This window comes from Silene latifolia, chromosome 1 (assembly GCF_048544455.1).
Source record: "Silene latifolia isolate original U9 population chromosome 1, ASM4854445v1, whole genome shotgun sequence".
NCBI classification, from domain to species: domain Eukaryota; kingdom Viridiplantae; phylum Streptophyta; class Magnoliopsida; order Caryophyllales; family Caryophyllaceae; genus Silene; species Silene latifolia.
The window spans coordinates 129,517,434-129,589,522 of NC_133526.1; the positions used below are offsets into that span (position 1 = coordinate 129,517,434).

Below are 72,089 nucleotides of genomic sequence, written 5' to 3' on the forward strand. Positions count from 1 at the left end.
GAAACGTTACATCATTTTGGTAACTAGATTTGTTGGAAATAAAAATTGACCAAAATACCGCAACCACTTCAATGAAAGTTTTAAGACTAAACGAATGAATTGCAGAGTAGTCTTCATAAAATTCAATTTTGCTTCTCTAAGCAAAGACTCATTGAAATGAGTGGGAGCATTCTCTTAACCGTTAAGATAAGGACGAGGTCCAAAGAAGTAAAATTAGAATGGAATTGATACAAGGTAATGTTAAAAGTAAAGTTATTGAGAATAACGATACTAAACCTATCAATCCCGACCGATAAAGTTTCCATTGTCATAATTGTTGGACGCTTGAAAGGAAACTACCCCAAATTATTGAAGAATCAGCAAGTTAGTTGTGGGACATCTAATGAGACTTTCTTCTATAAATGTTTATTTGAGTGACATAAATTTTGCTAGTACTACTTCGTCATTATTAGAAACCAATGGTGGTTTTCATCATTGTATTCGATACATAAGATGATTATGATATGACGACTAGCAACAAATGATGTCGAGAGATAGAGTCATTGTGTACTCAATCTAGTTTTGGGTTTATAGTTGTACCTTAATTATGACTATTAAGTGAATAAACTTTAAATAAGAATATAATCTTGTACAGATTCAAAAAGGGGTTTCATTTTTGTGACCCTATACACCACGATTTGATGTATGGCTAGCCCATTATCAAGGTGATTATATTCTAAACCAAACTAGAATGATATATCATGTAAATGATGCAAGACTCAAATTGGTAACCCAAGATTAAACCTTAAATTCTGGAATGATGAACTCAAAGAGTTATCGAGTACTCTTGGAACCATTAGATTGTTAATCTTATGGTATATGGGTATCTTGTATTCAAAGCAAGATATCTCGTGCCTTTTGGTTGAAAAGAAGATCGAGAATGTAAATCATTGATACAGAATAGGTTGATCATTTTCTTTTAACAACGATTTAAGTTGACACTAATGTGTTCACTTAATAAGGTAAATAGAGAAATCTTTGAAGAAGTTCAAAGAGTTCAAAGAATCACGATTTAGTCGTGATGGGATTATCAAAGTGAAGACTTTGATATAAGCCAAAGAAAATGTGATATAGTATCACAAATTAATCTCTCTTAGCACGCATTATGGGATAATGTATGGTTGGATAAAGAAATCAAATGCTATTCGATATGGTTTGGACTTTAATCAAGTTACTTTGAGTTACTTGATCCTTTTGGGGATTTTATCATTTTGTCTAAATTATTTTTCCACTAAATCTAAAACGAATCATATGAGATATGAAATGGTAGGGTACCATGCTTGTAAGTTTTCACAAGAAACAAATGCTCATTTTTCCTTACAATAATCACGAGTACAACGGGTTTGTGACTCGTGAAGCTATCTTTCTAGAATACAAGTTTATTTCTAGAAGACAGAGTAAGAGAAAATATTCAGGAGCCACAAAAGAATTGTGTCAAAAAATTGTGTCAAAAATTGTATTTCGCAAGAAACTGGTCTTTCTTGGCTACATGACGTTGGTTCTTCGAAACCTAGGAGGTTGAACTAATCACTTGTTGAAGATGATTAATTCGTGTTACTTTTAGAAAGTAAAGAGCTTGCAACTTACAAAGAAACTGATTGATTCAAGTTACTTCTGGAAAGTAATGAACATATGACTTACATGAGAGTGTTTAAGTCACAACTCAATACAAGGCTACAGAGCCATGAAAATCCGAAATAAATTCCAAGTGGAATTGTTGGATATCAAGGAGAGATATCAAAGCTTGATTAGTTGCAAAGTGTTTTGCACTATTCGAATCTTCTTAGGGATTGTGTTTCATTATGATGATATACATATAACGAGTAAATCTAAAACCCACTTCTTCAATAAGAAGGAATGTATTCAATACATGTCTTGAGTTTTGTAGATTCTTGCAATCCTAAGATAATGTGAAACTTAGGAGAGGGTCTTAAGTAGGACATCAATGAGTTGGAATCAATGTTTTGATCATGTTATAAAACTTTTCTCGATAAGTCGAGAAGTTGTGTTTATACATGGAGTTTAGTGGGAGTTACGGAAATTTTAATTAGTCTTATATGTGGATGACATATTGATCATTTGGAATGATTTAAGACTTGGGGAAATATAATACATCTTTAATATCCAGATTTATGGAGTTAAATCCACATGATATTAGCGTCAAATAAGAAGTCTTATGTTGATAAGATTCATGACTAGTTCAATCATGTTGAACATATTTGATTGATTCCATTTGCTTCCGGTGCCGGATCATTAAATGAGTAATGATGTATAACACTTCATAAACTTTGAGTATGATGAATTGTTTCAAAATCGAATTTAAGTAATAGTTATCAAATAGCCATATAGATTATTCTTAAGTGCTTGAAGAAAGCATTAAGGATGGAAAGTTAAGTGTTTTTGATGCAATTCATAAATTTGTGTACGGGCTTACACTAATGACTATTGAGATTGCATAAGGTTTCGGACAAAAACCGTATTCGAAACACCTAAAGATGGTTAAAGAACCATTGTGGCTATGTTATTTAAGAAATGGATTTGCTAGAATCGTTCTAGACAATAAAGAACAATGAGAGATGCTTACAACGGAAATTGAGTACACTTGCAATCATGAGATGTGCAAGAGGATGGATCCCGCACACTGTGAAAACAGTGGGAGCTATTCTAAGGCTAGAGAGCTTATGTCTAGATTGGATCTAGACACGTACTTAGAAAGTTTTGTAATGCAAATGTATACATTACAAATGAAAATGAGTATGTAGTAAGGTTAAGTAAGGTACAAGAAGTTGATAAAACCTACTAACCAAAGCCTTCTCATAGGCTTAACATGATGAGTCATGTCATTTCAATTGAATTGAGATGAACAACTACATACATGATCAAATTGGATTATAAGAATATGAAGTAGTAATCAGGTATTGACTATTCATATGTGATAATCACATTTGTCGTTCGAGTTTTTATCTAAAAACTCCTATTATACTTTGTTACATCCAAACGGGTTGTGGAGACATTATTGAACCCCGTTAAAGTGAACCCGGATTAACATGGTATTTGCCCATAATCACTTGTATGAGGTGAAGTCTCGAAGTGACTAAAGTGTGATGCGATTGATGGCAAGTTCAAGTGCCATAGAGTCATGTGAGATGACTAGTCGATCACATAGGCAGACTGTTAGGAACACTTTGTCGGGCAGTGACCGCTTATAGAGTTCTGGCAAATTTATAAAGCCTGGTCGTGGCGAGAGCTACTATAGTATTCTAATGAGTCGATTCTTTTGACTAAAGACTATTTGTAACACCCCCATACTCCAAGTGCCTTACCAGGACCACCCAGGTATAAGGATGTTACCATCTCGGTTACCCGAGGCAATGATAATCAAATAAACAATAATGAAACAACGTTTAAATAGAAATACTTTAGCGAAAGGTTACAATCCAAAAACCAAACCAAAATATGAATACATGTTCTCAAACCAACTGTCTACTGATCTAACTAAAATGTTTATGAAAACTACTAAGCTCCAGCAGAAGACTTCTATCATCTGACGGTGTCACATCCCAGCTATCCCAGTACTCAACTCATACCTGCTCAATATCTGCTCACTATCTCCGAATATATCACCGCAGGTTTTAAAACTATAAACCGGGGCATTATTATTCACACAATTTATATAACCAACAATACAGTAATCAAGACAGCTCAAGCAGTCACACGCAATCACCCACTCCAATCAATCTCCGTCACCGACTGTCCACTGGACCAGCCCTGCCAGTGGGGGACCGCAGCCGTACCCACCAAATCCCCGCTCATCATACCGAGCGATAACCCTGTCCCATTAATGTGCACATCCTCTTCCGTGGCATGTTCCACGAAGAGTGAAACTAGGGCGTGAAGCCACTCCCGCAAGTGACTCCACTCCGCCGAGAACGCATCTCGAGAACCAGAGACAAACAATCAGCAATCACAATACAACATTAACAACCGTCTGAATCAATCAACAATCACTAACTACAGTACAATCACCACACATTATGTAACTAATACTGAGTAGGGAAACCCTACCTGGAAAGCACAACAATCAGACGATCTCACAGCTGATATCAAAACGCTTCCTCTACGAATCCTCCTCCTAATATACAAACATATAATCACTACCAATCATACAAACAACAAAACCCCAAAATCCCCAAATTAGGGTTTAACCAACTTTAAAGAAACATTATAAAAACGGTATATAGGTCTTACCCTCGACGCAAGGATCACAACGGTATAAAGAAAGGTAGAATCCGACCTTCCAAGCTCCGGGATTTGCCAACAATGCGATTAAAGCGAATGACGTAGTTTGATTTCTCTTCTCACAGTGATTAGGTTTTAAAAAGTGTTTAAAGAACAATGACGGAAGTATTATATACTCTAATCGCATTATTAACAAAACCCGAGAAATCATCCCCCGTAAACCGGCTACTCGATCGAGTAGGTAAGGTACTCGATCGAGTGCCCCCTTACGCGATCGAGTACCCACGTTACTCGATCGAGTACCCAACAGGTCAGAAATTATTTTAATCTGCAACTCGCCCTTACTCGACAGAGTAAGACCTACTCGATAGAGTACCCAGAGACTCATAAATACGTAGTATTACAGTCTTCCCTCCTTAAAAAGATCTTCGTCCCCGAAGTTCAAACCACAACAAAACAAAGACACACACTACGCACTCCTGACTCAACAACCAAAACAAAACTCAACATAAAACATGTTACTAACTCAAACTCAACCCGACTCAACGACAACACCTATACCGACACAACATAAAAAGGGTATAAAACTCTTAAAAACTCTTTGCGATCATCTCCTACCCCCCTAAAAGAAACAAGGTTACGTCCCCGTAACCATACATACCTGATCAAAAAGGAAAGGGTAACGCTCTCTCATGGCATCTTCTGCCTCCCATGTAGCTTCCTCAGTCTCGTGGTTAGACCAAAGGATCTTAAGCAAAACTGTTTCACCACTCCTAGTCTTCCTAACCTTTCGGTGAAGAATCTACTTAGGTACCTCAAGATATGACAAAGACTCATCTAGCTCTAAGCTCTTTGCTTCTAACACATGTGACGGGTCACTCACATACTTCCGCACCTGCGATACATGAAATACATTATGCACTCTCTCTAACGCAGCCGGTAAAGCCAGACGATATGCAACCTCCCCAACTCGCTCTACGATCTCATAAGGCCCGATGAACTTCTGACTCAGCTTGCCTTTCTTCCCAAATCTCATAACCCCACGCATAGGAGACACTTTCAGAAGAACCTTGTCCCCAACCTGAAACTCTATATCCCTATTGATGTAGATCTCGCATAACTCTTTTGCCTATCCCGAGCGCTCTCATCTCATTCCCCGATCATCTTAATCTGTTCAACCATCTCTGGTCCTAGAACCATCTTTGCAAAGACTGTCGTCCCAACAAATCGGACTCCTGCATCTCCTCCCATATAAAGCCTCAAACGGTGCCATGCCAATACTAGTGTGATAGCTGTTGTTGTAAGAAAACTCTATCAAATCCAACCTCTGTTCCCAGCTACCACCAAAGTCCATCACACAAGCTCGTAACATATCCTCAAGAGTTTTGATTCTTCTCTCGATCCCGACCGTCTGTCATCGCAGGATGAAAAGCTGTACTCATCTTCAAAGTTGTTCCCAAAGATTCCTGCAACTCTTTCCAAAACATTGAGATAAATCTCGCATCTCCATCAGACACTATGTCCTTAGGGACTCCATGTAACTTTAGCACATTCTTTCGATAAGCCATAGCTAATTGTGCTTTAGTCCATGTATCTTTCATTGGCACAAAGTGAGCTGACTTGGTCAGTCGATCCACTATTACCCATATCATGTTGTTACCCTGTTGACTCTTTGGCAAACCCACGATAAAATCCATAGAAATGGATTCCCACTTCCACTCAGTACCTCTAAAGACTGAATCTTACCTTGTGGTCGTCGCTGTTCCCTTTTAACTCTCTGGCATGTCAAACAACGGGCCACAAACTCAGCTGTTTCTTTCTTCATCCAAGGCCACCAAAACGTGTTCTTCAAATCCTTGTATAGCTTGTCACCACCTGGATGTACTGAATACGGTGTACAATGTGCCTCTGTCATGATTGTCTTTCTCAGCTCCTCATCATTAGGGACACACCACCTACCATCGAACCTCAAACTACCATCTGTATGAATAGAGAATCGAGACACTGTCCCTTTCTCTACTCCAGCTCTCCACTCTACCATCTTAGGATCCAAAGCCTGTTTACCTCGAATATCATCATAAAGATCAGGCTGCACTGTCAAATCTCCCACAGCATCCCCTCTCTGCATCATACGTATCCCAAACTTCCCCACCTCATCTCTCAACCTCATCAAAGATAGAGCTGTACACAGGGAGTGTACACTCTTCCTACTCAAAGCATCTGCAACCACATTGGCTTTCCCTTCATGGTAGATAATATCAATGTCATAATCGCCAATCAGCTCCATCCACCTCCTCTCTCTCATGTTCAACTCCTTTTGAGTGAAGATGTACTTGAGACTCTTGTGATCCGAAAATACCTTAAAGGTCGCCCCATAAAGGTAATGTCTCCATATCTGGAGAGCAAACACCACTGCACCCAACTCTAGATCATGTGTAGGGTAGTTCTCCTCATACGGCTTCAATTGCCTAGAAGCATAGGCAATCACCTTACCGTTCTGCATCAACACAAATCCCAACCCATTCTTTGAGGCATCTGTATAAACCTCAAAGTTCTCGATCCCTTCAGGCAATGCTAAGATAGGAGCTGTGGTCAAACGCTCCTTTAATGTTTGGAACGCCTTCTCACAACTCTCATCCCAACGAAACCTGTTCTCTTTCCTCATCAAAGTTGTCATAGGTCTAGCTATCTTGGAGAAATCTTTCACGAACCGTCTGTAGTATCCAACTAAACCCAAGAAACTCCTAATCTCAGCAACATTCTTTGGTGCTTCCCACTTTGTCACTGCCTCAATCTTCGCCGGATCCACAGCTACTCCCTCCTTAGAGATCACATGCCCCAGAAAAGCAACTTTCTCTAACCAGAACTCGCACATGGACAGCTTAGCATATAACTCATGCTCCTCAAAGTCTGCAACACAATCCTCAGATGCTCCTCATGCTCCTCCTTAGTCTTAGAGTAGACTAAGATGTCATCGATAAACACCACCACAAACTTGTCTAAAAACTATCTAAAGATTCTGTTCATCAAATCCATAAACACAGCCGGTGCATTAGATAACCCAAACGGCATCACTACATACTCATAAAGGCCATACCTCGACGTGAAAGCTGTCTTCGGTATGTCCACCTCTCTAATCTTCACCTGATGGTATCCCGCCTCAAATCAATCTTAGAAAAGACTCATGCACCACTCAACTGATCAAACAGGTCATCTAACCTTGGCAAAAGATACTTGTTCTTCACCGTCACTCGGTTCAGCTCCCTGTAATCTATGCACAACCTCAAACTCCCATCTTTCTTTTTCACAAAAAGAACTGGTGCTCCCCACGGAGATACACTAGGTCTAATGTATCCCTTCTCTATCATATCATCTAACTGTTTCCCGAGCTCCTCCATCTCTTTAGGACCCATCAGGTACGGTGCCTTAGAGATTGGCCCCGTCCCCGGTTTCAACTCAACTGTGAAATCTATCTCCCTCTTCGGTGGCAACCCCGGAATCTCCTCTGGAAAAACATCTGAAAACTCTCCCACCACTGGTATCTGATCAACTGTCGAACTCTCTATCCGGTCATCTCTCACATGGCACAAGATCAAAGGGCATTCCTTCCTCAGATAAGACTTCAAGGTGACAGCTGCAATCAACTTAACTTTGGGTTTGACCAGAAACCCACGATAAGATACACTAACACCCTTAGGCCCTCTCAAAGACACTTTCTTTTGATGACAGTCTATCTTAGCTTTATACTTTCCTAACCAATCCATCCTGACTATCATCTCAAAACCGTCAAAAGGAAACTCTAGCAAGTCTACAGGTAGATCAACTTGCCCAACTATCATAGATACATCTCTAAACAACCTCCCACATGATACAGACTCACCCGAAGGTATAAAAACTTTCTCACTTACAGACTCATACACTCTCAAACCCAACCGTTTAACATGACTCAAAGATACAAACGACTGAGACGCCCCCGAATCAAACAAAACAAAGGTATAAATACCGTTAACAAGAAAAGTACCAGTGATAACATGTGCATCCTCCTCAGCTGCTTTCTTGTCCATCATGAACAACTTTCCACTGGTCTTCTGTCCACCTCCCTGGACAGTACTGGCTGATGTGGTCGGCTTAGCACCCGACCCCTGATTGTTGTTGTTCGTTCGTAGCTGGTTTCTGATAAGAATTACCGCCATTGCGGTTACCTCCACCCTGATAGCTCTGACTTCCCCGGTTATACCATGACCCAGACGGTCTATTACTCGCATAACTCTGTGCAGGTCCCTGAGAATAGCTCCCCCGAGCCGAACCTTGAAAAGCTCCCGGTGCACTCGTGCACTCATGTCTCTTGTGGCCTACACCGCCACAGCCATAGCAGGTCATCCCCCAACTACCAGTACCACTCACACGACCACGCCCAAAGGAAGCCCCAAAGATCGAATCCGACCCGAAGAAAACCCTCTAGCTTGGGTGTGGTTGCCTTTCTTATGACTAGATTGGCCACCACCCTCACTCTCAGCCTTTCTTTTCTCACTCACTCTCTCCTGAGCCATCTCCACCAACCTCTCAGCTCTCCCAGCCCTCTCATAAGCTTCCTTAACATCGGTAAGGACTCCCACGGGTAACTTATCCATAATCTTTGGTGTCAACCCTCTCTCAAACCTCAGCGCCAGGTTCTCCTCACTCAAACCCATATCCTCAGCATACCTAGACTTCTCATTAAACTGCTTGTAGTACTCAGCAACTGACATATCAGATGTCATCTTAAACCCATCAAACTCCTCCCTCAACTTACTCCTCATATGCTCCGGTACAAACTCTTTCCTCACAGCCCTCCGAAACTCTTCCCAAGGTATAGCAGGTAAGCCCTAGTTCGCATACATCTCCCTAGCACTCACCTTCACCGTATCCCACCACTTGCCAGCTGCCTCCCTCAGGTAGAACGCAGCTTGTTCTACTCTCATCTCATCGGACAAGAACCGGTCTAGTATGTTCTCCATCTCACGATGCCAGTTGTCAAGAAGGTTTGGTTCCCCGGTCCCCGTGTACTCTTTTGGGTTAAACCTCGCTATAAAGAGACTGATCTTAGAGTGATCAACCTCATTATCCTTATCCTTATCCACTTTCTTTAAGGCCTCAGTAAGAGCATCTTGGTGCTCCAACATCTTAACGATATCATCCATATTCATGGTCTCGGCTCTCGCATAGTAAGCGTTTCTCTTGGGCGGCATCTTGAAACTATATAATAAAGGGTAGACATAAACATACGCACTAAAATCTCAAAACACGAAAGCGGACTGCCCAGAACACACTCGATCGAGTGCCTAAACCTACTCGATCGAGTAAGAGGCTACTCGATCGAGTGCTCACCATACTCGATCGAGTGCCTCGACATCAGACCCTAAACAGACCTTCTGATCTTTAACATACTCAACCGAGCTACTCGATCGAGTGACCCCCTACTCGATCGAGTGCCCGAGGTACTCGATCGAGTGCCCAAAAACACGATTCTCGTTGCAAAATCGTCAAATACCCACTCGATCGAGCCAGTCCCAGTCGATCGAGTCATGCTAACTCGAAAATGCTACCCGCATGCTATATCATATCCCAACATATAAAACAACTTTATAAACACAACATTATATCATAGTTAAGCATACTATGCTACTCAACTCTTCATATGATTAACGAAACAACTATATCATGTTATCAAACGCCACAAAGTAAACATCCAACCTGCTTCTTATTCCAACATAGTTCTATATGTCTCATCAATCTTTCATTCATATTCTCAACCTTCTACTCCAAACATCCAACAATTACAACATACTTCATCACATCCACACACAAGCGAACAAACAACACATACGACTTGACATACACCCCCCCATGTGACCGGTTCAAAATTGTAGGGCGAGTTCGCGACTTTAGGACGTCTCCCAAGCCTTTGCATTAGCTCCTAAAACCTTTACCCCGGGTTCATTTTAATTGACTCCCTATATTCATTAGGTTCATTGGTTACAGGTTTCAGGATCGTCGCTCTGATACCATTTTGTAACACCCCCATACTCCAAGTGCCTTACCAGGACCACCCAGGTATACGGATGTTACGATCTCGGTTACCCGAGGCAATGATAATCAAATAAACAATAATGAAACAACGTTTAAATAGAAATACTTTAGCGAAAGGTTACAATCCAAAAACCAAACCAAAATACAATTACATGTTCTCAAACCAACTGTCTACTGATCTAAATGAAATGTTTATGAAAACTACTAAGCTATAGCGGAAGACTTCTATCATCTGACGGTGTCACATCCCAGCTATCCCAGTACTCAACTCATACCTGCTCAATATCTGCTCACCATCCCCGAATGGATCACCGCAGGTTTTAAAACAATAAACCGGGTCGATTATTCACACAATTTATATAACCAACAATACAGTAATCAAGACAGCTCAAGCAGTCACACGCAATCACCCACTCCAATCAATCTCCGTCACCGACTGTCCACTGGACCAGCCCTGCCAGTGGGGGACCGCTGCCGTACCCACCAAATCCCCGCTCATCATACCGAGCGATAACCCTGTCCCATTAATGTGCACATCCCCTTCCGTGGCGGGTTCCACGAAGGGCAAAACTAGGGCGTGAAGCCACTCCCGCAAGTGACTCCACTCAGCCGAGAACGCATCTCGAGAACCAGAGACAAACAATCAGCAATCACAATACAACATCAACAACCGTCTGAATCAATCAACAATCACTAACTACAGCACAATCACCACACATTATGTAACTAATACTGAGTAGGGAAACCCTACCTGGAAAGCACAACAATCAGACGATCTCACAGTTGATATCAAAACGCATCCTCTACGAATCCTCCTCCTAATATACAAACATATAATCACTACCAATCATACAAACAACAAAACCCCCAAATCCCCAAATTAGGGTTTAACCAACTTTAAAGAAACCTTATAAAAACGGTATATAGGTCTTACCCTCGACGCAAGGATCACAACGGTATAAAGAAAGGTAGAATCCGACCTTCCAAGCTCCGGGATTTGCCAACAATGCGATTAAAGCGAATGACGTAGTTTGATTTCTCTTCTCACAGTGATTAGGTTTTAAAAAGTGTTTAAAGAACAATGACGGAAGTATTATATACTCTAATCGTATTATTAACAAAACCCGAGAAATCATCCCCCGTAAACCGGCTACTCGATCGAGTAGCTAAGGTACTCGATCGAGTGCCCCCTTACTCGATCGAGTACCCACGTTACTCGATCGAGTACCCAACAGGTCAGAAACTATTTTAATCTGCAACTCGCCCTTACTCGACAGAGTAAGGCCTACTCGACAGAGTACCCAGAGACTCTTAAATACGTAGTATTACAGTGATTTATGTTACTACTACCTTCGTAAATGGGGTCAAATGGGCATATTTTGGGTTATGATGGCTGTGGCTAGTCGAAGGGAATAGTGCGATAGGAATTGTCCACCCCCTTGTCAGGGTTAAAACAATATCTCAGGGCCACTCGAGGAGTAATGAACTGGAAATGCGTGGCCACGCTCGGAAGGTATCTATGGTAGATAATTCCGGTCAATCAGTTTTTAATTGGTATTACCCGAAATGTATGGGAATATCGATTCGGTTGTAATTATTGTGATCTCGTATCACCGTTTTATAATTTAATAGATTTATTTTTATTTTTATTACAAATGTATAATAGGAAATTATGTAATTTTTATTTATTACTTTGTAATTTCCCGGAGTTTCCATGAAGACGGTGTTACCTCGAGATGCGTGCCAAGACCGAAGTTCAAGGGACCAAAGGAGTTGGTTTCCGAATTTGTAACAGTTTATTAGATTTACTATTTTAGGAAGGCCATACTAGGATTTTATTTTTATGTTTTGCATTTTATTTATATGTTGCATGCATCGCTAAATCGCCATAACTAAACATGCATTTTAAATCGAGTTTATCGACCGTGTCAATTACAATTATCGTAGTTCACCGCTTTAGTTCACTTAAAACGTGATAGATAATAAATTGACATGACCTCTCGCTAAATAAACAATTGAGACTTAGCCTTACCAAAAATTAGAAACCATGAAAACCTATTTCGTGAGGGAGTGCGCTCGACCAAACCGGGGTACAAACCTTGTTACGTAGGGGAAGTGGGTGATAAATGTCTATCCACCGAATTCATGTTGATGAGGGTTGTATCGCCAAAGCGTGCCCAAGTTAATGTGAATTTGGATCATGGACACATTTATTCGAAATTTGGGTTGAACTCAACAAAAGTATTCTCGACCATAGCCGGATGTGTTTTGGGCTAAAGATAAATATTAATGTAATTTTATCGACCAAGAGTTCTAAAAGTAGAATCGATTAAAGAGTTAATCCACCGAGTTATATTGATGAGGGTTGTATCGCCAAAGCGTGCCCAAGTTAATATGAATATGGATCTTGAAATCATTTATAATAGTTGGGTAGAGGTCACTATATAAATGCTCATATCTTGTTAAATTATTTACAAGTATTATTATAACGATAAATGTTTTGTTTTCATTATTCCGTTATCATATTGTTCTATTTCTTTACCTCAATTTATACGATATCATTTCGATTTTAGTTCAAATCTCCATTAAAACATCCACTACAACAATTGATCACTTGCGCCACGTTTAAATCCGTGGCGCAAGTGTCAAATTCCCGTGGCTAAAGCTGTTTGCCACGGAAAATCATCCGTGGCCCAAGTGGCCGTGGCTATCAAATAGCCACGGGAAAAATTAATATGTGGCTAATGTTTTTTTTTTTGCCACAGATTTTTACGTGGCTAAATTTCGTGGCAAACTATTATTCCCGTGGCTAACACCTTTTTAGCCACAACATATACATTCGTGGAAAACAAATATTCCCGTGGCTAACACTTGTTAGCCACATGAAACCGTCGTGGCAAAAAAAAAGTCTCTTGGCTAAATGTTATGAGATGTACCTTTTCCGTGGCAGAATATTTATTTTCGTGGCTAAATGTTGTTTAGAGATGTAGCTTTTCCGTGGCCGAAGGATATTTATTTTCGTGCCTAAATGTTAAAAGATATAACTTTTCCATGGCAAAATATTTATATCACGTGGCTAAACAATTTTGAAGTACAAATAATGGCGTGGCAAATACATTATGAAACTACCTGTCACAAATAACAAATAAGAGGATTACGTGCAAAACAATACGTATATATTACCAAAGTATTTAATAAAACATAGAAAATATGTCTTAGTCAAACCAAAAGTTACATCTCAAATTATAACAAAAAAAAATAACCTTTCTTCATAAATAACTAAAGAATATAGCTTGAAATAATGTAATAGGTGCCTGCTTCATGTGGATGCAACGCGTTAGTTTGTGAGAGTAAAATGTTAACCTGCAAAAAAACCCGTAAATTTTTAAAAAAATTACTTATTGATGTGGCTCACTTTTAAATACAATATGTCTCACTTTTTGTTACAATTAAGTTATATTTGAGAATCTATTTGCAAATAATTATAATCTTGGTAAGTCAAATTATATTGTCCTTACTTGACTCCGCAAGTCAAATTATGTCGACTTTGATCAATGTTCACTCATAGTATACTATACATGCGCCTTTCAAAAATGAAAAGGAGTTGTATACTGATATGATTATAACTGTTTTACTAAATCAAAGCATGACAATTAGCATAGAATATGGACAAGCAAATAACCCAACTCACTTTGGCACGAGAAACATAGCCGAGAATGAATTTAGAATTGCCTTTCCCGCTTAATTGATGAAGCTGCTCAACTGTACTGAAAAGTAACCGGATGCTAGATTGTTGGAAGCTTACAAGTTGTCAAGGCCCTCAATCAATAAGAGGAGAGAAGCAGCAAGAATTAGAGTATATAGACGCGTAATGATTTTTCACTATTAATAATAAATTGGAAGTTAAATACTCAAAATTAAGGATATAAATATCAGCGCCAAGGATTAAGTCGAAGCCTCGAGGATATCTCTGCACCAATGCATTTATCTGGTCAGAGCTACCCCACTCAAGTTTCTCCGCAGACAGATTTCAGAAAAATTCAAAAAACATCTCAATTAGTTGCGGTCTTGCAGATCGTAATTCGTAAATGAGCGTCCGATTATTTTCTCATACCACACGTAGATTTTTCAGTTGATACATGGTGCTCAATATTTTCTTCAAAATCTGCATGATTATGTAACAAACCGTCACAAACTTTCATCCCATCAAGCAAGACTCAAAATCATGTCTTCAACTAAAATAGCTTATTGCATGACCTTGCCTTAACAACTTCATCGTTATGGTCTGTCATTACAACTCTACTGCAAAATCTACCAGAGAGCAGTCTAGTGACACCTGCAATTCAATAATTGAAATGTCTCACTTAATAAAGAGACTGGCACAAGTATTATAGGATCACAGAACATAAACATTTCACCCAAGCGACTTCAACTCTTCAAGAACATCCATTGTTAAACCAACTCACTGATGGTGACGGCTATCAATATATACTTATGAAAAGGTGACATCTTTGGGAAGATAAACTTTACAATATGTAACGCCTTGCAATATGAGAGCTCAGGTTAGACCGCTATGTAGTCATCATGGTTTCAGGGTTGTGTTATTCCTTGACTTTAACGTGTTAATTTTTGAAAGAAAGTGTTCTCAACTATCTCAAGTTCTGAAAAATGGGCATGCACTTGGCAAATTAAGGGTGTTTCGTGAACCACATAAGATTGATCTATTGCAATTTCAATAAAATGGTATCCAAACTTGATGTAAGATTTCTACAGCTTTCAGTATTCGGACAATAACAGTCTATCCGAATAATGAAGATCAAAATTCGATCAACAAACAAACTAATCTCCCAAAAGGATGACAACACAAGCCCATGGTAGTTCCATTACGATATCAGTTTATCAAAATTCTCGAATATAACTTAATTGAAACAAAAAGCGAAAGCAATAATGTATTTAAAACTGGCAATCCCCAAATTTTCATCTCAAGATTGACAAGAATCAGTTCACAATTCATAACTTAAAAGGGAATTTTAATTGAATACTAGAGATAGATAAAACGACTTACTAATGTCCCGTAGGTACTCCGCGTGTGCACCGAATGCATAGTCCGATGAAGCCAAAAATGAATCAGAGAAGTACTAGGGTTTGTTTGGTAGTTCTTTATTTTTGGCAAAATGTTTGATACGGAGTATGTAAATGAACGTGTGGTTATAGAATTGTGTAGACTTTTTTTTTCTTTTTTCTTTTTTGGTTAAATAGGTTCTACTAATTTATGGGTGAGACGTCTTACAATAATTCGCTTTACACAAATTCGTCTCAATCTTAAGACGGGTCAAATGCATACCAAATGTCCCCAATTATTACCTAGGAAATATCAAAATTTTTGTTTCTATTACCACCATGTGGGAGTATTTGACTCGTCATAAGCTCAAGACGCACAGTGCTCGTCTTAAACAAGACTTACAGTTAACTTTAACATTCACCATTAAACCAAATTTAAGATGTTTAATTACAACTTTTATGGTTTAACGTCACAAATTTTACGAGTTAAGTTTTTATATTTCTCGTCACCTTAACAATTATAACTTTCTGAATTGACCAAACTTCATATTATTATCGACCAGAGTAATTTTTGTTACACACTACTGCTAGCTATGCCAAACAAGGCGGGTGGGTTGGGTCATATGGATTGGGTCATACGGGTTGGATCAGAATATGGGCGGCTCAAATACGAGTCGGGTCATATGGGTTACAAGTCGACTTAGAGTTAGAATAAGGGAACAAAAATAGTTTAAAATTATATTGACAATAAAAGACCTAAATTTGACAGGGCTATACATTGTGCATTATATATTATTAAATAACTTGATAATAACAAACTCAAATGCCCCTAACCCCGAATTGACAAGACCTCATCTTGTCTAACCCAATTTATTGCAAAACCGTTATGACCTTATCAAACTAACCCGACAAGAATGGTAACTTGTTCGTCATCTGGTATACTTTTAATGATTTGACTGAATTTAACTGAATGCTATTGAAATAAAAATGAATGTTATTGAATGAACTTTGACTAACCTTATTGAAAAATCAGGACTTCATCATTTAAACATTTGTATTAATTAAGAGACTATGGTCTGAAAAAAAAATATCGCCACATCTCATCTATGTCCTACGACAATCCGTAAGTCAAAGTATTTTGTAAAAAAATAGGTATCGCGTTTAAAGTAGGAAAACTTAGGGTACCAACTACCTCGCAAAGTTTTCAGTTTAGAAACTTAAAATAAATAAAAATACTTAGGCACGATGTACTTCTACTCGTGGTTATGAGCAACAATTAGGCATGATATACTTTTACTCATGGCAAAAAACAATAATTAGCCACGGTCGTGGCTAAAAACAATTATTAGTCATGGGCGTGGCTTATTTCGTGGCTAATCACATTTATTAGTCACGGTCGTGGCTTACTTTGTGGCTAATCATAATTATTAGCCACGGTCGTGGCTTACTTCGTGGCTAATCATATTTTTTAGCCACGACTGTAGCTTAATTTGTGGCTAAAAGCAATTATTTGCCACGGTTTTATTTTTCCCGTGGCATAGTTTTTCATACCAATTAATTTTCAAGGAGGGAAACCATTTTTCTCGTGGCAAAGCAAATTTTCGCCACGAATTATGAATTCCCGTGGCATAATTCGTGGCGCAAGAGATGATTTGTTGTAGTGATTGTAACTAAAGACAAAATTTGAATTTTCTTCTAAAAACCTCGTATTATCCATTGTAAGGAACTAAGGATCTCTTGTGACGAGTATAGATAAAAGTTATTCGTGATCAAAAGGGTCTTTGATTCTTGACTAACATATCTACTTACAATGAATTGTTTCTCATGTGCTTAATTGAGTTAAGTACTTTGAAACGTTACATCATTTTGGTAACTAGATTTGTTGGAAATAAAAATTGACCAAAATACCGCAACCACTTCAATGAAAGTTTTAAGACTAAACGAATGAATTGAAGAGTAGTCTTCATAATATTCAATTTTGCTTCTCTAAGCAAAGACTCATTGAAATGAGTGGGAGCATTCTCTTAACCGTTAAGATAAGGACGAGGTCCAAAGAAGTAAAATTAGAATGGAATTGATACAAGGTAATGTTAAAAGTAAAGTTATTGAGAATAACGATACTAAACCTATCAATCCCGACCGATAAAGTTTCCATTGTCATAATTGTTGGACGCTTGAAAGGAAACTACCCCAAATTATTGAAGAATCAGCAAGTTAGTTGTGGGACATCTAATGAGACTTTCTTCTATAAATGTTTATTTGAGTGACATAAATTTTGCTAGTACTACTTCGTCATTATTAGAAACCAATGGTGGTTTTCATCATTGTATTCGATACATAAGATGATTATGATATGACAACTAGCAACAAATGATGTCGAGAGATAGAGTCATTGTGTACTCAATCTAGTTTTGGGTTTATAGTTGTACCTTAATTATGACTATTAAGTGAATAAACTTTAAATAAGAGTATAATCTTGTACAGATTCAAAAAGGGGTTTCATTTTTGTGACCCTATACACCACGATTTGATGTATGGCTAGCCCATTATCAAGGTGATTATATTCTAAACCAAACTAGAATGATATATCATGTAAATGATGCAAGACTCAAATTGGTAACCCAAGATTAAACCTTAAATTCTGGAATGATGAACTCAAAGAGTTATCGAGTACTCTTGGAACCATTAGATTGTTAATCTTATGGTATATGTGTATCTTGTATTCAAAGCAAGATATCTCGTGCCTTTTGGTTGAAAAGGAGATCGAGAATGTAAATCATTGATACAGAATAGGTTGATCATTTTCTTTTACCAACGATTTAAGTTGACACTAATGTGTTCACTTAATAAGGTAAATAGAGAAATCTTTGAAGAAGTTCAAAGAGTTCAAAGAATCACGATTTAGTCGTGATGGGATTATCAAAGTGAAGACTTTGATATAAGCCAAAGGAAATGTGATATAGTATCACAAATTAATCTCTCTTAGCACGCATTATGGGATAATGTATGGTTGGATAAAGAAATCAAACGCTATTCGATATGGTTTGGACTTTAATCAAGTTACTTTGAGTAACTTGATCATTTTGGGGATTTTATCATTTTGTCTAAATTATTTTTCCACTAAATTTAAAATGAATCATATGAGATATGAAATGGTAGAGTACCATGCTTGTAAGTTTTCACAAGAAACAAATGCTCATTTTTCCTTACAATAATCACGAGTACAACGGGTTTGTGGCTCGTGAAGCTGTCTTTCTAGAATACAAGTTTATTTCTAGAAGACAGAGTGGGAGAAAATATTCAGGATCCACAAAAGAATTGTGTCAAAAAATTGTGTCAAAAATTGTATTTCGCAAGAAACTGGTCTTTCTTGGCTACATGACGTTGGTTCATCGAATCCTAGGAGGTTGAACTCATCACTTGTTGAAGATGATGAATTCGTGTTACTTTTTGAAAGTAAAGAGCTTGCAACTTACAAAGAAACTGATTGATTCAAGTTACTTCTGGAAAGTAATGAACATATGACTACATGAGAGTGTTTAAGTCACAACTCAATACAAGGCTACAGAGCCATGAAAATCCGAAATAAATTCCGAGTGGAATTGTTGGATATCAAAGAGAGATATCAAAGCTTGATTAGTTGCAAAGTGTTTTGCACTATTCGGATCTTCTTAGGGATTGTGTTTCATTATGATGATATACATATACCGAGTGAATCTAAAACCCACTTTTGCAATAAGAATGAATGTATTCAATACATGTCTTGAGTTTTGTAGATTCTTGCTATCCTAAGATAATGTGAAACTTAGGAGAGGGTCTTAAGTAGGACATCAATGAGTTGGAATAAATGTTTTGATCATGTTATAAAACTTTTCTCGATAAGTCGAGAAGTTGTGTTTATACATGGAGTTTAGTGGGAGTTACGGAAATTTTAATTAGTCTTATATGTGGATGACATATTGATCATTGGGAATGATTTAAGACTTGGGGAAATATAATACATCTTTAATATCCAGATTTATGGAGATAAATCCACATGATATTAGCGTCAAATAAGAAGTCTTATGTTGATAAGATTCATGACTAGTTCAATCATGTTGAACATATTTGATTGATTCCATTTGCTTCCGGTGCCGGATCATTAAATGAATAATGATGTATAACACTTCATATACTTTGAGTATGATGAATTGTTTCAAAATGGAATTTAAGTAATAGTTATCAAATAGCCATATAGATTATTCTTAAGTGCTTGAAGAAGCATTAAGGATGGAAAGTTAAGTGTTTTTGATGCAATTCACAAATTTGTGTAAGGGCTTACACTAATGACTGTTGAGATTGCATAAGGTTTCGGACAAAAACCGTATTCGAAACACCTAAAGATGGTTAAAGAACCATTGTGGCTATGTTATTTAAGAAATGGATTTGCTAGAATCGTTCTAGACAATAAAGAACAATGAGAGATGCTTACAACGGAAATTTAGTACACTTGCAATCATGAGATGTGCAAGAGGATGGATCCCGCACACTGTGAAAACAGTGGGAGCTATTCTAAGGCTAGAGAGCTTATTTCTAGATTGGATCTAGACACGTACTCAGAAAGTTTTGTAATGCAAATGTATACATTACAAATGAAAACGAGTATGTAGTAAGGTTAAGTAAGGTACAAGAAGTTGATAAAACCTACTAACCAAAGCCTTCTCATAGGCTTAACATGATGAGTCATGTCATTTCAATTGGATTGAGATGAACAACTACATACATGATCAAATTGGATTATAAGAATATGAAGTAGTAATCAGGTATTGACTATTCATATGTGATAATCACATTTGTCGTTCGAGTTTTTATCTAAAAACTCCTATTATACTTTGTTACATCCAAACGGGTTGTGGAAACAATATTGAACCCCGTTAAAGTGAACCGGATTAACATGATATTTGCCCATAATCACTTGTATGAGGTGAAGTCTCGAAGTGTCTAGAGTGTGATGCGATTGATGGCAAGTTCAAGTGCCATAGAGTCATGTGAGATGACTAGTCGATCACATAGGCAGACTGTTAGGAACACTCTGTCGGGCAGTGACCGCTTATAGAGTTCTGGCAAATTTATAAAGCCTGGTCGTGGCGAGAGCTGCTATAGTAATCTAATGAGTCGATTCTTTTGACTAAAGACTGTTCGCCTAAGGTGGAACGGTTTCAGATTAACTTTGATTTATGTTACTACCACCTTCGTAAATGGGGTCAAATGGGCATATTTTGGGTTATGATGGTTGTGGCTAGTCGAAGGGAATAGTGCGATAGGAATTGTCCACCCCCTTGTCAGGGTTAAAACAATATCTTAGGGCCACTCGAGGAGTAATGAACTGGAAATGCGTGGCCACGCTCGGAAGGTATCTATGGTAGATAAATTCCGGTCAATCAGTTATTCTCCAGATCGAGGAAACCACTCTCGATATGATCACTTGCAAGTACGACCCGAAAGACACCTTGCATTGAGTGGGAGATAGTAAAAGGACAAGATAATTGGTGACGCACACTTGTCGAGGACAAGTGGGAGATTGTTGGAGTGTCCCCGACAATAATGCGATCACAATTGTCGATCTTGATGATCACATGTTTAAATCTCATTTTTAAGAATACGTAAGGGATGATTCATTTTATTGTCAACTGATCAACATTAATCGGTAACGATTGGCTTACTAGAGTTGGACGTTACTGTCGTGGGATGGTGGTGGTCAGTTGATTCCTTAAGGTCACACCTAAAGGATGATGCCCTAATCTGTAAAGTTGATTAATTGTATGACGATGCAAGTTAATCAATTCCTTAAAATTGAACAATTCAATTTGTGAGAGAGAATATTGATATCTTATTGTAATGGGATTAAATAAGATTTATTTTAGTAATTGAAATACTTTATTACTAAAATTACTTATTGTTTGAGAAACAATAGAGATAAGAATGAATGGTTAATTATAATTACAAGATGTTGTGAATTATAATTATATGACCCATTTTATTTACGTGATCAAGTATCACTAGTCAATTTGTTATATGTAATTTAATTAATTTATAAAATGATATTTATGTGATAAATATGCATTTAATTAATTAATAACATCTAACATACTACATGTGACATATTGTGTGAGAAATGACAAATTGACAAAATAAAATGGTAGTCTATTTTATACATATGGACAAAAATGAAGGTAGTAGTAGTGGATTGTGGTTGATTTATTTTATGAGATAAAATACTTGTAATCATACCTAGTCTAACTAGCTAGCATACCTACACATTTTGATAAGAACAAAAGGAAAAAGCGAAGGACCATATATTGGTCCTTAGACTCCCCAAAACCGATACACCCTTCTAATTCCAAGGGGTACTTTTGTTTTTGTTCTCTAATTCATTCTCTTTATGCATGTTTAAGACATTCACATGCATTCTTCTCACTACTCCTTCATCTCTCTCTAAAAACTTGAGAAATCTTGATTCAAATTGTTCAATCACATTACTAATATTATTAATGTAATATATGAGTATTAGTAATCAATTTTAAGGTAAACTACTAAACAAATATCTAGCACATATTATTTAGTAGAGATAAGGGATAATCTTGGGTGCAATCAAGAGGAGTGGCTTCTATACTTGAAGTATTTGGAGGATCATCCTAACATATGGAAAGCTCAAGAACAAGTGAGGTAGGAGACTTCACTTGTGCCCAAAATATCCGAAATATCAAATGTAAGGAACCGGTTTTCTCCTTACTCTTGTATTTGTTTTGCATGCATAATATCCTTAAGTTTTTATGACTAAAACTTTAAACCAAAATATGTGATATTTAAAATATGATTTTAAACAGGAACAATTTGTGATAGTTCGTAAGTTTATCATCAAGTGGTCGCTTAAACACGTATGTCTACCTCATAGTCGCCATCTACGCGCCGATACGGTCGTTTTGGCAGTAATTAGAGTACATTTGGAGTCCGGGTCAAAAACCGTCTTTATTTTTCTAATAACCGTTTAAAATGCCGAGTCTGGAACGTTCCGGATATTTCTATTCCATATATTTTCCAATCTTTTAATCTTTGGTAACATATATCCCGAGATATCATATAAAATATTAAGGAAATAAGATTAATCCGCTATTCCATAATAGAAACACGGAAATCTTTCTTCCGCAGGAGGAAACGACTGAGGAAAAGACGCAGCAGGTGCTGCGCCTCTTCCAAGAGACGCAGTGCTTGCTACGCCTCTTCCTCAGTCCTTTTCTGCGTATTTTTCGTATCTTTTTTAGATTCACTTCCAAAGTTTCTCCGAATACCCTAATTTCCTCCGTGTGATTAGTATAAATAGAGACCTTCGGTCTCACATATTTCTCACGCGAGTGTCCGCCCTTCTCTTCTCCCTTTGCATTCTAGACCACGTTCTTACTTTTTGGCGTCTACGTGCTTGAACTTTCGACCACGTAAGCTCGGATCCTTCTGAGTACCAGCCTCGTTTTGCATGACCGACCAATTTGACCAACTCCACAATCAATCAACTTTAATCAATCTTATTCGTTTTCCTCCTAGAGGGCACTTTCGTCGTACATTCGAGTCGAGCATCACTAAACGTTAACTTAGTTCATCTCGTTTCGTCAAACATGTAAGTCTGAGGGTGTATAATCCTTATTTTATTATTGCTATTTATTTTTGTAATCACAATTGTAAGATTTATGTCGAAAATACACTTAAAACCGATTTTTAAAACCTTGTTTTAAAACCCTTTTTACGGATTATCAGAAGACAACCGTCGAGAAAGGAAGCAGCAACTGATGCGCCTCTTCGAAGGGACGCAACACCTGCTGTGCCTCTTTGTGAGGCTGCCGCAGTTCCTGCTTCATTTCTTCTTCCTTCGTCTTTTGTCCGTTCTATTGTTTTTCGCTTTGTTTTCAATTGTTCATTGTTCTATAGCACAACAATTTGAGTATGATAACTTTAACCTGTAATTCATTAATCTTTCATCATCATTAATTAATCCATCATTAAAATCCCTGACTTAAATCCCTTATGATTCATATTTGCGGGTTTTCGTCATTAAAATCAATTCGGGTTTTTAGAGGTTCGATTCCTCAATATTGAATCTCTGGAATTCACTTTTAATATATTTCATCTGTTATTTATCGTTGTCATCATTAATTCGTCGTTAATAACTTGTTTAACCTAATTAATTCAATTAATTCGATTAATTTATATTTATAATAACCTCATTAATCTTGTATATAATTCGTTCTAATTAGTTTTTATCCATGTTTTATCGTTTTTATGACCTCAATCATATGTAAATAATCTGTTAATCACTTTGATCCGAGTCAAATAATATAATCAAGCATTTAAAATCACCAACGAACATTAACAATTTGCAATTCCGGCTTCACAGCCAGAACTGAGCTCAGGAATAGACGCAGCGACTGCTTCGCCTCTTCCAAGGGACGCAGCTCTGCTGCGCCTGTTCCGGGTTGAGTTTTGTCTCTGAACTCTCGTTTCTGCCTTGACCTAGTTTATTAATTACGTATTAATTAACTATTAGTCGTATTATCACCCATAATTTGTCCGTTTATTTATTCATTCTTTGTTTTCCCAAATTATCCGTTTTAAATGTATTTTCGACATAAATCAATTAACCCATTGTAATTATTGTAATTTTCTTTATTGTATTTCTTTATTGTATCTCTTTATTATTGTTTGTATGCTCTCACATGCAATTAACCTAAATCCCTACTTCGACCCAATTGTATGTTAAATTACGTGTTCACCGACTTAGTATTAATTCTCACATGCTAGGATTAATCTATTTGTTTGTTGCATTGCATGCATATAAATCGGCAACATATCAAGTATAGGAGACTTTCCCTAGTCATTAGTAGAGGCCGCTATCGAAGCGGGCGAGATTAGGTGTTCGATCAAAAGAGCTTCCTAATACGTACCCTCACCCCTTACTCCAGATCTCTGTGAACATCCGTGTTTATTGGCATCCACGAGAGTCATTCTAGACATAGAATGCTAAGGGTAACGAGTTCTTAGTGTTCATGTCACTACTTTGTGTCTTGACATGGCACGAGTTATTCAAACAGTTTCCAATTTTCCACAATAAATTGGTGGCGACTCCACAAATGCAACAAAGAAAAGCTTGCTTTGCTTTTCGCCCCCGTGGGCCCGCGTCCACAGGAATACATAAGACATTAGTACTATGTTGTAGCTTGTTAAGTAATGTAAACATATATACAAGACTGTGTTCAACTATACATAGATATTCTTAAACACGATTTATTAAGAAAGTTATAAACATTTTGCACTTAAAACGTAGGCTTATCAACACACACCGCACACATAGCAGGGTTTTTTGAAGCTATATGGTGCATTTCGTTTTGCGCTTACATTTCTAGGTAGCTATCTTCTTTTAGGTTGATGTTTATATAGTGTTTTTTTGAAGCTATATTCAGTAGGTGTCTGGTTATTCTGAGTTGGACAAATTTGCGAGTATTCTTTGAAACTTGGAACATTCGATAAGTGTAGTACCACCATTAACTTGCTAACATATATAGATATTAGTCTTTTTATGAAATTACACATAAACTGGCAGCCATATTAGAGAAAACACTGACGCCTAGCAACAATAGCACTATTAACTATCACTGGCCATATTTTAGTTCTCCACGTCTCAATCTGACAGATTGAGAAGTGGACACAACGATGAAACGCTCTTCAAAACCAAACTTTTTGATCCAGCCTTGTTTCTGGAAAATTAGAGTGGTGTGTTTTTGGAGACAGTTCACAGATACATTACAATAAATGCATCGACAACATTAACATATGTGTTATTTGCCTCTACAACAGCCATGATGTGGGCTTGATGCCTTAGTGCATTTGACACCTACACATAGCCTATACCTAAACCGCCCCTCTTCTTCTCTTTCTCCCTATCCTTATTCTTATCCCTCCGCCTACGCGTCTAACTTTCCGTATCTCTTCCTTTATGCTTCTCCCTCCTCCTCGCCATTCGTACTCATATCCTTAGCCTTTATCCTTGTGCTTTCTCGTCTTGTTATTCCCCCTGTCCTAGTCCTAGTGCCATATCCCCTTCTCTTATGTTACTCCCTTATCCTCCTCGCTTCATCTACTAATGCTTTTCTTTTTCCCTTGCCATTATTCTTCCGCCTCCCTATCCTCTACTTCTTATCGTTATTCTTCCCAATCCTCCTCCTCCTCTTACTCCCATTTCTCCTCAACCCACTCTTTTCTTTCCTCTCATCCTCTTCCCCTTTCTCGTCGGCTTACTCCTTCTTCCTCTTTCTCCCGCATCTTTTTCTTCTTATTAGCAATCGTTTGTAAGTTGATTATTACATTTAATTTCTCCCTCATCTTTTTCTTCTTAATTCATTATCACTTTCCTCCTTCCCTTTCCCCTTCTTCTTTGCCTCCTTGCCAAATTATACCATTCAAGAGAGAGTGACAAAATAGAAGTGAATAACTGATCATGAAATTTGATTGGAAATTAGGCTTTACGGCTTGAAAAAAATAGGGTTTCGTGAGGTTAAGTGAATGAATAATTGTTTGCCATTTTGGCTCTCATGTTTTGACTATTTAGGGCAGGTGTCTTAATAAAAGGGTTTGGTTTATATATAGAAATACGGAGTAGTAAATTGCTTTTTACTCTTGATTTTATGTTAGGAAGGTGTCACATTGTTTTATTAAATTGAACGTTGGGTTAAAAAATGACTAATTCTCTTACCCATCCCCTACACACACTCCTCCTTTCTTAACATTACTCGTCCCTTATGCCTACTTTTCATTTCCATTACCCGTCCTTTATGCCTCTTTTTCATTTCCATTACCCTTCCCCTACACACAATTGAATACTGTCTTTACGTGTCTTCAAAACATCAATAAGATACTTGGACATTTGAGAAATTTACAGTCAAACAAGAGTTATTGAGACACTGGAGATCAATGTTGATGCATATTAGCTTGAAACACTGCAACATATATTCACTAATCAATACACGCTCATTTTGGTTTTCTAAGAAAGGTAATAAAAACACTCCGAAAAATTCTCAATAATATATGATTATACAACAATCCAAGAGTTTGGTGCTTGTTTCGGAGTGTCAATAAATGCTCCCTCAAAATAATGTAAAGATTAGACATCACAAAATGATCACTTCCTCGTTTTTTTCCACAAAAAATGATATTATATGATTTATCTTTACAAAAACAAAAGATGGCCATGTGAAAGCCGAGTTCGCTGCAGAAGAAATATTATCAGGGGCATTGACTGCAAGCAAGCCTTTGTTGCTGTTTCTTCCGACATTGTAAATGGTATGATTTGGCCTTGTCTCTCAACTCCTCAAACGCTGTCATAGTTTCGACATCAAAACCTCCTGCAAACTGGCGAGAAGACATAGATCATAGTTATTAGCAGAGGTTTATTGTGACACCCTCACTTATCGCGGAAAAGTAAACACGTAATTCTAGAATAAAACTGCATGGATATGTTTGTAATAGGTTCAATTGGGTAAAAACCTGTAATTTTAAAACCTGAACCTGTTATAAAGATATCCAAATTGGAAGGTGTCAAACATACAAGGTCTAACTAGAAGTTTCACAACATAACCATCGCTAAAGTCGCGAATAGCAAATTATACAACCAAATGCAAAGAGGGAGACATATGTCCCTAAAATGTATGTAACATAAAAAGTGTTTAAGGGTCACAATAAAATAAAGCCAATCTAGGTTCCTAGGTTACTTTGCTCGCTAGCTCGTCCATGTACCCCATATATGCATCACCTACCTGTCAATCGCATTTTATACAAATACGAAAGCCACAGTCAGTGGGGAGTAACTCCGAGTCCTCCCAGCCACGAAATGTCATAATTAATATAACATGTAAACATAAGAATATGAATACGAATCACACAATGCCTTAGCATATAGATGCTAGACAATCGTGCTTATCATGTGAACAACAATATAACCACACATAGTCCTAGCATGTGAATACTAGACCGACTCGTACTACACTATCATGTGAATCACATAACATCCAGGAATCCAAACTCTATCAACCATAGCCGGCTTGCATCTCACCTTCTATGATTCATAGAATCATCAAACAAGAAAGGGCAATATATCAAAGACAGGCATAAGTTCTTAGCACCGTCAATAGTCACTCTGTAACTCGAGTCTATACCACGATGTAGGGAAGGTAATCGAACCGGTATCTTGGCTCAGAGGTTCTATCAAAATTTGGCCAAGACACAACACAACCCTAGCCTAAAATCTACGCAGACCTAGATATGCGGATACACACCACCGCACCAAAGACCCACAATTTTTTTAAAAACAAAGTGAGTACCCTAAGGAGTCCACCAAAGGGTTGGCTAGTACTTAAGCTGACCACTTACTCTCAAAATAAGTAACGAGGTCATGCCCCAACTTGGATATAAACCCACCAAGTCAGGAACACAGAGGCTATTAAGCAGTGAACATACACTCGTCAAAGACTATAATGACCTATCTATGATGAAGGCCGAAATACTCACCTAGGACCTAGGCCCAGCTAGTCCCAGCTTGAATACTTTAGCCCACACCACACAAGACAAGTAGGATACCCAATTAACCATAAGAGGGGCAAAGAGTCCAACTTACCAACATAAATGCTAACATTCTATCATGTGAAAGGCTATATAAATGTCTATTCAGCACACAATCCAACCATATCCTCAATGTCATCAATAACCAAATTATAGCTAACCATCAATATCATAGTCCATGAGAATAAACTACAATGGCTAAAGGCAAACAAGACTCAAGCATAAGGCATCCAAAGTATCCAACAACCAACATGTGAAATGATAATTACAAATATCAAGGCATAACATAAAACCTCCAATAACAACCAATCTTACCTCAAAGACAAACCCTCGACCCGAGTCCCGCGACGGGTCATCGGTCAAATCGAGGCTGACCGGTTTAAACCTAGTTTGACCAAACTCGTTCGGTCAATCTGGCCCAGCTCAGAGTCTTTGCCTACTTTGGCCCAAATCATAAAAGTTATCACAATATCACTTTCATGCTATTTCTAATTTCTATCATGTGAAAAACGAAAGTAACACATTAACAATCACCTAACTACTTAACAAACAACAAACACAACATTAACTACTAATGTGACATTAATTCGTCGAGTAACTCGGAATAGTTACCTTACGCTAGCAAAGAGACAAGTAATAACTTGAGAAAGCTTCTAAAACCCAAAATTACTCTTCATCTTCAACCACATATGAGCCACCTAAAATAATTATGTGAAAGGACGATATTAACGAATTATCTTTATATAAAATATGAGACGGAAATTAATTTAATTATATTTTAAATAAACGAAACTAGCGTCAAAACAATTTATGGACACGGCTCAAAAGTTATTATGACAACCTCAAACTCGGCCTAACCACCAACTACACATGGCCTCAAACTCGTGACTTAGCTAGGCCACGGCCAGGCCACAGCTAGGCTACAGCCAGGCCACCAGACTCGCCTAAAAGAAAGCCACAAAGAGTCCGACACGACCACCACCCGACTACCCATAGCCACCCTTCACCCTACTTCATAACCTGACCCAAAAATCAGTCCAAAACAGAATCCAAAAGATGCCTAGGTTCGACCCCAACTACAGTCCTCAAATGCAAAGTGAAAACCCACGATGACAGCTCTCGTCCCTACCCAAAACAGAGTACCAATCGTCCCCTTAAGACTCCATTCTCGCGCCTAAAAACAGTCCTAGCTGAGCCAACTAAGTCAGCATTTAAAACGGTTTTAGAGCGGAAATCCACAAGTATAAAGCAACTCAAAAACAGACCCTAAAGACTACAAAAATCGCCCTAACACAGAGTCCAAATTAGTCCAAAACAATCCCTACATGTCAGTATACACCGTCTCAACTATAAAACACACAAATTATCACCCAAAACAATCCATACATGTCAGCATACACCGTCTTAAATATACCACTTACTAGCTAGCTTCCCAAATGATCCCTAGAGGTCAGTATACACCGTCTCAATCATCTCCACATATCAGTATACACCGTCTCAACTATACAACTGACTAATTAACATCCATAAGGATCCCTATATATAATTATACACCGTCTTAATTACAAAACAGACTAACCAGCATTCGAAATAAACATATTTTACAAGTAATATTGAGTAATCTATAATTGTTACCTTTTTCCGATTGAACTAATCATTTATGACTAACCAATCTTCTACAAGACCGTCTATCTTAGCATCTACAACCGTCTTATAATAAATAAAGCTGAAAGTATAAATTGGGTTTGTAAAAATACATGACGAAAATGAATGTTACTTACATCGGAATGACGAGAACGACGAAAGGAGCACTATGGAACGAAAATCATTGATAACGGATGACAAACGGAGTGGCAGGATCAATTTAAAATCTGATAAAATTAGAACAGAACGAAAAGAAGAAAAAAGAAGGAAGAAGAAGAAATGTTGCGTGAGAAATGAGGGAGCAACCAGCTAGCTAGCTATTTATTATACGTACGTTTCTTCATCGTTAAGTAATTTCGCTCGTTTTTAAAACCGTTTCGAGTTAAATTTAACCGGTTTAAGAAAGAGTCTCATAAATGAAATGGAATCAATAATAAATAAGTTTAAAGAATGAAAAATAAAATAAACTCAGATAGTTAACGGAAATAATAAGAAATCGGCTTGAAACGGAATTATTAGCGATTTTTACGAAACTAACGGATATTAATAAAAATTGCTAATTTAGTGAAATAAGCTCAAAATAGCTAATTGGACGGTTTTGTTCCCAAAATCCATCTCGGGTTCACTTAAAACAACTTTCATAAGGACTCGTAAAGAAAGGGAAATTATTAAATAAATAAACTCGAACCAACTTCAATAAACTCGAACTAACTTTAAATAAACTTATTAATGATTATTAAAATTAACGTATCGAATTATGATGAAATTAATTAATTAGCTAAGCATATATATATATAAATCGTTAAATGATGTAATTAAATTCAAAATAGCAATTAAAAGAATTTTATCCAACTTAATAAAATACGGGGTGTTACATTTATTAGCTTAACTGGTAAGTAAAGTCATTGAGTAAAATCTGAAACCCGTTGGTATAAAAAAATGTATTTGAAGAATTAGTCAACTTGCAAAATTTAGCAAAATTGGTACATGGTAAAGTCATTGATCATAATTCAAGCCCATCAGCATCGATAATTGCTCTTATGGCTCCATTTAAACTAAAAATAATGTACCCTAGTTGGTAGTCATGGACGGTTTTCATAGCGAGTTTACTAAATGTACCTGATGAACTCTAAATGCGATACGAACTCCTTGAACGATTAGTTTTTCTTCCTCGGGACCACCACCGACTATTTCAAGCTCTGCTAATACTCTTTTCATGTACTTCATTCCTATTTTTATTGATGCTAGCTTGATCTATAAAAGATTTAAAGAACTCGCATTAATGGTAAACTGTATAGAACACACTGCAGAATGCTGGTAGTACCAATCATATAAATCATAATTGAGTGGGGCTGGAAACTGATCTACTTTCAATATGCTGGAACTCATATACAGTTTCAGCTATCAAATAGTCATGTCCACTTCATTTCTTGCAGGTCAAGTTGAACAGAAATACTCGAGACTATCTAAGGCAATATGAAGTACAGTAACATGGTTTATCAACTTCGGGCGAAAACTAATCAATCTCTTTCGACAGCTCATTTCACGCTTAAAGAACATCATTCACCCCAAATGATTTTCTAATGTCATGGACATGCGCCGGACATGTGCCCGAATAAATGTAGGAAGTTAGACACGGCTTTATAGGTGTCCGACACGTTTTGACGTGTGTTCCAGGAGTGTCGGTGTCCGACACGGTGTCGGACGCGGGATGGTTGATTAGGAGAAGTGTCCGTACTACCTAGCTCCTGAGTTGGGGAGAAACTTTAGGTCCAACTATCTCATCTAACATTCCGCAACCCAGATATAACCCAACGCAACTTAAATAAAAACTAAACTACCAAACAAACTGAACATGGCCTTATCAATGACCCATTTCTTCCATCCCAGTAATTTTATATCTTAATATCTTCCGGTTTCCTTCTTTTTTAGTTCCACACATCCGGATCATCGGCTCATGATCCCTTCCGTAAAAAGAAAAAAACATGGTTTTTGAAGGGATAAACCAAATCAGATCTAATAAGTAATTAATTTGTAGGTTTATAAGATCATCGAAGAAAGCCTCCACTTGTGCACCCTGACCAACACAGGGCAGAAACAAAAAGAAGAAGACCGATGAAATTATTTATTCCACCTTGGATACAAATATGTATAATAAATCAAGAGTACAAGTATAACACCTTTTCCTTTGGTTCACCAGCTATACTGATTTTCTATTCTAAGATCAATCTCTTGAAGCACAAAAATGCATTACTTTAAACGGGTTCATTCAGATTTTCTTATTGGCGTAGGAACATAGTTTTACTATAAACCCGAATAAAAAATTAAGGTCCATGAATTATAGAAATTCAATGGCAATGTTGCATAATAAAAGCAGTTAGTACTTACTACTAATGAGCCATGTGAAAATATAAATTCTTTTAAATATCAATGGACATATATATGACCAGTCATGCTAATGGGCGATATAGTAAAAGGTTAAAGAGTAAAACTCCCTGTTTGTTAGCGAAATTGTGCATCAAACAGCGAGAGAGATTATAAAAGGCAAAGGGTAAAACCTGATTGCAAGTTTGATGCAGTGCATGTCTATAACACCAACTGGCCTCCCTCTGTGAGGATGGTCAACAACAGGCAGCTGACTAAGTCCGTGATAGTCCAACATTGTCTCTGCGGAACGAAGATCCATGTTCGGAGTTGCTGTCCACGCCACTCCGCATTTGTCAGTCTCGAGACAACACAGCTCCGCTACTGATAATTCCTGTAACATGCACAAGTGAAGATTAAGGGGGGCAAATGTTATGAGATCTTGTACAATCTACAAGTCGTAGAAGTTATACCTCGGTTTTAAATTTCCTTGCTTGTTCCAATTCTAGGATGTCACTTAGTGATAACATTCCAGTGAGGTAATTGTCCTCGTTAACAATAAGTGCGTAAAACTGCTTCTCTGGTAGCATCAGAGTAACAGCTTCGACTAACAATGTACCCCTTAAGACAGTTGTAAAACTCGTTCTCATAGCCTGAGCTACAAAAATGTTTCTTTCTAGGTCTTCAAAATCATCATAACAAGAAGAACTCTCAATTTCACAGAGATTATCTGAACTCGATGTTTAGGTACTGGGAGGTGAACTGGTATTCTGATTATATACTTCGCTTGTTTGCGTATTTGCATTACTTTTCTTGGAACCTCTTACAGACCCTCTTTTTACCTTTGAGGATGTAATCCATGACGACATTCCCACGGCACCTAAAAGCGGAATAACTATCCGGTAGTCTTGTGTCTGCTCGAAAAGAAGCAGAACTGATGTGAGAGGAACCTGGCATACTCCTGCCAGAGTAGCAGCCATACCAACCTGTACAAAATATGAGTAATAATTAACACCGAGTTAAAGTTTCTGAAAATGGAACGTGTTCAACCACTGCGAGTGTCGAAAAGTACACAAATGGTTATACGCAATAATCTGTACCAGGCCATATGCTTGTGGTGAGGCCACTTCTAGGAAAGAAATTTGAAAAGTTGGATGCGATTGGGCAATTGCAAAAGCAATAAATTTTCCATATGCCATTCCTGTAGCAGCACCGATAAATAGTGATGGAGCATAATATCCGCCTACTAATCCAGAGGCTCGGCAAACTGAAGTAGCAATAATTTTGATGTCCACCAGTTGAAACAAAAGGGCAGTCGAGAGACCTTTTACAAACGGTCAAGATTCCAATAGAACGTCAACATTCTGAAAGCCCCAGTAGAGAATTTCTGGATATGCCAAAGCCATGAGCCCAACAGCTAAACCACCAGTAATCGGAAAAACAGCCTTTGGTACCACGCCTTCTTTTTGAATATCTTCAACCGTATGCAGCATAAAAGTAGTACATCTTGTCAAGGCTACAGACACCACGGCGCATAGAATTCCCAGCAAAAGATACAGTGGAAGCTCTGGAGAGTAAGAAACAATTAACACTGCTTACTATATTTACGTAGCACTACAATAACATTATCATAGGAAACCAAACATAAAGAGAAAAAGAGAGGACCGTAACGCACCAGTTACTGAACGAAAATCATAGTCTGGAACCTTAAATGTTGGTTCAGCTCCAAGACCAACTTCAGACAATACTGAAGCTATCACAGCACTGACCATGACCATTGAAGTTGTATTTATAAGGGATGCTGCTGAATCAGGTGATGGCCACAAGACAGACTCTGTAGCGAAAAAGCAACCAGCTACAGCGGCATTGAAGCCTGTAAAAGAAAAATTCTACATATTAAAGGAACTTAAATGCATACGATAAATCCTTTGGTTATTAGAATTCAAGACCAGCAAAGAAGTATATGCAGCTAGAATTGAACGTATATCTATCAGTTTCAACTACGAAATGACACACAGTTCATCCACAAGTCTTTTTTTTTATGTAAAGGGAGCCACTAGAGCGATTTTAATGCTGACAACGTTTGAACTCAGGTCATGAGTACCACCGCTCATGACTTTACCAACTAACTTTGTGCACTGTAATCAATCCATGTGGCACGGGAAGGAAATATCAATGGACATATATATGACCAGTCATGCTAATGGACGATATAGTAAAAGGTTAAAGACAGTGCTTATCGCTAGATTTTATTCTGTAGGCAGCATTATAAGTTTAAACAGGAGACATTACAACTCAACTACTACACTATCAAGGGCCCATGGTTGTATGGCCTAATGGTCTATTACTGTGATCTAGAATCTCCACGCTTCCACGTGCAATTATTTTAAGTTCTTACAATCAAGCTTGCTTGCTAAGTGTCTCTCCGTCAGTGTAAATCTTATTTATGACTATGTAAGTGAACATGCTATAATTTCCCAGTAAGATTTACCCATTGGCAATGTCCTAAACCAATATTCAAAGGCTTCGTATTAGTGCTTTTCTAGGTGACTTAGCTGCTATAACATATAGTTATCGCTCAAAACCAGCACACCTGCATTTTAGAGGAATAACCTTCATTCATTTTGAGACCCATTACAAACTCAAGGGTCATTACGACAACTTTCTCATCGTCAATTGCCAGAACACACTCTCAGTTGCGCGTGCAATAATGAACTACCGTAAATTCCAATCAAACATCGAGCTGGTTTCTTGTTCTAAACATCTAAAAGTCCAACTCTCGTGCCCTCGTCTACCCTAAGCTCGCCAAATTATTTTTTAATTCAACAAATACACATCTTGGTAATTATTTCCCCTAAAATAATATTGCCTACGCCCCAACTAATATCTATACTCACAAACCCCTAAAAAACACAACAAGAATAGAACCTTATGAGTTTAAAACCCAGATACGATTATCACTCAAAAGCAATTAAAAGTTCTTGAATAGTGCATATAATAGATAAATAAAAGGCTATAGGGCCTGCATCAAGAACTTTTTAACACATTCTGTTACCAAGACAAGACAATGAGATCAAATTACGAATATGTATACTACCTATGATTCTTTAATTCTTTCAAATAAAGAATATCAAGAACACCCTAAAAGAAATCTAGGCCATTAAAAATAGGAGCACATAATAAGCATTAAAAAAACATCTACAAATAACAGAACATGGCACATTCCAAGCTTACGTAATATTAATCATTAGATTGTCCCTGATGGCCTGATCTCTCCGCATCAACTTGGTTCGAAGATTTATAGAAGACAGGCAGCAGCTTTCGTATCTCTAGAAGCTTTGGTCAAGGTTGTGTGAGAGACCAAACTGTCGGAGATGTCGCCACCGCTTGGTAAGTGATGAGTGGTGCGTAGAATTTGAAAATGAGAAAAACAAACTAAGGCCTATAAACTTTAATTAAACCAGTATCAAACTAAAATAATACCTCAAAAACAAAAGAAAAAAAAGGGGGGCTTTGTAAATGAGAATCATACTTTGAGATGTGTTAGCATTCATAATCTCAGCAGCATTCCTACAAAACACATGTGTGGACAAGGCCCTCGGGAACTGCGTCCGAGGGATCCACACTAGGCATAATCGACTCGAGGTTCTTTCGAATCGAATTAAGACATATTAGAGTTGCCACCAAGTTTTTTGGGAACTTGGAACCGTTCAAGTCAACTTTACACCTTTCATCAAAAAGCTTAAAGCCAATCGACTACGAGTGATTAAAGATAAAGACTTGTACCCTATATCACTCGATTTGAATGACTCTCGTAATCCAATGGTATTTAGACGGATCCGCAAACCATAGATGTTGAGTAAGGGGTGAGGGTACGTGTTGGGAAGCCCATAAGGACACCCAACCCCGCCCGTCGGTAACGGCCTCTACTAAGTCAAGTGTCGGATTTCAAACAAGGTCATAGCTACTACGATGTATGAAATGCAAACGTTGTTTTAACCCTATCATGTGACAACAATTTCTATGTCGTTTTAGATGCAACTAAACTAACTTTGTCAAAGTTGTAATTTAGCATGTGGGTTGATTGATCTAACAACATACAAACGAAACAAACAAGGCTTGATGGGGAATGGGGGAGCCGTTGGGATCTACCTATTACAAACCAGGCATTTCATGCCGACACAACAACAAATTAAAGATACAACTCGATCTAAATACAAAGCTATACACACGACGCAATACATGACACCACACACGGCCGTTGGCCTAGAAAACCGTGCACATGAGGGGTGGCCCACGGCTCACATGACACACGGCCTTGGGTGACTCCTCGTAATGTGTGCTTTCACTTAATCCCATCGAATTAGACATAGGGCTACGCACCAAAGCATGCATTAGCATAAACCGGGCCATGTTGCTTTAAACAACATGCGGTTTACTACGCTCCTACAAGCATTGGGGAACAACCGTCTAACCAAACAAGACTAAGGTTTTTAGAAAAGGTTTTGACTCAATAAAAGTAAAACAAACTTGAAAGATTACAACTCGATAAACAAACTGTAAATTACAAGCTACAAAACAACAAAGAACAAATGATAAACAAAAAAAGAGAAACGAAATAAGAAAGCCAAAACACACGGCCAACTCATGGCCCAAACCAACGACAACCCTCACGGCCAAGACAAGGCCAACCTAGTTCCTAAGTTAGGTTCATTAGTCAGATCGAGTGATTGCAAAACGGATTAGAAAACGATGATATAAAAGGTCGAAAAAGCTTCGCTTACGATCGAGTGTTCCACACGGCCCAAAGGGGTTGAATTAGGTCAAGTTTGCAAATTAGATTAACTCATCGAGTGTTAATAAGAAGGTGCTAATCACGCACTCTTATACTAGCGAGAAATTAGGTGAAAGAGAAAGATGCGTTCAATTATTTACAGAATTGTTAGTTGATTTGTAAAGCTATGTCGATGCACCCTAATGTGTCTAATTAGGTTATTAAATTAATTTAAAGTCATCTAAATACGTCATAGGTTAACAATCAGAGGTTAAACTAACATACAACGGGTCCTAGGGTATGTCGATTTGGCCGAAACAATAAGGGGGTCAAAAGCGAAGATCGAAGTTAGAAACTTGTTTTATTTATGCCCTACCTTGAACACGAGGATATGTAAAAGAGACGGGGGTGTACGACCGATAGAAGTAGCGGTTTCTTTTCCCATCGCAAGTCAACGCGGGTGTTCATGGTGGTATTTTAACTCATACTCGGACTAACTAGTTTCATAGTTAATTTAAAACAATCGATGAACAAACGAAAAAACAAACAAAAAAACAAGACAAATAAAAAGCATAAAAACAAACGAAATAAAAGGGAAAAGAAGAGGATTTGATGCACCCTCAACCTACATGTATCGTTGACACCGTCTTAGGTCGTAATCGATGGTAGATTTTATCTCGAGAGGCCGTCGTCGACGAAGAATAAAGCAAACACGCGTTTTGGAAACTTTCTGGACAGCGATTTTCAAACGATGATATCTCCCTCGTTTCACGACGAAAATTCGATTTGAAAGATGTTTTGGAAACTAGAAAGAGAGGAGAACAGGGATCTTAAAGCAACCCCTGCTCGTTTTGGGTTATTGGGCACGAAAAACGAGTACAAACAGAACTGGACAGACAAGAAGAAACCGCGAAAACAGAGTGTTATTTCACTCTGTTTTTCGAGGGATTTCGTGTACTCTCAAGGGCAATTTGGCTCGTAATTCTTTGTCTAATGTGTAGATGGATGTTATGTGGTTAATTAGGAACAAGAAACTCAAATTTTTATGAAGGTTTGATGGAGGAACGAATGGGTTTTCGAAGAGGACACACAAACAGTTTCAGTTTGTGTGTCGGTTTTGTTTAGGGTTTTTGGAGGATGTTTAGGGTTTGTTTCTGAGGTTTAAAGCTTGTAGGTTATGGTAGGATGTATGGAAAACTTATAGGAATGAATGTATGGTGAAGGGGTGGTATTTATATGGAGTTAAAATAGGTTAAAAGAGAGGGAGGAGCAATCGGGCTTGCTCACGGATGGCTGCTGTCCATCGGTTTTTGTGAGGGTTTGAGAGGGGTTTTCTTGGTGATTAAGATAGGATAATATGGGTAGGATACTAGGGTATGGGTTAGGGTTAATGGGTACGGGTCTTGGTAGTGTTTGGAGCGGGTTTGGGCTTGGGAATCGAGCTGCCAAAACAGGGGCTGCTCGGTTTATGCGTGGGCTGTTGGGACGATTTGGGGTTGGAATTTGGGCCATGGATAGGGGGTTCGAACAAGGGTGGATGGGTATTGGTCTAGGTGGGTTAGTGTACTCGAGATTCGTGCCAATTCGTAAAGGAAACGGGCTCAAAAACCGAGCTAAAACCGAGCTCAAAAACAAGTGTTCAAAACGAGTTTTCTTCGCTTTTCAAATCGATTTTTCAAATCAAATAACCCATTAAAATAAATGACTTTTCAAATCAAATATACTCATAAAATGATTTTTCAAATCAATTATTTATTTTATTTTCAATAAAATAAACTTGGGAAAATAAATTCAAAATAAAATAAAATAAATTGAATTTACCTAAAAAGCCATAATTTAAATATCATTTAAATTAACAAAATGAACCCACTTAAAAAAACATTAATTTAAATATCATTTAAATTAATAAATTACTTCATCGACGACGCCCATTCTACCTCGTAAAACGAGCTCCAAATAATGACAATGACAACTAACGAATACATGTGTCCTATCATCATCGGGTGTTTGTCGGGTTCTCTATAAATTCCAATATCGACGGATACGGGTATCTACAGAGCCCCCACTTTGACTGAGGCTTGGACAAGGCGAAAGTCAAAGTACACCCCAGGTCCCTCTCGACCTGAGGATTCTTCGGGTCGTTTATAGTCCATTAGACTTGCGTATATAAGCTCTTGACCATAAGAAGAGATCATACCCGAAACTTCGCTGGGACCGACTCTTGCTTCGTTGCGTCGAATTATCATCGTTGGTCATCGACCCATAAATTGCATAAATGGTGGATTGAGCCTTATCCTCGGCGCCTACGTATCCGTTTCGACGGAATCAAACTGCGTCGTAGTTCGGCAAGAATCGCCGACACTTGCCCAAAGTTTATCATCTGCTTTGGCGTTTGTCCAAAACTCATCATATGCTTGACATTTGCCCAAAATTTATCATCTCACGGCACTTGTCCGAATGGACGGGACTTTCCGAGGAGGTTGCCGCCGCTTTCATCATTTGCTTTCAGCTACGGAATTCTTCCATTTCATACTCTTGTATTGAATTGAATTCTTGGTGGATGTCCTCCTTTTCATCTTGGCAATGGTCTCTCGAAGCCAACGGCTTCGAGCCCCCGATTTGAATGGCTCTAAAGTCGAAGACTTTAGAGCCCCGATTGAAGCATATCCTGCTACATTTGAAAACACAAAAACGCACTTGCAATAATCATCACATAAGCACATTTGGATCATCGATCTTGAAATTGGATCATTTGAAATCTTTGGGTCATCGACCCGAAAATTGAATTTGAAGTTTTTGAATGATTGGGTCATCGACCAGAATTTTTGAATTTGAAAATTTTGGTATGTTGGGCCATCGACCCAAAAAATTGAATTTGAGGTTTTTGAATTTTGAAAGATTGGATCATCGACCCGGAAAGATTCTACTACTTGGATCATCTATCCACAATATGCAAAAAAAGTTTTTTGAAATGTCGGAATTTTGAACTTTTGAAATGTCGGAATTTTGAACTTTTGAAATTGAACTTTTGAAATTATTTTTTGAAATCGAACCTTGATGGGTGAGCATGAAATACGACTCAGACACTTTGTATGACTCGTAAACCACGTGGGCGTAGCCCGCTACCGCAAAACAAAAAAGGAAAATAAAACTGTAAGTGTGCACGGGTTTGAATTCAAATATGGACTTGTCGAGGGTAGAAATGTAAATCGGCCGTTCCGGCGCTCCCCAAAACGCGATAGATGTGCGAAAACCCGATGTATCATGCCAAAGACTGGTGTGAGCTGGGGCGGGCCTAAGAGGCGCGCGACCCAAGGCCCACACGGCTCAAAAACGGCACCCTAGGGGTGTCATCCTAGGTGCTTCCTTCCCTTATACTTTCTATATATAAGGAAGAGCTGTACTGCCAAATTTATTCTGCTTTTCCCCCAAACTGGTGCAAATAACATAAATCATTATAAATAATCTAGCGAGTGCTATGCGAGCATGGGAGACCGACTTCACTAGCGCAGAGAGACAAGAATTAAAGACCGTTCACTTGGCGCAATTACTTCCCTTACGCCAAATCCCCCTTCAACCTGCGCTGTTGGAACACTGCCTTAGCTACTGGAATCCTTACAACCATGTCTTCGCTTTTCCTGAGGGGGAGATCTGCCCTCTACCCGAAGAGTTTTCTGCCCTTGGAGGATGGGATGCTGAGGCCATACCGGCTATACCTAAATTTCATTCAGGGTGGCGTGGAACATATCTAGACTGCCTTGGCCTTTCCAGGACGGAGTCTGAGGGGGTAGTGACTGGTGACGAAGTCAACCTTTTTGCTATTCATAGGAGATTTTGTATCTTGCGGAACAGTACTTCACTGCCAGCGTACTGCCGCAGGGGCCTTTGGATTGATCATGTTACACCTTTATGTCTTCGAAGGTAGGATGAACAAGACAACTTGTGTAGGACAAGCGAAGCTTTTGTCTATTGTGTCTCAGATGGAGACGGGACATAACCCTTCCTGGATTATTCTCGCTGAAACTCTTCGAGGTTTAGATGCTAAGAAAATGAACCCTGGTGCCGATTGGTCGGGATGCTCCCGTCTATTGCAGGTAATAAGATTTATTCTCTTGATTTCGCATCCTTAATTGATTTTCTTTTTACCACAATTCTTGTGTTATTGCCACGATTTTGTCACGATTTTGCTGCATTCTGCCACGATTTTGCTGTATTCTGCCACGATTTTGCTGTATTCTGCCACGATTCCCGTCACAAATCCGTTTTTCTTCTTTTCCTTTTTTTTTCTCTTTTTTCCGTTTCTTTTTTTTTTTTCACGTTTTTTTTTCTTTTTCTTTTTTTTTTCTCTTTTTTTCTTTTTTTCGTCTTTTTTCTTTTTTTTTTCTTTTCTTTTTTCGTCTTTTTCATTTTTTCTTTTTTTCAGGTGTGGCTTTGCGAGAGATTTTGGCTCTTCGCCCCGCCGCGTGAGCCCAGCTCGTATCTCGCTCGTATGCTGACTATGCGTGCCAAGCGGTATGAGGACGAGCATCAAAATGACCTTGCCTATTGGCGAAACAAACTGACAGGAGGGGAAGGTCGCCCTCTGTGCTGGTTCATGCCTTGGCTTCGCCTCAAATCCTTTACTATCCTTCCGGAAGATGACAAACCAGACGTTTGCAACTACTGGGTTTAGAGAGGTCTATCCACATTTACCCTGACCGCGTCCTGCGTCAGATGGGCCGCAGACAAATGATTCCCAAGTGTGAGGCTGTTCTGGGACGAGCAAGAGAGCTGAATTCCTCTATATGTGATGATTGGCTCAAGAGGTGGCGCCAAAGGCGTCTTTGGTACGTATCTGCGCGCCCTCAGACTACCTGGGTATCCCCGTCTTATATTAGATAGCTTAAAGAGAAGACCGAATCAGGTAAGGATTTGTGTCGGAAGGATGAGCTTGTCGACATCAAATATTATGACAAAAGCAGAAACAGTCGCGACTTCTTTGTTAACGATTTTTCGTCTGCATCTGGACCCGAAACTAAGACTGAGAAGACTCCTAAGACAGACTCACAGGCGACAGGTGTGTGGAAACGGTTGGGTTCAAGGGTGCACTCGGGCTCAGCCTTAGAAGGGAGGCTTGGTCCTCGCTTGAGTGTAAAAGATAGGCTGGGCCCTCGGGAGGAAATGACAATCCCTCCTAAGAAGCGCGCTAGACAGAACGCAACTACCCCTCCTCTGCAGGAGCCTCGGTCACGTGACCCAAAGGGCAAAGGGAAAAAGAAGATGTAGGAGCCTTCGACTCCAATTTATTATTTGAATACTACTACTTATTATTTGTTGCTTGCCGTGCGTTTTTTTTTTGGATGTTGTAATGGGCATCGCCCGATTTTAATAAGACTTACTATTTATTAAAATTCCCAGTTTCTGCATAAAATTTCATTTTATTTAAAAGAAGGGTCGGTTGTACTCTTTTAAAGAGCTGCCTACGTATCTGTTATCAACAGAATCAAACCGAGCTCGTAGTTCCACAAAACAAACGCGCTACAATCATCGATTTATAACGCACAAAAAGCAGCGAAGCAAAAGTGCCGCGGCCTAGACTCGCTCACGAGCACTGCAATTCAAAATTTTATTTTACGACATTGAGAATGAGTCCTACGGATAGTATTTCTTCAGTTGATCCAAATTCGTTGGATTCGCAAAGTCATTTCCATCTAGATCTGTTAGTCTGACTGCGCCTCCCGATAATATCTTCTTTACCAGGTAAGGACCGGCCCAGTTCGGCTTGAATTTTCCCCTCGGGTCAATTGGTAGTAAAGCGCGAACGGACTTTAGGACCAAATCCCCATCCTTTATTCCTCGAGGTTTCACCTTTTTGTTAAATGCCCTTTGTATCCTTTTCTGATAGAGTTGAACATGGTGTAACGCATTTAACCGTCGCTCGTCGAGCATGACCAAGGAATCATACTCGGCTTGCGGCCGGTCGGCCTTCAGGGACCTGACTTTCTAACAGGATCCTTAAAGAAGGTACCTCTAATTCGATAGGCTGAACTGCTTCCATCCCATATGTTAAATAGAACGGAGTTGCTCCAGTGGCTGTGCGAATAGACGTTCTGTATCCCCACAGTGCGAATGGTATCTTCTCTGGCCATTCGCGATAATTGTCGGTCATCTTTCTGAGAATCACAGTGATTGTCTTGTTAGCGGCTTCCACCGCACCATTTGTTTGAGGTCGATATGGTGACGACTTGTGGTGTTTGATTTTATACTTTTCAAGTATTACGACAGTTTCAGCCTGAAAGTGAGTGCCATGGTCGCTAATGAGCTCATGTGGCACCCCATATCTGCAAATGATTTCATTCTGAATGAACTTTGCTACGTGCTTTGCTTGTAGAACTTTGTATGATTTTACTTCTACCCACTTCGTGAAGTAATCGATGGCGACTAGCATGAAACAATGCCCACCTGTTCCAGATGGGTTCACCTTTCCAATAATGTCGATTCCCCATGTTGAGAAGGGCCATGGTGATGTCAAAGTATATAACAGTGATGGCGGCACGTGCTGTATGTTTGCGAAGATTTGGCAATTATGGCAATGTTTGACATATTGGCGACAATCTGTCTCCATCGTGGTCCAATAATACCCTAATCTCATGATTTTACGAACCAGCATATGGGCATTCATGTGTGGGCCACACTCTCCGTCATGGACTTCTTCCATGACTCTTTTCGCAGTTGGTGAGTCTATGCATCGCAGAAAGATATTTTGCGCAGTCTTCTTGTACAATTGTCCGTCATTGGTTCTAACGAACTAAGCGGCTAGCATTCGAATAGCGCGCTTTCCGCGGTTATCCATGTCGGGTGGATACTCTCCTGATTCCTTGAATTTCAGAATAGCATGATACCAAGGTTCGGCCTCGGTTTCTTCTGTGTCTCCGATTACATTAACATAAGCAGGTGATGATCTTCGTTCGACACATATCGGCATAGTATCCATATGATCGGTATGTTGATCGAGCAGCTAGCTTTGATAGTGCATCAAAAACCGGTTTTCGTCTGGGGGAGGTGCACATACTTGACCTCGGCGAACAACTTTTCTAGTTCCTCGATTTTTGCTTGGTACGGAGCCAAGCTATCACTTCGGGTTTTCCACGTCCCGGCCACTTGATTGATCACTAGTGACGAGTCCCCATGTACTACAAGCTTTTTGATGCCTAACTCGAGAGCACTGTGCAAACCGAGTAGGCATGCTTCATATTCAGCCGCGTTATTAGTGACGTTAAATTCCAACTTGATCGAAATAGGAACATGTTCACCTTCCGGTGAAATGAGCAGAACTCCTATCCCGTACCCCCTATAATTCGATGCTCCATCGAAATAGAGGTCCCACGTATCATGGTCTATGTGAACGATATCTTCGTCGGGAAATGACCACGTATCCAAAACCTCAGTTTCTTCTATCGGGTTATCCGCCAGGAAGTCTGCAACCGCCCTTCCCTTTATCACTTTTAGCGGTACATATTTCAGGTCGAACTCGGAAAGCATTAGAGTCCACCTTGACACCCTGCCGTTCAGAACCGGCTTTTCAAACAAGTATTTGATTGGGTCCATCTTCGAGTGGATGCAGACACTATGACTGAGCATGTAGTGCCGTAACTTCTTTGTCGCCCATACTAAAGCCAAACATGTCTTTTCGAGCTGAGTATACTTGATTTCATACTCCAAGAACTTTTTACTAATGTAGTAAATTGCTCTTTCCTCTTTATCGACCGTCTGCGCTAGCATTGCCCCCATTGCAGTATTCGTAACTGTAAGATACAACAAAAGTGGTAACCCAGCCGTTGGTGGGCTAAGCACGGGAGGGGAAGATAGTATTTCTTTGATCTTATCGAACGCAGCTTGACAGTGATCATCCCATACGACGTGTTCCCCGACCTTCAATTTCTTGAAAATTGGCTCGCATATCATCGTTAGCCTTGCCACGAACCGACTTATATATTGGATTCTTCCCAGGAAACCTCGAATTTCCTTCTCGGTTTTCGGGTGAGGCATTTCCATTATGGCCTTTATCTTCGATGGGTCCACCTCGATGCCACGGTGGCTAACGATGTGACCCAACAGTTTGCCGGATGTGACTCCGAATGCGCATTTTTGTGGATTCAACCTCATGTTATACTTGCGCAATCGTTCGAAGAATTTGCGTAGTGTACCAAGGTGGCCATCACGCTCCTTTGACTTGACAATCATGTCGTCGACATAAACCTCGACCTCCTTGTGCATCAAATCATGTAACAATGTTGTCGCGGTCCTCTGGTATGTAGCCCCTGCGTTTATCAACCCAAAAGGCATTACTGTGTAGCAATAGGTTCCCCATTGCGTTCTGAACGCAGTCTTATGCATATCTTCTTTCGCCATCTTGATCTGATTATAACCGGCGTACCCATCCATAAAGGATAGTAACGCGTGTTTTGCCGTGTTGTCAACTAGGATGTCGATGTGAGGTAATGGGAAATCGTCCTTCGGACTTGCCTTGTTTAAATCCCTAAGTCAACACAAACCCGAACTTTACCATCTTTCTTAGGCACTTTGAACGACGTTAGCCACCCAAATCCGAGTATTCGACACCTTGATGAACCCAGCTTTGAGTTGCTTGTCGATTTCTTCTTTGACCTTCGGAGACCAATCTGTATGCATTTTGCGTAGTTTCGCTTGACCGTATATCCTGGCTTGATTGGGATCCTGTGTTCCGCAATTTCCCTATCAATGCCTGGCATGTCTCTGTAGGACCATGCGAAAACATCTTTGAACTCATGCAACAAATCAATGAACCCTTGTCTTTCAGTGGGACTTAAAGTAGTTCCTATTTTAAGCTCCTGTGGTTCTAAGGTTGTACCTACATTGATAGTTTCGGTATCTTCGATGATCGAAGTTTTCTGTTCGTACTCTTCCAACCCTTTTATCAACTGTAGAGGCGGTTCCATTTCTTCTTCTTTTTCTTCTTCGACCAACTTCTCATCCTCGACCTCAGTCTCAATGTCATTATTAAAACAATCATTTTCAAAATTTGAATTGCAATGTAAGTAAGACGAGTCGTAAGCAAACTGGTTCATATTATTATTGATTTGAAATTGCGCGAAATGCGCTAACATTTGAGCCAACTGGTCAGAGCTCAGCGGCGAGATAGGGGTATTCGGGACAGGCCCCGGAATACCACCATTAGGAAAAGGTGCATAGGAAGGGAAAGCTAGGGGAGGGGTATTTTCAACACCTGACTCCTTAGACTCAATCTTAGGACCTAATTCAGACTCGGACTCGGACTCACTCGGACTCGAATCGGTAACATCATCTGGCTTGAACATCTCTCATTCTCCCGTTGTCAACTTGAAAAGAAGTCCTTTGTTGTCAGTCCACTTGATTGTTTTCCGCCATCCCGTGTTGGTCCTAAGAGGATCCACATCGGTGATGAGGGTAGATGGGTCAAATCGCTCGCTCCTCAGGATCATGCTTACCAAATCTTCGTTTGGTATTGGTGATTTCTTCTCTTCACCGAAAAGGAGACCCATGGCGTTCTCGTCATTTATTGGATCCGGTTTGGTTTCTATTGGCATCACGGTTAGAATATCTTCAGGGATGTAGTAGCAATCTTGGAATACTTCGATTCCTGGGACCATGATGTTATTCTTTAGGTCGAAGATAGGTTCGGGGAAGTCCATGCAAGGGAGTTCTTCTCCAGCTTTCACGAAGTGACCATTGAGAGTTAGGTGATACGGTCCCATTTTAATATCTCGATCTTCGATCGTCCTTCCCCTCTTTTCCCGTAGATCTTTCTCAGTGGGCTCATATCCAAGCCCGAACGTTACTCCCTTGGCTACGGGTGGTTTCAACTTGAAAGCCTCCTCCCTTCTAGGATATAAAGAGAAACCGAAGTACTTCCCAGTTTTGAGAATCACCTCACAGACATGACTTCCCGTATATAGATCCATATTTTCTGCTTCGGAGTTCAGCTCGATCATGTTGACAATCTCGAAACCACATGCGTCATTGGCAGTTTCGACCCTTACTTCAGAAGTAATGTCTCCTCCTGCCACAGTAATTGGCGTGGCGTCAATGGTGACGGTTTTGCCATTGAGTGGGACCTTGATTTTTCGATGCAGCGTTGATGTTACGGCCCTTGCAAGCATGGATCCGGGCCTTCCCAACAATAAGTTGAAGGATGAGCAAATGTCAATTACTTGGCAATTTATTTTCTTTTCCACTTGCCCGATCCAGTACTACCAGTCGACAAGTCCACTCACTCGACGCACGGCCATCGAATGCCCGGACTGTCTGTGTAGTGGGGATGAAGTCATTCTTCTCCAAGCCCAGAATGTGCGCCGTTTTCAGAGGGAGTACGTTGACAGCCGATCCGTCGTCAACCAAGGTCATAGGGATATGCTTGTTGAGACACACGGTAGCAATATAGAGGGCCAGGTTATGTCGAGGCCCGAACGGTGGCAAATCTTCGTCGGAGAATGTCACATCGTTGGTAATCTGAGGCCGATTCTGGGCGATGTGAGTGACCATGTCCGCAGGAGTAGTATTTGACGACACGGTCATGTTCATCAAAGGTTGTAACAAAGCTTGACGATGCTCGAAAGAGCTTAGGATAAGTTGCCAGATAGATACGTCGGCTTTAGTCTTTTGGAGTTGCTTGATGAGGGAAGCCTCAGAGGTCGACCCTTCACCAAGAACTTCGACCACTGCCGGCTCTTTTTGAGGCGTCTTGTTCGGGGTATCCTTAGCTTTCTCCACACGATATGGGCGTCCGGATCTAGTCAAATGGTTTGACTCTAGGGCATCTTGCCTCACCTTTAAGATTTTTTCTTGGGTGTGAGGGATTATCGCGCCATTGACGAGGTAAACATCATCCTCGTCATCAGCCCAAACGCCATTGATGTCATTGCCGCTTCGGAGTATGTAAGGAGTAAAATCGACAACAAAATCCCCGAATGTAATCTCGTTTCTCGAGCTTGGTAGGAATTCGGAGCAATCTACGAATATTCTTCCGACGAAAACCCCTTTTAGACGACATGGGCGAATCAAGTGAGAGTAATCGACACTATCTTCGGTAGAGACAAAGTTAGTGTGGTCGCCAAACGGATTGGTGACGTTATTGGGCTTTATGGCCGGGATTGGGAGCGTTCCGTTCTCAATCATATCTTGAATTTCGTGCTTTAGTCTAAAGCACCTTTCAGTATCGTGTCCTTTCCCTTGATGAAAGGCACAGTAGGCATTCGGTTTGTACCATTTGCCTTGTTGTTCAGCAGGTGGATCCGGAGTTGGACCAATGGGCTTCAACTTTCCTTGGGCCATGAGCCTTTTGAGAGCATAGGCGTAAGTGCACCCGATATCGGTGAATACCCTCGGAGCTTGGCGCGGAGGCCTTTTTGACTGTCCATCTAAGAGATTGACAGTTTCAACAAAGTGGGCCGCTGCGGGCGCTTTTGCTTTAGATGACGAAGCCCCTTGGTATCTCTTTGGCTTCTCAGCTTCAGCAATTCGGACATCGTCCTCTACCTTTATCCCGATCCTTATCAATTCTTTGAAAGAACCAAAATTCTGGTATTTCAGAGCATTACGGTAAATAGGTCGTAAATTCTTCACGAACTTATCTACCATTTCAACTTCATCAGGCTTCTTAGCTAACTTCACGCTTTCAGCGCGCCATCTTGCGAGGAATTCAGTAAAGCCCTCTTTCTCCTTTTGCGTCATCACCTCCAAAGTTCATATGTTGGTTTGAATCTCAACATTGTCAGCATAGTGCTTACAGAACTCCACCGTAATATCTTCGAAAGTGGGGAAGTTCTTGAGGTCCAGATTATAGAACCACGCCTTTGGGTGTTCACCCAGAGATTGGGCGAAAATTTCAGAGAGCATATCAGCAGGTACTCCCTTCAGTGCTAAGTATCCTTTATAGGCCTTAACATGGTGGACTGGATCTTCGGTGCCCTTGAACTTTGGGATGTCAGTGAGTACCATGTTCGTGGGCAGCTTATCCTGAACCGGGGCGTAGGCCCTAGCATTCTCATAGTGGATGTTCTTCCCCTGGGAGAGCTTCAAACGGTCTTCGATGAACTTGAACCGTTTCTCCAGATCAGTCAGTGGTGGAGGGGGTGGAGGTGAATCTTCACTCAGCTTAGATTCGATTGCATCCATTCTAGTCATCATGAGGTTCACGGCCTCAGTAAGCTTGTTAACAACATCTTCCATTGCTTGACGTCGGGTTTTTGGCGGCCTTTCTACAAGAAAACCCCGTACTGAGTCAATATTTAAAGTAAGAGCCCCTGCACACTTAAGGACTCGACCCCAACTTGACTCGAACAAAGACTCGACTTGAGATTGATTAACAAGGATTCGACTCACGGTTTGATTTAGACATTTAGACTCGACAAAACGACATGACTCAAACTGTCATAACTCGATTCTAAACTGGACTTGGTGTGACTAAACCCGTGATTGGGCTAACATAGCCCATGGGTTCGAGTGAAAACGTCCTAAAGGGCCTAGCTTGGACGTTTTTTGTGGACTATCCTGGACCAAAAGGTCGACCAACATGACTCGAAGCCCAAGAGGTGAGCTTGGGTGACCCAACAAGGTCGTGTTCTAGACTCTTAGAACGAAACAAACCCGGCCTAACACGGCCATGACCCGGACACGACTCGACGCATTTCATGCTTGGTTGAGGTTCGAGAAACATTTGGATTGATTTTGGAAAATGAAGGATTGATTGGAAATTGAGATTTGAAATGGGCAGCATGCCGGCTATAAAAGCTCATTTTGGGCCGAAAATTCTAGTCCTATTTGGGCAGCATTCCGCGTTTTTAAAACCATGCTATTTCGAAAATATGTTGTTCAAAAGTTCGGTTTTGAAAAGGACATGGGAATTTTCGAAAATAAAGACTCGGGAAAACATATTGCACATTGTCATTCTCATGTTATAAGGATGTATGCTCCTAGACATCTCTAAGTCTCGGCAAGTCTTCTACAAGAAGGTCTATGCCCTCCATCCTTTTGCGGTCTTATAGAGCAAGGTGTCTTAAGGTAAAGTACCTAGAAGATCGTCCCCACTCCCAAGAACCACGCGAGGCGAAGTGGAAGCGAGCAATGTGCAGCTTCCTGGCATAGTGGGACGTCGCCCCCCACGCATCACGAAGAAACGCTGGGACGGCCCGGGCAAGTCCTTAAGGGTTTATGCATGAATCGTAGCACTATGAGTAATGTTTTACTTTCCAACACTTTCTTTTCAAGTTTCACCTCGGAGGAAAAGACCCTAGAAACACAGTGTAACTAGTCCTCTTTTCCCCAATGAGTCGCCAAACTGTGGACAAGGCCCTCGGGAACTGCGTCCGAGGGATCCACACTAGGCATAATCGACTCGAGGTTCTTTCGAATCGAATTAAGACATATTAGAGTCGCCACCAAGTTTTTTGAGAACTTGGAACCGTTCAAGTCAACTTTACACCTTTCATCAAAAAGCATAAAGCCAATCGACTACGAGTGATTAAAGATAAAAACTTGTACCCTATATCACTCGATTTGAATGACTCTCGTAATCCAATGGTATTTAGACGGATCCGCAAACCATAGATGTTGAGTAAGGGGTGAAGGTACGTGTTGGGAAGCCCATAAGGACACCCAACCCCGCCCGTCGGTAACGGCCTCTACTAAGTCAAGTGTCGGATTTCAAACAAGGTCATAGCTACTACGATGTATGAAATGCAAACGTTGTTTTAACCCTATCATGTGACAACAATTTCTATGTCGTTTTAGATGCAACTAAACTAACTTTGTCAAAGTTGTAATTTAGCATGTGGGTTGATTGATCTAACAACATACAAACGAAACAAACAAGGCTTGATGGGGAATGGGGGAGCCGTTGGGATCTACCTATTACAAACCAGGCATTTCATGCCGACCCAACAACAAATTAAAGATACAACTCGATCTAAATACAAAGCTATACACACGACGCAATACATGACACCACACACGGCCGTTGGCCTAGAAAACCGTGCACATGAGGGGTGGCCCACGGCTCACATGACACACGGCCTTGGGTGACTCCTCGTAATGTGTGCTTTCACTTAATCCCATCGAATTAGACATAGGGCTACGCACCAAAGCATGCATTAGCATAAACCGGGCCATGTTGCTTTAAACAACATGCGGTTTACTACGCTCCTACAAGCATTGGGGAACAACCGTCTAACCAAACAAGACTAAGGTTTTTAGAAAAGGTTTTGACTCAATAAAAGTAAAACAAACTTGAAAGATTACAACTCGATAAACAAACTGTAAATTACAAGCTACAAAACAACAAAGAACAAATGATAAACAAAGAAAGAGAAACGAAATAAGAAAGCCAAAACACACGGCCAACTCACGGCCCAAACCAACGACAACCCTCACGGCCAAGACAAGGCCAACCTAGTTCCTAAGTTAGGTTCATTAGTCAGATCGAGTGATTGCAAAACGGATTAGAAAACGATGATATAAAAAAGGTCAGAAAGCTTCGCTTACGATCGAGTGTTCCACACGGCCCAAAGGGGTTGAATTAGGTCAAGTTTGCAAATTAGATTAACTCATCGAGTGTTAATAAGAAGGTGCTAATCACGCACTCTTATACTAGCGAGAAATTAGGTGAAAGAGAAAGATGCGTTCAATTATTTACAGAATTGTTAGTTGATTTGTAAAGCTATGTCGATGCACCCTAATTTGTCTAATTAGGTTATTAAATTAATTTAAAGTCATCTAAATACGTCATAGGTTAACAATCAGAGGTTAAACTAACATACAACGGGTCCTAGGGTATGTCGATTTGGCCGAAACAATAAGGGGGTCAAAAGCGAAGATCGAAGTTAGAAACTTGTTTTATTTATGCCCTACCTTGAACACGAGGATATGTAAATGAGACGGGGGTGTACGACCGACAGAAGTAGCGGTTTCTTTTCCCATCTCAAGTCAACGCGGGTGTTCATGGTGGTATTTTAACTCATACTCGGACTAACTAGTTTCATAGTTAATTTAAAACAATCGATGAACAAACGAAAAAACAAACAAAAAAACAAGACAAATAAAAAGCATAAAAACAAACGAAATAAAAGGGAAAAGAAGAGGATTTGATGCACCCTCAACCTACATGTATCGTTGACACCGTCTTGGGTCGTAATCGATGGTAGATTTTATCTCGAGAGGCCGTCGTCGACGAAGAATAAAGCAAACACGCTTTTTGGAAACTTTCTGGACAGCGATTTTCAAACGATGATATCTCCCTCGTTTCACGACGAAAATTCGATTTGAAAGATGTTTTGGAAACTAGAAAGAGAGGAGAACAGGGATCTTAAAGCAACCCCTGCTCGTTTTGGGTTACTGGGCACGAAAAACGAGCACAAACAGAACTGGACAGACAAGAAGAAACCGCAAAAACAGAGTGTTATTTCACTCTGTTTTTCGAGGGATTTCGTGTACTCTCAAGGGCAATTTGGCTCGTAATTCTTTGTCTAATGTGTAGATGGATGTTATGTGGTTAATTAGGAACAAGAAACTCGAATTTTTATGAAGGTTTGATGGAGGAACGAATGGGTTTTCGAAGAGGACACACAAACAGTTTCAGTTTGTGTGTCGGTTTTGTTTAGGGTTTTTGGAGGATGTTTAGGGTTTGTTTCTGAGGTTTAAAGCTTGTAGGTGATGGTAGGATGTATGGAGAACTTAGAGTAATGAATGTATGGTGAAGAGGTGGTATTTATAGGGAGTTAAAATAGGTTAAAAGAGAGGGAGGAGCAATCGGGCTTGCTCACGGATGGCTGCTGTCCATCGGTTTTTGTGAGGGTTTGAGAGGGGTTTTCTTGGTGATTAAGCTAGGATAATATGGGTAGGATACTAGGGTATGGGTTAGGGTTAATGGGTACGGGTCTTGGTAGTGTTTGGAGCGGGTTTGGGCTTGGAAATCGAGCTGCCAAAACAGGGGCTGCTCGGTTTATGCGTGGGCTGTTGGGATGATTTGGGGTTGGAATTTGGGCCATGGATAGGGGGTTCGAACAAGGGTGGATGGGTATTGGTCTAGGTGGGTTAGTGTACTCGAGATTCGTGCCAATTCGTAAAAGAAACGGGCTCAAAAACCGAGCTAAAACCGAGCTCAAAAACAAGTGTTCAAAACGAGTTTTCTTCGCTTTTCAAATCGATTTTTCAAATCAAATAACCCATTAAAATAAATGACTTTTCAAATCAAATATACTCATAAAATGATTTTTCAAATCAATTATTTATTTTATTTTCAATAAAATAAACTTGGGAAAATAAATTCAAAATAAAATAAAATAAATTGAATTTACCTAAAAAGCCATAATTTAAATATCATTTAAATTAACAAAATGAACCCACTTAAAAAAACATTAATTTAAATATCATTTAAATTAATAAATTACTTCATCGACGACGCCCATTCTAGCTCGTAAAACGAGCTCCAAATAATGACAATGACAACTAACGAATACATGTGTCCTATCATCATCGGGTGTTTGTCGGGTTCTCTATAAATTCCAATATCGACGGATACGGGTATCTACAACATGCTAGCATTAACATCAAAATCAAACACTTGTCATCTAAAACCAATGAGACAGTAGTGATCTTCAAAACATTAGAAAACAATCATGTTTGATACCATGATGATCTTACAGGAAGTTGTTGTACATGAGTACATCCCCAGTACTATCTTGAAAAGTCAGCAACCATCCCGAAATACAATCCTGCTATATTTAATCAAAAGAAAACCAAAATTAGCTCCAAATTGATTATTGATTAATTGATCAATGAACTTAATTAGCTCCAAACTGATTAAGCCCGCCACAGATTGATTATTGATTGACTATTTTCATATTCAAAACACAAGGCATCGACAATTTAAGTTTCATGAAAGGAAAAATAAGTATGATGAAACTGTCATTAAGTTTTGGGTTTCAAAGTGAAATTAGCAGCATTAGTTACCGAAATCTAATGTACAAGAGAATGATGAGAAAATTAACATCATCGGTTGAATTGCCCATTACATACTATGGAGCCGTAAATGACTTTCTTTACTGAACATAATATACCAAAGGAAAAAAGAATTGATAAGTAGATTAACAATAAACTTTGAGCCTTGCCAACATCTAGGTCATCTTCAACTAAGCTGATGATACCTTTGTCGTTTAACCGTATGTCAAAAATTAAAGGGACCTTAAGATTGGCATTGAGATATTTGATGTTGATTTTAAAGACCCGTCTATATTGTTTAACCTCATGATTTACCGATACACGGTCGCAGCCTGATACCGTCGTCAGGTACCAAAAATAAAATACCTAGTTACACTAACAGAAGCTAGCAGTAACTAGCGTCGATCTCCACAGGGAGGCGGTCACTATCTACTTGTCTATTCGGTCTGTCAAGGTCACAGTTGGGGGTTTTGAATTGTTTTGACTAAACTAATAAGATTAAGGTGAGAGAAATAGAGATAAGAGAAATTAAGCAGAGGGAAAGGAAACTAGGATGTCGGTTCATCAATGAATGTCAATTAATTGCAGTTAAGGTCACATATTAGTCGATGTGTCGGTCTAAGGGGCAATGAATATCTCTTTCCGGTCTCAATTCGCCCTAAAATACTATTAGCTTAGCTTCCGCCCTCACTAAAGCATTCTATTGTTCAGTGCGGGTCTCTCACCCCTTCCAACCTTCCGGTCTAGGTCAAGGCTTACCAAAATTTAAAAGGCTAATTGCATCTATTCAATCAACAAGATACAATTAAAGCAGCGATTAACAACATAGACAAAAACAACAACAACAATATGCAAACTAATTAGCAATTAACATTCATTCATCGAATCCCCTAATCCTAGAAGAGAGAAATTAGCTAGACATAAATAAGGGTAAAGGGAGAACAAAAGGTAGAAGAACAAATAAGCATTAATTAAATAAAAGAGAAAAGAGGAAGAGAGAATTACAAAGTAAAATCCGGCAAAGAAAGAGAAAAATTAACGTATACAGTGTATGGTATGATAAGAGATGATAAGTGGCGTCTCCACCTTTCCTATTTATAAGAAATAGGACTTTATTTGACCTACTAACGAAAATAGACTAAAAAGCCCGAGCCCATTAGAGAAACCACTCGATCGAGCCATTTGAAACAGCTCGATCGAGTAGAATTAAGCTCAAACCACTCGATCGAGTAGAAAATATACTCGATCGAGTAAACCCTCAATAGACACTATTCGATCGAACAAGGAAAACACTCGAACGACTTCTTATTCCATCCAAAAGCACTCAATCGACCAGAAAAGCACTCGATCGAGTCACTTTGACTTCAGCAGCTCATAACTTCGTTAGTTTCAGCTTCGACTTGTCTTTTTAGCTCCCGAAATGGCTTCATGCATCCCGAGACAGCTACATTTCCGCTCCAAATTCACTCTTCCTCCAAATGCATGCAAAACGGACGGTAAAAGGTTTGATTTCACTACTTTCTGGTCCATTCCTGCAAATAGAACAAAACAAACCAAAGTAGCATATTCGGGGCATTTCGTAGCATAAAACTTCGATAATAGGATAGAAATACGTGCATAAAAAGGCGTAAAAGGACTATATAAAATGCACGTATCAAATCTCTCCAAACCGAACCTTTACTCGTCCTCGAGTAAACTAAATGCAAACTAATGGAACGGAAAAGATAACTCAGAGCTAGCTGCAAATGCCAACATAAACTGATTTAATACAAGCAAACTAACACTTATAGCAAAACAGTCAAATGCAAACGAGTTGTAGGATGTTTATAATAGAGCTGAACTGTCGACCTTGCAAGACCTTTAAAATCGGACTCTCACGGGTCACTCTTCTCTCATGAAGCAAAGGGTAAGCATATGAATGTAAGAGAGAAATAAATATAGTCGCTCACTACGACCCACATAAACATGCATGCAACCAATATGATAAACAATTCTAGCTACCACACATACATTCCAACCGAACAAGGTCCTGTCACAGCCGAGGGCTTACAAAAATTATGGTAAAGTGAGGCAATGTGTAAGAAAAGGCAAAACATTTATGGAAATATGGAGGTATAGGCGGCCAAGCTAGTACCTAAACAATACCATATAACAACATCCGTTTCCAACTCTATTATAGAATTAAGCACGGTGCCCTCCAATTGGCACAAAACTCACCAAACCGAACTGAAAATACTCCTCAATAAATGTAAATAAAGCGTAGGAGCAGAAACCGTCTCAACAAATCTTCTGTTTTTTTTTTTTTCGGTTTCTCTGTTTTTTCGAATTTTTTTTTTCTTTTTTTCATGGTTCACGATTTTTTTTCTTTCTTTTTCACGTCTTTTTCATCATCATCCTTTTCTTCATAAATTACCAACTCCGAATCAATATAAAACAAGACAAACTTGGCACAATGACACATGTACCGCAAAAACATACACTAAACTAACTTGACAAGGCAGGCTAAATTTGGAATGTAGCTATGGGTGAACAGGCAAATTTGGCTAATGCGGAGTTTATGGGTAAAAATAAAAGAAAAGGGAAATGTAAGCACCTCCCTGCATATGACACCAACCACGAACCCGAATATATGACGGCAAAAAGCAATTGAATTTCATATACGTGCAAATTGATGATACATGATATGCAAGGAGTTACTCACAATCCTACATGAAACCGGTCATAAATGACACCATTTTAAAAGGCTCTAAATCTTAGAAATTATAAGTAGGTTGCCAACATTATCAGGTCAAGTCTATTTGTTCAGCTGTATTTCAACATTAACTCGTAGATATACAGAAGACAAAACTAAAAGATATTAATTAATCGCAAGGCTTAAGCAAAAAGACAAATTATAGAGCAATATCATCATTGAAATCCACCGTTCCGACTCAACCAATATGCAAAAGTAAAAGTGAAATTTTTTGATTTTTTTTTTAATTTTATGAAAATAAACAACAATGCATACGGAAATTAAACGTGATAACAGAAATGCAATAAAAACAACATGCAGACACATATATGGATGCATAACCTCCCCAAACCAAACTGTACAATGCCCTTATTGTACCAAAACATGGAAAGGAAATGCAAACTAAAAGAGAAAGAGTGTAGATGCGGATAGCTTACAAGATTACGCAAATAAGGGACCTCCCCAAACCAGCCAGCAACGTGGGAGGTCGCGAAATAGCCCAGAACATCGTCATAGGGAGCGAATCAAGCAAAGGGCATCTTAAACTCCTCGATCGAGGAAGAATAATGGTCGATCGAGTGGTTTCTCCTTGGCAGGTACTCGATCGAGATGTTTATATACTCGATCGAGTGACATTAGCAGCAACAGTGTTCGATCGAGTTACAAAAGTACTCGATCGAGTTATCCTTAATATATACCTGCAAAGACGCAAAATAACAGCCCGCAAAACTAACAAAACAAGCGCAACTGGTATAGTCTATGGCATGAAAACCAATTATTACAAACAAATTTGAAATGAAATGCAATGTTTAAAAAAAAACAACTAAAGATAAAAATCTCCGGGTTGCCTCCCGGGTAGCGCTAATTTCAGACAGGTCCCAGCTCGACCTTCTTTTCTTCAACGAGCCTCTATTAATTAGCCTGGTCAAAACAGCTCAAAGCGTGCAGCAACAGATCAAACAGCTGCGCATGTGCTACACAAAACTGTAAGTAGCACCAAGGTAGAACAATAGCATAGGAAAATAAAATGTATAAACGTTTAAGCCTAACAAATTTCCTATGACAGCTCCTAAATTTGTCAACAAAATAAAGGAGCTCAGGAGCAATTAATAAAATAATCCAGGGCATCGTTTTAGTTTAACAAATTTCTGACGACAAGGACGATGAAAAACTGTTAAATTATTTGACCGACTAAGAGGGAGTATAGCATTGAAATACGAAGCATGAGTCAAATAAGGCAATGTACTACTTAAACAAACAATAATATAATTATCGTTAAATACCTCGGGTTGGTTGCTCTCAATGACGGAACCATTGACAAAGGAAGATATTACCTCTTCCGTGCTAGGAGCAATCACTGACTCAACTACCTTCTCGTCACCCTCCTCTGTGGAATCCGTCCCATAAATCGCAGCCTCAAGCGCATCCAACTCGGCTTTGAAAAGGGGAGATTCACCGTAACCATTATCACCATCAAAATCGTCATCAAGAACGAACTCAAGTGACGTTGCATTGCTCTCTCTGGCCAAATCAGTCGATCGAGTAGAAATGTTACTCGATCGAAAGCTTTCCTCATGATAATCACTCGATCGAGTATAAGAAACAGCTCGATCGAGTACTTCCTCTAGCGGTTGTTCGATCGAGTGGTGTAATGTGTTCGATCGAACGTTTCTTCAAGTATTTCACTCGATCGACCAATATAATCCATTCGATCGAGTGATTCTTGCTTGATCAGGGCATAAATCTTTGTGTAAGGCTTCATTATCGATAGAACTTCGTAATCAAGGTCATCCCGGTCATCAAGAAGACTAGGCAACGCGGGTCCTTCGTGGGAAAGACCACCCTCTGTGTAGGTAACGCAGACTTCCTCTGGTTGCCCAATATTCGACTCAGCAGCTAACTGAGCTATTTCAGACTCGAGCTCATCAATTTGCGCAAAAATTTATCTATCATGTTCTTGCACTTGGAGTGCAAGCGCCTTCACTAACGACTTCAACTCAACAATCTCTTCTTTCCGCTTATCAGGAGGAGGAGCTTGTTGTTGCAGTGGCCAGATAAATGGAGGCTGTCGGTAGCCTCGTTAATAAGGCAGAAGTGGCGGCGCAATTACAACGATTTGACTAGCTTGTCTCGCTTTGCTTGAATGCATAAACCTCGTCGTTTTCAGCTAAGCAAACAGCTGCATTGTGCTCCGTAGCACCACATCTCCCGCAGTAAATCACCTGCTGCGCCATATAATGAAACATAGGTGACGGGTCAAAGGTACTCAAGCCTTCCCTTTGACAATCTTTTACCTAGAACTGTCTTGGTAGGACCTGTATGGCCTATCAAAACAACACTAAAGAAAAAGATTAGAACGGCCTCAAGGAAAAAATCCCTTGAGGCTAAAGACAGACAAAATTAAACAGATAAATACGAGTTGCCTCCTCAGCAACGGCGCGCCAAAATTTGATACCGTCGTCGGATACCAAAAATAAAATACCTAGTTACACTAACGAAGCTAGCGCAAGTAAGTAGGGTCGATCTCCACAGGGAGGCGGTCACTATCTACTTGTCTATTCGGTCTGTCAAGGTCACAGTTGGGGGTTTTGAATTGTTTTGACTAAACTAATAAAATTAAGGCGAGAGAAATAGAGATAAGAGAAATTAAGCAGAGGGAAAGGAAACTAGGATGTCGGTTCATCAATGAATGTCAATTAATTGCAGTTAAGGTCACATATTAGTCGATGTGTCGGTCTAAGGGGCAATGAATATCTCCTTCCTCGATTCAATTCGCCCTAAAATACTATTAGCTTAGCTTCCGCCCTCACTAAAGCATTCTATTGTTCACTGCGGGTATGTCACCCCTTCCAACCTTCCGGTCTAGGTCAAGGCTTACCAAAATTTAAAACGCTAATTGCATCGATTCAATCAGCAAGATACAATTAAAGCAGCGATTAACAACATAGACAAAAACAACAACAACAATCTGCAAACTAATTACCAATTAACATTCATTCATCGAATCCCCTAATCCTAGAAGAGAGAAATTAGCTAGACATAAATAAGGGTAAAGGGAGAACAAAAGGTAGAAGAAAAAATAAGCATTAATTAAATAAAAGAGAAAAGAGGAAGAGAGAATTACAAAGTAAAATCCGGCAAAGAAAGAGAAAAATTAACGTATACAGTGTATGGTATGATAAGAGATGATAAGTGACGTCTCCTCCTTTCCTATTTATAAGAAATAGGACTTTATTTGACCTAATAACGAAAATAGACTAAAAATCCCGATCCCATTACAGAAACAACTCGATCGAGCCATTTGAAACAGCTCGATCGAGTAGAATTAAGCTCAAACCACTCGATCGAGTAGAAAATATACTCGATCGAGTAAACCCTCAATAGACACTATTCGATCGAACAAGGAAAACACTCAAACGACTTCTTATTCCATCCAAAAGCACTCAATCGACCAGAAAAGCACTCGATCGAGTCACTTTGACTTCAGCAGCTCATAACTTCGTTAGTTTCAGCTTCGACTTGTCTTTTTAGCTCCCGAAATGGCTTCATGCATCCCGAGACAGCTACATTTCCGCTCCAAATTCACTCTTCCTCCAAATGCATGCAAAACGGACGGTAAAATATTTGATTTCACTACTTTCTGGTCCATTCCTGCAAATAGAACAAAACAAACCAAAGTAGCATATTCGGGGCATTTCGTAGCATAAAACTTCGATAATAGGATAGAAATACGTGCATAAAAAGGCGTAAAAGGACTATATAAAATGCACGTATCAAATCTCTCCAAACCGAACCTTTACTCGTCCTCGAGTAAACTAAATGCAAACTAATGGAACGGAAAAGATAACTCAGAGCTAGCTGCAAATGCCCACTTAAACTGATTTAATGCAAGCAAACTAACACTTATAGCAAAACAGTCAAATGCAAACGAGTTGTAGGATGTTTATAATAGAGCTGAACTGTCGACCTTGCAAGACCTTTAAAATCGGACTCTCACGGGTCACTCTTCTCTCATGAAGCAAAGGGTAAGCATATGAATGTAAGAGAGAAATAAATATAGTCGCTCACTACGACCCACATAAACATGCATGCAACCAATATGATAAACAATTCTAGCTACCACACATACATTCCAACCGAACAAGGTACTGTCACAGCCGAGGGCTTACAAAAATTATGGTAAAGTGAGGCAATGTGTAAGAAAAGGCAAAACATTTATGGAAATATGGAGGTATAGGCGGCCAAGCTAGTACCTAAACAATACCATATAACAACATCCGTTTCCAACTCTATTATAGAATTAAGCACGGTGCCCTCTAATTGGCACAAAACTCACCAAACCGAACTGAAAATACTCCTCAATAAATGTAAATAAAGCGTAGGAGCAGAAACCATCTCAACAAATCTTCTCTTTTTTTTTCTTTTCGGTTTCTCTGTTTTTTCGAATTTTTTTTTTCTTTTTTTGATGGTTCACGATTTTTTTTCTTTCTTTTTCACGTCTTTTTCATCATCCTCCTTTTCTTCATAAATTACCAACTCCGAATCAATATAAAACAAGCCAAACTTGGCACAATGAAACATGTACCGCAAAAACATACACTAAACTAACTTGACAAGGCAGGCTAAATTTGGAATGTAGCTAAGGGTCAACAGGAAAATTTGGCTAATGCGGAGTTTATGGGTAAAAATGAAAGAAAAGGGAAATGTAAGCACCTCCCTGCATATGACACCAACCACGAACCCGAATATATGACGGCAAAAAGCAATTGAATTTCATATACGTGCAAATTGATGATACATGATATGCAAGGAGTAACTACTCACAATCCTACATGAAACCGGTCATAAATGACACTAGTTTAAAAGGCTCTAAATCTTAGAAATTATAAGTAGGTTGCCAACATTATCAGGTCAAGTCTATTTGTTCAGCTGTATTTCAACATTAACTCGTAGATATGCAGAAGACAAAACTAAAAGATATTAATTAATCGCAAGGCTTAAGCAAAAAGACAAATTATAGAGCAATATCATCATTGAAATCCACCGTTCCGACTCAACCTATATGCAAAAGTAAACGTGAAATTTTTTGATTTTTTTTTTTTTTTTTTTTAATTTTATGAAAATAAACAACAATGCATACGGAAATTAAACGTGATAACAGAAATGCAATAAAAACAACATGCAGACACATATATGGATGCATAACCTCCCCAAACCAAACTGTACAATGCCCTCATTGTACCAAAACATGGAAAGGAAATGCAAACCAAAAGAGAAAGAGTGTAGATGCGGATAGCTTACAAGATTACGCAAATAAGGGACCTCCCAAACCAGCCAAAGAACGTGGGAGGCCGCGAAATAGCCCAGAACATCGTCATAGGGAGCGAATCAAGCAAAGGGCATCTTAAACTCCTCGATCGAGGAAGAATAATGGTCGATCGAGTGGTTTCTCCTTGGCAGGTACTCGATCGAGATGTTTATATACTCGATCGAGTGACATTAGCAGCAACAATGTTCGATCGAGTTACAAAAGTACTCGATCGAGTCATCCTTAATATATACCTGCAAAGACGCAAAATAACAGCCCGCAAAACTAACAAAACAAGCGCAACTGATGTAGTCTATGGCATGAAAACCAATTATTACAAACAAATTTGAAATGCAATGCAATGTTTAAAAAAAAACAACTAAAGATAAAAATCTCTGGGTTGCCTCCCGGGTAGCGCTAATTTCAGACAGGTCCCAGCTCGACCTTCTTTTCTTCAACGAGCCTCTATTAATTAGCCTGGTCAAAACAGCTCAAAGTGCGCAGCAACCGATCAAACAGCTGCGCATGTGCTACACAAAACTGTAAGTAGCACCAAGGTAGAACAATAACATAGGAAAATAAAATGTATAAACGTTTAAGCCTAACAAATTTCCTATGACAGCTCCTAAATTTGTCAACAAAATAAAGGAGCTCAGGAGCAATTAATAAAATAATCCAGGGCATCGTTTTAGTTTAAGAAATTTCTGACGACAAGGACGATGAAAAACTGTTAAATTATTTGACCGACTGGGAGGGAGTATAGCATTGAAATACGAAGCATAAGTCAAATAAGGCAATGTACTACTTAAACAAACAATAATATAGTTATCGTTAAATACCTCGGGTTGGTTGCTCTCAATGACGGAACCATTGACAAAGGAAGATATTACCTCTTCCGTGCTAGGAGCAATCACTGACTCAACTACCTTCTCGTCACCCTCCTCTGTGGAATCCGTCCCGTAAATCGCAGCCTCAAGCGCATCCAACTCGGCTTTGAAAAGGGGAGATTCACCGTAACCATTATCACCATCAAAATCGTCATCAAGAACGAACTCAATTGACGTTGCATTGCTCTCTCTGGCCAAATAAGTCGATCGAGTAGAAATGTTACTCGATCGAAAGCTTTCCTCATGATAATCACTCGATCGAGTATAAGAAACAGCTCGATCGAGTACTTCCTCTAAGCAGTTGTTCGATCGAGTGGTGTAATGTGTTCGATCGAACGTTTCTTCAGGTATTTCACTCGATCGACCAATATAATCCATTCGATCGAGTGATTCTTGCTGATCAGGGCATAAATCTTTGTGTAAGGCTTCATTATCTGATAGAACTTCGTAATCCGAGTCATCCCAGTCATCAGCAGCACTAGGCAACGCGGGTCCTTCGTGGGAAAGACCACCCTCTGTGTAGGTAACGCAGACTTCCTCTGGTTGCCCAATATTCGACTCAGCAGCTAACTGAGCTATTTCAGACTCGAGCTCATCAATTTGCGCAAAAATTTATCTATCATGTTCTTGCACTTGGAGTGCAAGCGCCTTCACTAACGACTTCAACTCAACAATCTCTTCTTTCCGCTTATCAGGAGGAGGAGCTTGTTGTTGCAGTGGCCAGATAAATGGAGGCTGTCGGTAGCCTCGTTAATAAGGCAGAAGTGGCGGCGCAATTACAACAGTTTGACTAGCTTGTCTACGCTGCTTGAATGCATAAACCTCGTCGTTTTCAGCTAAGCAAACAGCTGCATTGTGCTCCGTAGCACCACATCTCCCGCAGTAAATCACCTGCTGCGCCATATAATGAAACATAGGTGACGGGTCAAAGGTACTCAAGCCTTCCCTTTGACAATCTTTTACCTAGAACTGTCTTGGTAGGACCTGTATGGCCTATCAAAACAACACTAAAGAAAAAGATTAGAACGGCCTCAAGGAAAAAATCCCTTGAGGCTAAAGACAGACAAAATTAAACAGATAAATACAGTAGTTGCCTCCCTGGCAACGGCGCCAAAATTTGATACCGTCGTCAGATACCAAAAATAAAATACCTAGTTACACTAACAGAAGCTAGCAGTAAGTAGGGTCGATCTCCACAGGGAGGCGGTCACTATCTACTTGTCTATTCGGTCTGTCAAGGTCACAGTTGGGGGTTTTGAATTGTTTTGACTAAACTAATAAAATTAAGGCGAGAGAAATAGAGATAAGAGAAATTAAGCAGAGGGAAAGGAAACTAGGATGTCGGTTCATCAATGAATGTCAATTAATTGCAGTTAAGGTCACATATTAGTCGATGTGTCGGTCTAAGGGGCAATGAATATCTCCTTCCGGTCTCAATTCGCCCTAAAATACTATTAGCTTAGCTTCCGCCCTCACTAAAGCATTCTATTGTTCACTGCGGGTATGTCACCCCTTCCAACCTTCCGGTCTAGGTCAAGGCTTACCAAAATTTAAAACGCTAATTGCATCGATTCAATCAGCAAGATACAATTAAAGCAGCGATTAACAACATAGACAAAAACAACAACAACAATCTGCAAACTAATTACCAATTAACATTCATTCATCGAATCCCCTAATCCTAGAAGAGAGAAATTAGCTAGACATAAATAAGGGTAAAGGGAGAACAAAAGGTAGAAGAAAAAATAAGCATTAATTAAATAAAAGAGAAAAGAGGAAGAGAGAATTACAAAGTAAAATCCGGCAAAGAAAGAGAAAAATTAACGTATACAGTGTATGGTATGATAAGAGATGATAAGTGACGTCTCCTCCTTTCCTATTTATAAGAAATAGGACTTTATTTGACCTAATAACGAAAATAGACTAAAAATCCCGATCCCATTAGAGAAACAACTCGATCGAGCCATTTGAAACAGCTCGATCGAGTAGAATTAAGCTCAAACCACTCGATCGAGTAGAAAATATACTCGATTGAGTAAACCCTCAATAGACACTATTCGATCGAACAAGGAAAACACTCAAACGACTTCTTATTCCATCCAAAAGCACTCAATCGACCAGAAAAGCACTCGATCGAGTCACTTTGACTTCAGCAGCTCATAACTTCGTTAGTTTCAAACCGACTTGTCTTTTTAGCTCCCGAAATGGCTTCATGCATCCCGAGACAGCTACATTTCCGTTCCAAATTCACTCTTCCTCCAAATGCATGCAAAACGGACGGTAAAATATTTGATTTCACTACTTTCTGGTCCATTCCTGCAAATAGAACAAAACAAACCAAAGTAGCATATTCGGGGCATTTCGTAGCATAAAACTTCGATAATAGGATAGAAATACGTGCATAAAAAGGCGTAAAAGGACTATATAAAATGCACGTATCAAATCTCTCCAAACCGAACCTTTACTCGTCCTCGAGTAAACTAAATGCAAACTAATGGAACGGAAAAGATAACTCAGAGCTAGCTGCAAATGCCCACTTAAACGATTTAATGCAAGCAAACTAACACTTATAGCAAAAAGTCAAATGCAAACGAGTTGTAGGATGTTTATAATAAAGCTGAACTATCGACCTTGCAAGACCTTTAAAATCGGACTCTCACGGGTCACTCTTCTCTCATGAAGCAAAGGGTAAGCATATGAATGTAAGAAAGAAATAAATATAGTCGCTCACTACGACCCACATAAACATGCATGCAACCAATATGATAAACAATTCTAGCTACCACACATACATTCCAACCGAACAAGGTAATCACATCACCGTAGGGCTTACAAAAATTATGGTAAAGTGAGGCAATGTGTAAGAAAAGGCAAAACATTTATGGAAATATGGAGGTATAGGCGGCCAAGCTAGTACCTAAACAATACCATATAACAACATCCGTTTCCAACTCTATTATAGAATTAAGCACGGTGCCCTCTAATTGGCACAAAACTCACCAAACCGAACTGAAAATACTCCTCAATAAATGTAAATAAAGCGTAGGAGCAGAAACCATCTCAACAAATCTTCTCTTTTTTTTTTTCTTTTCGGTTTCTCTGTTTTTTCGAATTTTTTTTTTCTTTTTTTGATGGTTCACGATTTTTTTTCTTTCTTTTTCACGTCTTTTTCATCATCCTCCTTTTCTTCATAAATTACCAACTCCGAATCAATATAAAACAAGCCAAACTTGGCACAATGAAACATGTACCGCAAAAACATACACTAAACTAACTTGACAAGGCAGGCTAAATTTGGAATGTAGCTAAGGGTCAACAGGAAAATTTGGCTAATGCGGAGTTTATGGGTAAAAATGAAAGAAAAGGGAAATGTAAGCACCTCCCTGCATATGACACCAACCACGAACCCGAATATATGACGGCAAAAAGCAATTGAATTTCATATACGTGCAAATTGATGATACATGATATGCAAGGAGTAACTACTCACAATCCTACATGAAACCGGTCATAAATGACACTAGTTTAAAAGGCTCTAAATCTTAGAAATTATAAGTAGGTTGCCAACATTATCAGGTCAAGTCTATTTGTTCAGCTGTATTTCAACATTAACTCGTAGATATGCAGAAGACAAAACTAAAAGATATTAATTAATCGCAAGGCTTAAGCAAAAAGACAAATTATAGAGCAATATCATCATTGAAATCCACCGTTCCGACTCAACCTATATGCAAAAGTAAACGTGAAATTTTTTGATTTTTTTTTTTTTTTTAATTTTATGAAAATAAACAACAATGCATACGGAAATTAAACGTGATAACAGAAATGCAATAAAAACAACATGCAGACACATATATGGATGCATAACCTCCCCAAACCAAACTGTACAATGCCCTCATTGTACCAAAACATGGAAAGGAAATGCAAACCAAAAGAGAAAGAGTGTAGATGCGGATAGCTTACAAGATTACGCAAATAAGGGACCTCCCCAAACCAGCCAGCAACGTGGGAGGCCGCGAAATAGCCCAGAACATCGTCATAGGGAGCGAATCAAGCAAAGGGCATCTTAAACTCCTCGATCGAGGAAGAATAATGGTCGATCGAGTGGTTTCTCCTTGGCAGGTACTCGATCGAGATGTTTATATACTCGATCGAGTGACATTAGCAGCAACAGTGTTCGATCGAGTTACAAAAGTACTCGATCGAGTCATCCTTAATATATACCTGCAAAGACGCAAAATAACAGCCCGCAAAACTAACAAAACAAGCGCAACTGATGTAGTCTATGGCATGAAAACCAATTATTACAAACAAATTTGAAATGCAATGCAATGTTTAAAAAAAAACAACTAAAGATAAAAATCTCTGGGTTGCCTCCCGGGTAGCGCTAATTTCAGACAGGTCCCAGCTCGACCTTCTTTTCTTCAACGAGCCTCTATTAATTAGCCTGGTCAAAACAGCTCAAAGTGCGCAGCAACCGATCAAACAGCTGCGCATGTGCTACACAAAACTGTAAGTAGCACCAAGGTAGAACAATAACATAGGAAAATAAAATGTATAAACGTTTAAGCCTAACAAATTTCCTATGACAGCTCCTAAATTTGTCAACAAAATAAAGGAGCTCAGGAGCAATTAATAAAATAATCCAGGGCATCGTTTTAGTTTAAGAAATTTCTGACGACAAGGACGATGAAAAACTGTTAAATTATTTGACCGACTGGGAGGGAGTATAGCATTGAAATACGAAGCATAAGTCAAATAAGGCAATGTACTACTTAAACAAACAATAATATAGTTATCGTTAAATACCTCGGGTTGGTTGCTCTCAATGACGGAACCATTGACAAAGGAAGATATTACCTCTTCCGTGCTAGGAGCAATCACTGACTCAACTACCTTCTCGTCACCCTCCTCTGTGGAATCCGTCCCGTAAATCGCAGCCTCAAGCGCATCCAACTCGGCTTTGAAAAGGGGAGATTCACCGTAACCATTATCACCATCAAAATCGTCATCAAGAACGAACTCAAGTGACGTTGCATTGCTCTCTCTGGCCAAATCAGTCGATCGAGTAGAAATGTTACTCGATCGAAAGCTTTCCTCATGATAATCACTCAATCGAGTATAAGAAACAGCTCGATCGAGTACTTCCTCTAAGCAGCTGTTCGATCGAGTGGTGTAATGTGTTCGATCGAACGTTTCTTCAGGTATTTCACTCGATCGACGATTATAATCCATTCGATCGAGTGATTCTTGCTGATCAGGGCATAAATCTTCGTGTAAAGCTTCATTATCTGATAGAACTTCGTAATCCGAGTCATCCGAGTCATCAGCAGCACTAGGCAACGCGGGTCCTTCGTTGGAAAGACCACCCTCTGTGTAGGTAACGCAGACTTCCTCTGGTTGCCCAATATTCGACTCAGCAGCTAACTGAGCTATTTCAGACTCGAGCTCATCAATTTGCGCAAAAATTTATCTATCATGTTCTTGCACTTGGAGTGCAAGCGCCTTCACTAACGACTTCAACTCAACAATCTCTTCTTTCCGCTTATCAGGAGGAGGAGCTTGTTGTTGCAGTGGCCAGATAAATGGAGGCTGTCGGTAGCCTCGTTAATAAGGCAGAAGTGGCGGCGCAATTACAACAGTTTGACTAGCTTGTCTACGCTGCTTGAATGCATAAACCTCGTCGTTTTCAGCTAAGCAAACAACTGCATTGTGCTCCGCAGCACCACATCTCCCGCAGTAAATCACCTGCTGCGCCATATAATGGAACATAGGTGACGGGTCAAAGGTACTCAAGCCTTCCCTTTGACAATATTTTACCTAGAACTGTCTCGGTAGGACCTGTATGGCCTATCAAAACAACACTAAAGAAAAAGCTTAGAACGGCCTCAAGGAAAAAATCCCTTGAGGCTAAAGACAGACAAAATTAAACAAATAAATACAGTAGTTGCCTCCCTGGCAACGGCGCCAAAATTTGATACCGTCGTCAGATACCAAAAATAAAATACCTAGTTACACTAACAGAAGCTAGCAGTAAGTAGGGTCGATCTCCACAGGGAGGCGGTCACTATCTACTTGTCTATTCGGTCTGTCAAGGTCACAGTTGGGGGTTTTGAATTGTTTTGACTAAACTAATAAATATAAGGCGAGAGAAATAGAGATAAGAGAAATTAAGCAGAGGGAAAGGAAACTAGGATGTCGGTTCATCAATGAATGTCAATTAATTGCAGTTAAGGTCACATATTAGTCAATGTGTGGGTCTAAGGGGCAATGAATATCTCCTTCCGGTCTCAATTCGCCCTAAAATACTATTAGCTTAACTTCCGCCCTCACTAAAGCATTCTATTGTTCACTGCAGGTCTCTCACCCCTTCCAACCTTCCGGTCTAGGTCAAGGCTTACCAAAATTTAAAAGGCTAATTGCATCGATTCAATCAGCAAGATACAATTAATGCAGCGATTAACAACATAGACAAAAACAACAACAACAATCTGTAAACTAATTAGCAATTAACATTCATTCATCGAATCCCCTAATCCTAGAAGAGAGAAATTAGCTAGACATAAATAAGGGTAAAGGGAGAACAAAAGGTAGATGAACAAATAAGCATTAATTAAATAAAAGAGAAAAGAGGAAGAGAGAATTACAAAGTAAAATCCGGCAAAGAAAGAGAAAAATTAACGTATACAGTGTATGGTATGATAAGAGATGATAAGTGACGTCTCCTCCTTTCCTATTTATAAGAAATAGGACTTTATTTGACCTAATAACGAAAATAGACTAAAAAGCCCGAGCCCATTAGAGAAACCACTCGATCGAGCAATTTGAAACAGCTAGATCGAGTAGAATTAAGCTCAAACCACTCGATCGAGTAGAAAATATACTCGATCGAGTAAACCCTCAATAGACACTATTCGATCGAACAAGGAAACACTCGAACGACTTCTTATTCCATCCAAAAGCACTCAATCGACCAGAAAAGCACTCGATCGAGTCACTTTGACTTCAGCAGCTCATAACTTCGTTAGTTTCAGCTTCGTCTTGTCTTTTTAGCTCCCGAAATGGCTTCATGCATCCCGAGACAGCTACATTTCCGCTCCAAATTCACTCTTCCTCCAAATGCATGCAAAACGGACGGTAAAAGGTTTGATTTCACTACTTTCTGGTCCATTCCTGCAAATAGAACAAAACAAACCAAAGTAGCATATTCGGGGCATTTCGTAGCATAAAACTTCGATAATAGGATAGAAATACGTGCATAAAAAGGCGTAAAAGGACTATATAAAATGCACGTATCAAATCTCTCCAAACCGAACCTTTACTCGTCCTCGAGTAAACTAAATGCAAACTAATGGAACGGAAAAGATAACTCAGAGCTAGCTGCAAATGCCCACTTAAACTGATTTAATGCAAGCAAACTAACACTTATAGCAAAACAGTCAAATGCAAACGAGTTGTAGGATGTTTATAATAGAGCTGAACTGTCGACCTTGCAAGACCTTTAAAATCGGACTCTCACGGGTCACTCTTCTCTCATGAAGCAAAGGGTAAGCATATGAATGTAAGAGAGAAATAAATATAGTCGCTCACTACGACCCACATAAACATGCATGCAACCAATATGATAAACAATTCTAGCTACCACACATACATTCCAACCGAACAAGGTACTGTCACAGCCGAGGGCTTACAAAAATTATGGTAAAGTGAGGCAATGTGTAAGAAAAGGCAAAACATTTATGGAAATATGGAGGTATAGGCGGCCAAGCTAGTACCTAAACAATACCATATAACAACATCCGTTTCCAACTCTATTATAGAATTAAGCACGGTGCCCTCTAATTGGCACAAAACTCACCAAACCGAACTGAAAATACTCCTCAATAAATGTAAATAAAGCGTAGGAGCAGAAACCATCTCAACAAATCTTCTCTTTTTTTTTTCTTTTCGGTTTCTCTGTTTTTTCGAATTTTTTTTTTCTTTTTTTGATGGTTCACGATTTTTTTTCTTTCTTTTTCACGTCTTTTTCATCATCCTCCTTTTCTTCATAAATTACCAACTCCGAATCAATATAAAACAAGCCAAACTTGGCACAATGAAACATGTACCGCAAAAACATACACTAAACTAACTTGACAAGGCAGGCTAAATTTGGAATGTAGCTAAGGGTCAACAGGAAAATTTGGCTAATGCGGAGTTTATGGGTAAAAATGAAAGAAAAGGGAAATGTAAGCACCTCCCTGCATATGACACCAACCACGAACCCGAATATATGACGGCAAAAAGCAATTGAATTTCATATACGTGCAAATTGATGATACATGATATGCAAGGAGTAACTACTCACAATCCTACATGAAACCGGTCATAAATGACACTAGTTTAAAAGGCTCTAAATCTTAGAAATTATAAGTAGGTTGCCAACATTATCAGGTCAAGTCTATTTGTTCAGCTGTATTTCAACATTAACTCGTAGATATGCAATGTTATTAACAAGGGTTTTTTTTCGACCAGAAAAAAACCCTAATCCTCTCTAAGAAGGCGACTCCTTTAGCGATTTTGAGGACGATTCTCTTGCAACAATGGCAAGGAATTCGGCCTCGAAATCTGCAAAACTTCGCAATATTACTAAGAGGAAGGGGGGGACTACTAGAGGGAAGCAACAACTTTCTTCTAGTTCGAAGAAAAGGACTCAAAAACCTAATGACGATGAGGCCACAAAACATGCTTGTATGCAAGATCTGGTTGGTATAACTCCGTTCAGTTTGGATGATGAGGAGACTGTAGTTGAGACTATTACTGATGCCACGCAGGAAGAGCAAGAACAGTCACCACAAGTTGCTGAACAGGGTGAATGGACTAACGTGCATGGCAAGACACAGTCCCATAATATGGAGACTGATGACATCCCAATGATTCAAATTACTAGTGATGATGTTCATGAGGAAGTCGAATATTGGAAACAGGCTATCTATGGATTTGTGGTAGGAGCAAACCCTCCCATGGCCATATTAGAAGGATATTTACGTAGAATATGGTACAAACATAAGATAGACAAAATATCTTTCATGCCGAATGGAGTATTTTTGGTTCGTTTCCAAACTAAAGAGATCTTTGAACAATTATTGAAGGTCAAGCATTACCTGTTTGACAGCAAGCCAGTCATTATTAAACAATGGAAGGAAGATATCCCCCTTGAGAAAGAGGAGATCAAGAGTGTGCCTACATGGGTTCGTTTGCATAAGCTACCTCTGAAATTCTGGGGGCAGAGTCTCCCTAAGCTTGCAGGGGCCATAGGATCCTATATCCAGAATGATATCACATCGATCTTAAGACCCGGTTGGG

At 39.3% G+C, this 72,089-nt stretch overlaps 1 long non-coding RNA gene and 1 pseudogene across 2 annotated transcripts; both read right to left on the reverse strand.

Moving 5' to 3' along the window:
- Positions 1–26,642: 26,642 nt before the first annotated feature.
- On the reverse strand, positions 26,643–34,708 carry LOC141655743 (chloride channel protein CLC-e-like; annotated as a pseudogene).
- Positions 34,709–35,071: 363 nt separating this feature from the next.
- Positions 35,072–53,606, reverse strand: LOC141602914 (uncharacterized). Of its 2 annotated transcripts, none has more exons than XR_012524920.1 (3): positions 53,522–53,606; positions 35,588–35,625; positions 35,072–35,420 (listed from the first exon to the last, which is right to left on the reverse strand). It is a non-coding gene; the product is annotated as an uncharacterized LOC141602914 (long non-coding RNA). The 2 variants fall into 2 exon arrangements; XR_012524869.1 differs by having other exon boundaries at positions 53,508–53,596.
- Positions 53,607–72,089: the final 18,483 nt, after the last annotated feature.